At 46.5% G+C, this 67,300-nt stretch overlaps 1 protein-coding gene and 1 long non-coding RNA gene across 8 annotated transcripts; one reads left to right on the plus strand and one right to left on the minus strand.

Moving 5' to 3' along the window:
* Positions 1-227: 227 nt before the first annotated feature.
* Positions 228-7,149, minus strand: LOC133256710 (uncharacterized). 2 transcript variants are annotated; one of them, XR_009739269.1, is made up of 3 exons: positions 7,015-7,149; positions 2,095-2,683; positions 228-624 (listed from the first exon to the last, which is right to left on the minus strand). It is a non-coding gene; the product is annotated as an uncharacterized LOC133256710 (long non-coding RNA). The 2 variants fall into 2 exon arrangements; XR_009739271.1 differs by lacking the exon at positions 7,015-7,149 and adding an exon at positions 5,608-6,960 and having other exon boundaries at positions 2,095-5,564.
* CNGA3 (cyclic nucleotide gated channel subunit alpha 3) lies at positions 4,213-41,777 on the plus strand. 6 transcript variants are annotated; one of them, XM_061431604.1, is made up of 10 exons: positions 7,216-7,302; positions 7,442-7,494; positions 19,142-19,278; positions 26,948-27,061; positions 27,902-28,081; positions 31,298-31,351; positions 34,209-34,274; positions 35,559-35,666; positions 36,838-36,944; positions 38,829-41,777. In XM_061431604.1, the coding sequence occupies exons 3-10, from the start codon at positions 19,178-19,180 to the stop codon at positions 40,217-40,219; spliced, it is 2,121 nt and encodes a 706-aa protein (XP_061287588.1). In that variant the 5' UTR covers positions 7,216-7,302; positions 7,442-7,494; positions 19,142-19,177; the 3' UTR covers positions 40,220-41,777. The 6 variants fall into 6 exon arrangements, with proteins under 6 accessions (XP_061287590.1, XP_061287588.1, XP_061287586.1 ...); XM_061431603.1 differs by having other exon boundaries at positions 7,222-7,326; XM_061431606.1 differs by lacking the exons at positions 7,216-7,302; positions 7,442-7,494 and adding an exon at positions 4,213-4,306.
* The last annotated feature ends 25,523 nt before the right edge of the window (positions 41,778-67,300 follow it).

A 67,300-nucleotide genomic window follows, 5' to 3' on the forward strand; every position in this document is an offset into this window, starting at 1 on the left:
CCTTCCATTTGGGTGGAAAAGGAAGGTTTTAGTCTTAGAGGAACACTCAAGTGATTTTCCGAGGCCAGGACCAGGCGTGGCTGTAATGGGGGCCAAGTTTGCCCTCAGTATTTAGTGTCTGTCATCCGGCCCTGGCCCCCTCTGATAGCACCCCCTCCCCCACGCCGTGATATACACACCATGCCACCCTCACTGGTTTCCAGCATCATCAAATGCTCTCCTCAATTTTATCAGAACTTTTTATTTGATTCTTTATCCACCACATTCTAGCACCTGGAGTTACTGGCATTTTAAAAAGAGCCAAAGTTTGAAAATAAAAGGATGAAATTCTGAGAGTGGAATTGCAGGCATTGGTGGTCAGACACAGGAGATTTGTACAGAGTGAGAAGGCTCCCACCCACATAGGCCTTTTCAGCAGCTCCTACCTTTCCACTGCCTGCAAGGCTGACCTGAAGGGGGCGGCTCCCAGGACAAAGTAGCTTAGATCCACAGTACCATGGACCTCCTTGGGCTCTTAATGACATTTGGATAGAATTCATAACTCCATATTTCATTAATTTATTTTCCTTCTATTCTTCCAACTGCCAGGTAGGTGAGGGAAACAGAGGTTGTCTTCTTCATGGTCTGACAAGGAAGCAGGCAAAGTGGGCCTTAAAAACTAAACACAATTGCCTCTCCCTACCTCAGGCATTTTTCCCCCAGATGATTTTACACTGACTAGGAGCATTTTTGCTGGGGAAACTGATGCATGATTGCCTCTCCTGTGAACCCTGTCTGCCTCTGCATAAGTATTTTATTTCCCAAAAGCCACTCCTACAAATTGCCTTTATCATTCACCAAGGATCTAGGCCATCTGCCAGGGCTGGCCGACACCTTCCCCTTACTGATAAGTGGACTTATCTGTGTGCATTTCTACTTCTCATCTGCTAGTGTGGCTTATCTGCTTATCAGATTGTGTGTTCTTTAACATAAGGGACACCATATGGCCCCCAGCAGAAGCAGCTGCCTTGTTGCCCACCTTTGGGCACAAATTATGTGCCTTTCAACACCAGCCTGTAATTATCAGGTTCCCAGGATGTCTGCAGAGAAGGCAATGGCACCCCACTCCAGTACTCCTGCCTGGAAAATCCCATGGACGGAGGAGCCTGGTAGGCTGCAGTCCATGGGGTCGCAAAGAGTCGGACACGACTGAGCGACTTCCCTTTCACTTTTCACTTTCATGCATTGGAGAAGGAAATGGCAACCCACTCCAGTGTTCTTGCCTGGAGAATCCCAGGGACGGGGGAGCCTGGTGAGCTGCCGTCTTTGGGGTCACACAGAGTCAGACACGACTGAAGTGACTTAGTAGCAGGATGTCTGAAGTGTTTGGACTGGGCAGATTTTACGTAATTAGGATAGCAAAAATTTAGCTCCGCTTCCTAGTTTTTTAAAATGGAAGTACATCATACGCACACAGAATAAATAACAAATTGTATATATACAGAGTAAAACTAAAAGACCTATGGCTACAAGCAACAGCGTCACTGAATCTTAATTATTGGTCGGGAAAAAAAATCCCAGAAGACTATATAGACTGTAATCACACCATTTCTAAATCTTAAAATAAAACTAAATATCACTGTTTTCAGTTGCTTAGTTGTGTCTGAGGCTCTTTGCTACCCCTTGGACTGCAGCACACCAGGCCTCCCTGTCCTTCACTATCTCCTGGAGTTTGCTTAAACTCATGTCCATTGAGTCAGTGATACCATCCAACCATCTCATCCTCTGTCACCCCCTTCTCTTCCTGCCCTCAATCTTTCCCAGCATCTGGGTTTCTCCATATCACTGGGGAGTCCCCTAAGCCACACTTATCCAGGCTCCTGTTCTAACTCAATCCTTCTGGGCATGGCTAGTATTTATCCTTTCATTTCTCTGGCACTGAAATCACAGGTGAACAGAACTGGTCTCCTAGCTTCCCTGGGGCCAGCCTTCCTCAGCTCTGGATGGCCGAGTGCGACCCTTTCCCCCACAGACCCCTTCTCATTGCTTTAGTGAGTCCTGACTGAGACTGAAATAACACAGGGTCCACCCAGTCTTCCGTCCTCCCAATCTCACCTGCCCCATCAGAATAAGGAAGTAGTGTCCTCCATCATGCCCTTCACACTGTGGTCTTCCTCTTCTGGCACAAGGCTTTGGGTTTCTGACGATTCCTATGCTGAGTCTCTGGATCCCATGGACCTGTGAGGACATCCCGCTGGCTCATCGGGAATTGCCTGGTGCTGATTGTGTCCTGCCTCTTGACAAAGATGCCATCCATACACACCATCCTGTACCTCAGATGAAGCTTCAGCAATAGGACAGATCCCCAGATGCCACCGCACTCAGTGTGTCTTTGGCCAAATCTGGACCCTCTAAATTGGCAGTCAAAGATCTTGCTCCTAGATGTCTTTCCAGGCAAATTCACAGAGACATCTTCTGTGGGCTCCTTCTGCTCATTCCCAGTCTCAGTTCATCTGTTTCCATCTTTCAGGTGCCAAAGGTTCTTCAGTAATAATTATCGACACCCACATAATGCCCTATAGCCCAATTATGTGCTCAGTCCTATAGTAGATGGTCTACTTTATTTCATCAGATTCAGTGCACTTCTCCAGCTTATGATCAATTTTGTAAGATCTTGTTTTCCCCTTCAGATCTTAGAAATGGTCTGCATTTCAAAAACAAAGTTCAAATGGATTTTTAATATTATGCCTCAAAAATTGTCTCCTATTTGATAGCTACTACTACTACTTTCTCCAAAATCAGCATTCAAGATTCTTTAAAAGCTCTAAAATATTTCTGGGCCACAGAGGATAACCACCTGCTTCCTGTCTTCCCTGAGGACAAGCCAACAGGAAACAGCTCTTACTTGTATAAATCACATGGATTAGAAGAAATACAGCATTTCTCAATAATAAGGACTATTTAAAAAAAATTGCCCAGGGTAAATGATGTATGTTGGAGACTCTGTGGGCTAAGGAGACCATGGTCTCATGAATTGTTTTTTTCCCTTGTGGTAAATTCAAGTTTCTTCCAAGAGCCCAAATGACCAAACAAAAACTCTCTTCTTCTCCATCTTCTGTGGCTTCAACTTTATTGATTCACCATTTCCATTCATTTGTTTTCCTATAACCAGAATCCTTTGAATCTGAACAATTTAGCCTGACTTTTCAAGAAAGTTTTTTTTTCCCTAGGCTTTGTGTCCTTTCTGTAGATAAATGTGTGTACATATGTCTAATTCATTATTTCTCAAGTGAATGGGATGCACTTCACCTCTCCCTTCAAATCTGCATGAACTTGAAAGCTTGCCCTCTGAAGACAGTTTGCTCCATGAATAGACAGTTTGATAGGTATGTTCAGGAAATGCCATGTACTTCAAGTCCTCAGAGAAGCCTCTGGTTTTCAGGGTCCTGAGGGGGATCTGCTCCTTCAGAATTTCTTCCTGTAAGGGTGTTAATTTATGGGAACCTGGAACCCAGAGGCTTCTTGTCCCAGACAAGAAAGCTGGACTCCTCCTGGGACCTGTTCATCCAGAACCGGAGAGTGAACAGGAGGTGAGATTAGGTCTTCATCCTTGATATGTGTGTGTCAGATATATACCTTCTGTGGCAAAAGTGAGTTTGCAGAAATATGGAGGCTTTGCTAAAAGGTTTTTTTCTTCAAAAAGAGTTTAAGCACCTTTGGCCTCCATAGTGGGCAATGAATACCAGCTGGATTGGTAGGTTTAAAGTTTTGGTTCAGGGAATCTGTGTTGTCTGGTGTGATAGAAGGAAACCAAAACTCTGCAAGGAGAATACACCATATCCCCAAGAGACATTTGTTTCTCAAACTCTCCCGCCTAAGATTGTAAACGAGTTTAAGGGGATATATATTCCCACCTTTAAACTTCAAACTCCCAGATCTCTGCTGTGTCCTCATGCGGTGTGAATTACACTACCAGTTTTAAAACAAAATCCCAGGAAGGAGTCCAAGGAGGCTGTTCGCGGTTAGGAGCGAGTCCAGATTTGACAGACGGACTTTGCTGCTTGCTTGTTCCTGGCTCGCCCCTCTTGCCTCAGAGGGTACGGCTTCGAGCGGCTTCGGCCTCTTCCGGGACCGCCTTTGAGGCTCCAGAGCCTCACCTGACTTTCGCAGAGAGAGAGAGAGGCAACCGGCTCCTTCCGCTGCCAGCAGAGGAGGGTCCTGGGGCTGGAGCGTGTGGGAGCGAGCAAGGCGGGCGCTGCTGTCCAGAGCGAAGAGGAGACGCTCCGCCAGGCACAGGCGCGCTGCGGAGAGCTCAAACTTTGGTGGGGTAAGGAATTTAGGGGCTCTTGAGCTGATGGTTCTTGGGGCGCTGGGAGGTGCGCGGGGGACGCAGACTCCAGTATGAAAGTGGATTAAAGATATGCGCTCAAGGAACTAGGGTCGCGGGGCCCTCTGGTGGGCGCGGCGCTGTCCGAAGCCCCCGGTGCTGAAATAGTGGAGAAAGGGGCAGAAGCAAGGGCCAGCTCTGCTCCCACCCCGGCACACACATCCCTTCAGTAGCAATCAAAGGACTAGAGGCCGTCCCTGCTTTCTAAATCTATCGCACCCGCTTCTACTCACGTCCCGCAGCCGCCGCGCTGGGCCAAGTCAGGCTGAGCCGTCGAGGCTGGAGGCAGAAGAAGCTGGGCTCCTTCAGCAAAAGGATGCACCTGGCACCACCCCCAAGACACCTCCCCAAGATCCCGGGTACCCGGACGCCCCGCCTTCACGGCCGCCCGTCCTAGAAGAGGCTGGTGGCCGCCTCTTTCCCCGGGGTCCAGATTGGGGTCCCGCGCAGTCTCCCCGAGTGTGCGCGGCTCCTGAGGAAGTAGTGACCACGACTTGGAGGGAGCAGGAGCCAAGGAGAATGCGGACGGGGGTCGGGGGACTGCCTCCACTGGATCCTACTCAGCCTTGAGGATCCGGAGACAGGTGGGCTGAGGAAGAGGCAAAGAATTAAAATTCTCTGGGGGAGTGAACAGTCACTTTTGTTTTTTTTAATGATAAAATCATAATCCGAGATCTTGGCTGCTCCTGCCTTAGGGGCTTAGCGTTTAGGAGCAAGAAGGGGCAGGGTGGGAGGCCCTCTGATTCTTAGCAATCCCCTAAGCGGATAATCACACGGGCTCTCTGTCCTCATCCTCAGGCTTTTCTCCCCAGCTCAGCCGCCGCCCCCACTCCCAATCCTTGAGGGGCGCGGCCAGCAACCCCTTGCGCTCCAGCCTTCCCGGGCAAGGGCTGGATGACTGGAGGAAGGGCCAATTTATTCTCCTCTCCGTGGAATCCTCCAATTCACAGCTGCCTTATTTTATATTGTTGCTGAGACTTTAAACGTTGTCATTCTGAAGTGGGTATCCCTAGTTAGACGCGGGATGTGGCCGAGGATGACGGGAGCAGCAGCAAAGAAAACCCCGAGCCCGGGTCTGTGGTCTCCGCGGCGGTGGAGCCGGTGCCCGGGACAGGCAGTTCGCTCGCTCAGGGCTCCCTGCGAGGGGTTCCACTTGCACAACTCCTCATCTGGAAACCCGACAGCGTGATAGTGGGAGCTCCTCCCCAAATCTTACAGAGGGGCAAAGCTGGGGTCAGCACCTTCCCTGGTACCTCCAACCCTGGGACAGTAGCTCCAGACCTGGATTCAGGCTCTCTCCGGGAGAGTTCAGTCTCTCTGGACGTGTCCTCCAGCCTATCAAGCTGCACACCCACGCGCGCACACACACTTTCATTCATAAAAATTCGCAACTGATATCGTTGTCTAGGCATGGGGCGACATAATTGGGTGAGAAATCACTGGATGGGGCGCTAGAAAGTCAGGCCGGGAGAAGGGAGGAGACCGCCATCACAGCCACTAGCTCTAAGCTTGTACGCCCAAATTTCGGATTCTTGAAAAGTCTGCTGGGTCAGGGAAGTGCGTTAGTATTTCACTGAACGAGTGGGAGAATTCGGAGAAGGCGATGGCACCCCACTCCAGTACTCTTGCCTGGTAGGCTGCAGTCCATGGGGTCGCTAAGAGTTGGATACGACTGAGCGACTTCACTTTCACTTTCATGCATTGGAGAAGGAAATGGCAACCCACTCCAGTGTTCTTGCCTGGAGAATCCCAGGGACGGGGGAGCCTGGTGGGCTTCCGTCTATGGGGTCGCACAGAGTCGGACACGACTGAAGCGACTTAGCAGCAGCAGCAGTGGGAGAATTAGAGGATGTGGCGCCTCTGTTCCGTCATAAATGGGGCCCTCGATGGGCGCTGGATGCCAGGAGAGGGTCACTGGATGCCCTTTGGGTGACTAGTTCTGCAAAATCTCAGTCACTTTAGCAGGGACTTTGGCCAGGACTGCTTGTGCCTCTTGACTTTGATGCTCCCGTGCTTAATGCGTTTCCTGTCCTCATTCACTATCTGCCCGCGGTTGCAGCTTCTTGTCAATAATGAGGTTGCCATGACGACCAATTTCCCATCGCCGTGGTACCCAGGAGGTAAACTGTTGCAAGCTGCAGAAGTTCTTGAGTAGTAGCTCCCCCAGATCCTGCACAGGCTGAGGGGTTCCTTCAGTTGTGAAAGAGGGATGGCAATGTTGAGGTACTGCCGGCGCTCACCCTGCCCACCCCCCCCACCCCCCACAACACACACCGCCTAGCCGCCTGTTCACCTGAAATCCTCTCTAATCCCTGTGGCCTCCAGGTTGGGAAGGGTCAAGTTTCCATTTCCATCCTCCAGTTGTTACAGTGAGGCTGGGGGAAAATGGTTTTCGCTCTGACTTAACTCATGTCTGCTGCTCACTGACTACTCCTGAGTACAAATCGCAAGACTAAGCCCTGTGGGAGACAGAATTAACTAGCCAAACACAGCCCCTGGTCTCCGGACGTCCCAGTGCAGAGACGGCCGCCTCTCTGGACTGAAATAGAGGTCATAGAGCCCGGCGAGTACAGAGGTGGGGATGACAGACCCCCGCCACCCCTTCACCCAGGGGAGGACATATTGGAGTTGAAACGAAGGAATTTCACCTGAGGAGCCAGAGGGGAATGGTCTCTCTAGGCAGAGGGACTAGCAGGAGCAAAGACATGAATTTCCTCTGCACTGGCTAGCCCCGCGGTAGCACAGAGACTTCTGTTAATAAGATGGGTGGGGCGGCGCGCAGCCTTTAGCTCGCGACAATTCTCGCGAGATCCTGAGCGTGAGGCCCAGACGTATCCTTTAGAGGTCCTGCTTCCCAACGGTCGCCCTCACAGTGGTCGTCATGGCGGAGGATGCTGTGGGAGGTGGATGGCAGCCTTCTCCCCAGGACCCTCCAGGTCCTCTAGCCTGGGGGCCAGTGGGTGAGCTGGGGGTCCCAGGACAGGCTGAGGGCTGCGTCCTCGGTGGCTCCAGAGCCCCCGGCCCAGCTGCCCTGGGAACCTCTCCCCTTTCTAATGGCGGAGGTGGTCTTCACAGGTCCGAGTCTGTGGAGGCCTCAGCAACTGGAGTATGTGGACACTGCCATTCAGGTACCAGCTTCAGCCAGCTTCAGTCTCTCCCTTCAAGTTTCAAAACTGGGAACAGCATAGATCAGTTGTCCATTCCTAATAAGTGGCTGGAGGTGAGGGTTAAGTTGCAAGGACCTTGCACATGGTTACTTCAGGTCCGCCTCTGTGGGTGGGGCTCTTCTCAACCAAGGGCAGTTGTCAGGAACTGGGAATTGTCCTGATGAGTATTTGCTAGAATGGGTATTCCTGTTCCCGTACAAATGGTTCTCTCCAGGTTAAATGACAAGCCTGAGGGCTGGCTGGGTTCCGGTCACCCAGTATGATGGCTGAGCAGGGTCTGGGGACCTGGTCCTGAGGGTGCTGGCAGGAGGACCAAGACTGGGTGCTGGAGGAACACTCCTGGGCAGGGTGAAGGCACCAGCAGAGACACACACCCCACCCCGCCTTCGCCAGGGCCGGGGCATCAGAGGGAGAGCTGAGTCTTGGGACCTTGCCCTTCCTTTTCAGAACAGAGAATAACATTTGTTGTTCAGTCGCTAAGTCGTGTCAGACTATTTGTGACTCCATGGACTGCAGTACGCCAGTCTGTGCTTTACTACTCTGTGCTTTACTCCGTTTGTTTGGTGGATTTGGTGGAGGTTTACAGGAACCTTGTGACCAGACCATGACCTGACCTCTAGAACAAAGGATGTGACCCCAAGAAGTTTGCAACAACTCACCACACCCGTCCATCACCTTTCCTAGAAAAAGGCTTACTGAAAGCTTTTAGGGCCCTGCAATAAACCTTTCTCTGCTCCAAACTGCAGCATTTTGGTTTTGATATTACTTGGCCTCCTGTGTTTCTGGCACACAAACTTGCTGCATTCAGTAATAGATTCAGAAGGTTTCAGCAGCTTAGTGTATTGCCTATGCGATGTCTGCGGTTCCAAGGCTTGGGGCGGGGGCCCGGGGGGTGGTGGGGGGTTCCATCAATGGGGGACTCTGCTGGACAGAGCCTGCCACTCCGTCCTCAGCTGCTCTGGAAGGGGGACTGAGAAGTAAAAGCCAGTGCAGAGTAGGCTTTGGTGAGCATTCTATGCCAGTAAGTGGGATGAGAAAACTCATGCCACCCTTAAGGAAAGGGTGAGTGATTTGGTTTAAATGGAGCATCACTTTTAAGGTAATATGATCCAGATTACATGATTTAATGTCAGGCTAAAGCTACATGCTGGAGAAAATAGGCCACCTCTAAAAGTTTCTGATTGACATGTTTAGAACTACTGTGTGGGAATTCCCTAGTGGTCCAGTGGTTAGGACTCTGCCCTTCCACAGCAAGGGGCATGGGTGGATTTGTTTCGACAGTCCTGGAGAGAGGGACAAGAGCCTGGACAAAGGTGGGAGCAGAACTCAAGAGGCCAGGAGGTGCTTCTGGATTGTTCACTGTCACTCCCCTACTGCCTGGTTCGGTTCTGGCACATGGTTAGGGCTCAATCCATTTCTGAATTAGTGAATGGAAGAATGGAAGGCAACAGAGGGGACAGATAACCTAGAGGACTTGGTGACGGTAGATCTAGGGAAGTGAGGGAGAGGGAGGTCTGGAAGCTTATGTGAGTCTTAGCTGGGTGATTAGCAGGCTCCAGTGGGAGGGTGCCATTCAGGACAGTTTTGTATCAACTCTTCCCTGGATATGCTGCATCCTCTCTCACATGGCCCTCATCCCCAAAGCGCTTCTTTTGTCCTGTTTTATTTATTTACTTTGGCTTCGGCATGCAGATCCTAGTTGCCCTACCAGGGATTTGGAAGCATGGCATCTCAACTATTGGACCACCAGAGGAGTCCCTCTTTTGTTGTTCTATGAGGAATTTCACACACCCCACCTTGTATTAGAATAATCTAGTGTAGGGGTTAAACCCAAACAGACTTTTGTTCCCCAGTGCTGCCTCTAGGTGACTTTGAATAACCATGGTTAACAATAACTGTTGTTAGCCATTCTGAGCCCAGGATTCTTCATGTGCAAACTGGTAGCAATACTATGTGCCTCATTGGGTTGTTGGAGAAGAAATGAAGCAATTGGAGTGAATTTCTCAGCACAGTGCCTGGTATGGCAAATGCTCAAAGTTGGATACGACCATTTTATAATTTACTATAATGACAGTGTACTACTTTTATAATCATATCCAAAAAGTTAATTAAGGGGAAATAACACACTTTACTTCCTGTGCCTGCAGCTAATCTTGGAAATGGGTCCTTGGGGAAAGAAGGGAGGTCCTTTGCCCGGCCTTGATGACTGTGTGTGTGTTTTGGGAGGAGAAGACATAATTCTGCAGAGAGCATCTATAAGGCTGGCTCCAGAGATCTGGGTTCACCGGCTCTAGCAACATCTAGAAAGTAGTTTCATCCTCTTGGAATCTCAGCCTGAGCAGCTGAATCTTACTGCAAAGTAGTCATTTAGAAACTGAGTGCACTTAAAGCTCAGGAAACCAGAGTCCCATGAACTTTGAACCATCTCTTGCAGAAGACCAAGACACTTTGCAGGCATGTGGCAAGCCTCTGTTTGGTGGTTGACTAACAAAACTAACAACATTGCTACAATTTCAGAGCCTTCTCATTTACCCTGAATCTCTTCCTGTTTGGGGAACAATGTTAGCTTTTTTTCTTAGTCAGGAATTGAAAATCTACAGCTGGTATGTGCAAGCTGCCCTTTGCTTGGGTTATAGAAACGCATAGAGTTCAGAAGCGGGAGAATGGCACCCTCTGAGGGTTACAGTTTAACACTTTCAACACTCCAAAAGGAAATCCTGCACCCATTATCAGACATTTTCTTTTCTAACTCCCCTCCCATCCTTGTCCCTGGCAGCCACTAATCTATTTTCTATCTCTATGGATTTGCCTATTCTGGACATTTCATACAAATTGAATTATACGATATGTGGCATTTTGTGTCTGGCTTGCTTACTTAGCATAATGTTTTCAAGGTTCATCCATGTTGTAGCAAATTCCACCTGAATAACATTATGTAGATACACCTTATTTTGTTTATCTAGTTATCAGGTGATGGACATTTAGGTTGTTTCCATTTGGGGACTGTTATGAATAATGCTGCTGTGAACATTGAAATATTTTTGTTAGGTATCTGCCTGTGAGCAGAATTCCGGGTCTTATGATGACTATTTTCAGCATCTTGAGGAATTGCCCAGTTTCCAAAGAGGCTACACCATTTATAGCATTCCTACCAGCAGCATGTGAAGACTCCAGCTTCTCCACATCCTTACCAACACTTGCTATTGTCTGTTTATTTCTTAATGATAGCCCTTTTAGGCAGTGTGGAGTGATACCTCATCATGATTTTGACTTACATTTCTCTATAAATAACTATATTAAGCATTTCTTCATGTGCTTGTTGGACATTTGTGTATCTCCTTAGTGAAATATGTATTCAAGTCCTTTGCCCATTATTTAATTGGGTTACTTGTCTTTTTAATATTGAGTTGTAATAATAGTTCTTTACATATTTTGGGTACAAGGCCCTTACAATATATAATTTTAAATTATTTTTTCCATTCTGTGGGTTGCCTTTTTACTTCTTGATGGTGTCCTTTGATGCACAAAGGTTTTATTTATTTTTTATGAAGCCCAATCTTTTTTTTTTAGTCCATTATACTTCTGATGTCATATCTAAGGAACCACTGTCTAACCCAAATTCCTCTGTCTTCCTCTAGAAACTTTATAGTTTTAGCTCTTATATTTAAGTCTATGACCTATACATACCAGCAACATTTGATGAAAATACCATTTATTCTTTCCCTCATTGAGTTATCTTGGGACCATCGTTGAAAATGAGTTGATCGTATATGCCCTTAATCAGATTGAGGACATTTCCTTCTAGTCCTAGTTTATTGACAGTTTTAACATGAAAATATGTTGGATTTTGTCAAATGCTTTTCTTGTGCCCATTGAGATGAACATGTTTTTACCCTTTAACCTATTAATACGGTGTACTGTGCGTTGTTGTGCTTGGTTGCAGCCAACCCTTTGTGACCCCATGGACTATAGCCTACCAGGCTCCTCTGTGCATGGGGATTCTCTAGGCAAGCATACTGGAGTGGGTAGCCTATCCCTTCTCCAGGGGAACTTCCCGACCCAGGAATTGAACCCAGGTCTCCTGCATTGCAGGTGGATTCTTTACCAGCTGAGCTACCCAGGAAGCCCAATATAATATACTAGGCTAACTAATTTTGGATGATAAGCCAACTTTGCATTCCTAGAATAAGTATCACTTGACCATAGAATAGGATACTTTTTATGTATTATTAGATTTGGTTTGCTGCTGCTGCTGCTGCTAAGTCACTTCAGTCGTGTCTGACTCTATGCGACCCCATAGATGGCCACCCACCAGGCTCCCCCGTCCCTGGGATTCTCCAGGCAAGAACACTGGAGTGGGTTGCCATTTCCTTCTCCAATGCATGAAAGTGAAAAGTGAAAGTGAAGTCGCTCAGTCGTGTCTGACTCCTAGTGACCCCATGGACTGCAGCCCACCAGGCTCCTCCGTCCATGGGATTTTCCAGGCAAGAGTACTGGAGTGGGTGCCATTGCCTTCTCCGTTTGGTTTGCTAGTATTTTGTTATTAAAATCTTTGCCTATTAATATAATTTTCATCTTCTTACGTTAAGTTCTGATATTTAAGTTGTTTATACTTGTGCCATGTCCAGAGAATATTGACATTATATAGTTGCTTCCCCTTTCTGTTTTTGAAACTCTGGAATATTTTTATCTCCTTCATATAGGATCACATTCATAGAAAATAGGAGAGGACTATCAGGTACAATATTTGCACTGTAGAGTTTTGTCCCATCATGGAAATTCTGAAACAGAAGGCCCTTTAATAATCTCCTGGGTCTTGGTTTGTACCTCTGTTCCACAGAGTTCCCAAAGGTATTCTACCTGCATTTTAAGGGTTTTTAAAAATGTATATTTAAATATTTTAAAACCCCAAATGAATAGAGATAGCTTTGGTTGGTATGATGTGTTCCATACCTAACTTTATTATTTGGATATTATGGTCAAAATTAAGTTATATCCCACTGATTGTCTTTATAAAAATTATCAAACATTTAAACAGAACGCTACAAGTGAATGTTTTTTTAATTGGGTTTCTGTGGAAGACTTCATCTATGTGCCATAGTCTATGTCCCATTATTAGATGAAGAAACTAAAGTGCTAGGTCACATGCCCAAATTGAAGGCTGAGCTGAGAAGAGACTCCAGCTCTCCCTTCTCTTAGTACAGTACACATGACCACCTATATTGTCTTTCCAATGTCATTTGTTGCAAACAAAAGATATTTTACTCAGGAAGCTGCTTGAAAACACAAAACCCTTATCATTGAGTTCATGTACTAATGTCTGCTCTGGTCCCTGTGTTTGTTCTGTGGCTGGCTCACACGTCTGAGTGATTCAGTGGCTCAGCGTTAGAGATTTTCCCTTCTACCCTGAAGTTCTCAGATGAAATAGGAAAGAAGGGAAAGGCAATTAGAAGTGTGCTTTAGATAAAAGTTCCAAGGTGTGCAGACTTTGTGGGAGTTACTAACTTATCTTAGGAGTTTAATTTGACAAAATGAGCCTGCCCAACCTCACACTTACTGAGAATTAGCTGAGTGCTTTTTGCCCAGAGTGATGCTAGGTAAGTTGAGTTGTGGAGGCTTGAAATGGCTGAAGGCCAGAGGCAGGTTACTTCTGAGAAGATCAAAGACCCCAAGTGGTAAAAATGGTCCATCCTAGCTGGAGAAAATGGAAGCCTGGGCCAAGTGTGTGCGCCCAGCACGAGTGCAGGGCTCTCCTCTGATGGGGATTCCCATCTGCTTGGCGTAGGTTTGTGTCCAAGCTTAGTGCCTCACTGATCGGACCTGCCAGACCCTGATTGAACAGGAGTCATTACCCAGGACAGTGATCATTCACAGAGGCCTCACACCTCTCTGTTGGCGTGCTACGTCCAGGTTTTGGAAAATGACAATGTGTCAGTTAACATACATGGAACCAGGACTGGTTTTCATGTTTAAGCCAAAATAAAAAAGAGGACAGGACATGGACAATATTTTTTTAGTATGAGAAGTTAGTCATCACAAGTGGGGACCAAGATTTTTTTTCAGAAGCACATTTCAATTTAAAAAATAAAGCTTTACACGTTTTGACTTCCTTTGTGGCGTACTTGCTCTCTCCCTCATAAATTCCCCTCCGTTCTTAAATAGGACGTAAATGTTCAGCATGACTCATTCACAGAAGTGTTAGGAGGATCAAATGAGTTTAATACAACTTAAGTTATCAAGAACAGTACCAGGCAAAGAGTAAAGGCTAATAAATATACTGTTGTAATTATCATTGTTATCACTGCAGTTACTCACCTGGATCTTCCTCCCTTTATACCACCTATTTTTTATTACCTACCATGAGTATATAATGGGTGTTTTGGAGGATAAAATATTTTAAGTAAAGTTTATTAACTCCTTTAAGTCTTCTGGAGTTAATAAAGGAGTGAGAAAAACACAAGAACAGCTGGGCAAGTTGTGTTAGATTTCTGCCTACTTAGATGCCCAAGCCGAGAAGAGTGGAGGGAGTTAGAGCTATGCACAAAAGACAATCAAATTCTTAAAGGTGCACAAGCACAGTGGTTCACACGTGGTAGATGTCGAATAATGTTAAATAATTATGGTGATTGCTCCTCACATAAAAAGTCTCCTCAGACCTCAGTGGTCCCTAAGACAGAATTAGTCCCCTGCCATCTGCATTGCTTCCCATCATGCCTCTGTCTCTATTTCAGCACCTCTCTCTCCTCCCACTGCTGTTTACATGCCTGTTTCCTTATGCAGTTTTGTGTCTTCAAAGACAGGGACCTGTTTTCTTCATCTTCAAACTCTTTGGGGCCAGGTGCAATGTTTAGGACACTGAAAGAATCAGTAAGTGTGTCAGTGGGAAGAAAACACGTTGGATTTAGTGATGCTGTTAAAAAAAAAAAAAAAAAAGGAATTGTCTGAAACAGTATGTCCTAAATTCCCCAGTCAAGCCCTGGAAAACACACATGGACTTGGGAGATGACCACAAACCACTCACCCCTGGGATCCGCTTCAAGGTCACCCTAGTAGTTGGTAGGCTGTATCTTCTTCCCATGCTTGAAAATTAAAATTATATTTGTGCACTTCTACTCTCCTGCAGTGGGTGTGATAAAATAAAACAAAGCACAACATGGACTTCAGGGTCAGAGAGGCCCTAACCTGCATTTCCTCACCTCCAAAATCAGCTTCACTATTACCTCTTAAGGTTCCTGTGGATGTACAAATAATGGATATTCAGGTGTCCCACACTCAGGGGACCTTGGCTGGATGGTGGTTTCCATTCTCAACAGAGCCTCAGTATTACTGATTTTAATTTCATGATCTCATCTGTGAGTTCTCCTAGAGTTTGTGGGACCAAGAGATGTGAAAGCACTTGGGTGGTTGGGGAATTACTTGGATTGAATTAAATGTTTATTCTGCCTTTCCTGGGCTTCCCATGTGGCTCTAGTGGTAAACTGCCTGACTATGCAGGAGACATAAGAGATGCGGGTTTGATCCCTGGGTCAGGAAGATCCCCTGGAGGAGGGCACGGCAACCCACGATGGTGTTCTTGCCTGCAGAATCCGATGGACAGAGGAGCATGGCAGGCTATACAGTCCATAGAGTCTCAAAGAGTCGGACACGACTGAAGTGACTTAGCATGCATGTACCTGCCTTTCCTGTATGAGTCGTACTATTGAGCAGCCAAATAGTATCAAATTTTCTTTTTTTAAGAATATTTCAGCTAACTTATGAAGATGGAATGGTAGAATATCACCAATATGCAACTCCTAATGAATCAATGATCACCAATGGCTGCTAAAATCACCCAAAGGAATATTCTTGCAAAAAAAATATGGAACCCAAATTTAACTGCATCCTGAGTACAGCTACCAATTTACGGGAAACATTGTAAAATTGGAATTAGCAAAAATCCATACCGTGGGAAACTCAATAGTACAAGCAGTTTTGGTTTTTTCCATAAAAAGAAAGAAGAGAAATGCATAGAAACTTTAGATTTAAAAATACCAAAGAGACACATCAAGCCATCAGAATATATAGACCTTGTTTGGATCCTTATGCTTTTAAGTAGTTGTAAAAAGACAACCATTATGACATTTATGAAACAATTGGGGGAAAAGATCTTATGATTTATCTTAAACTAACATTTTCCTTTAATTATGTACATTTTGCCCTGCCCTACCCAACCTTGTTCTCCTGGATAAAGAACACAGAATTAAAAAAGATTACTTCTAACCTTTGAGAGGTCTGGGTCAAGGGCCCACTTACCATGTCTAAATAACTGAAAAACATTCTCTGAGTTGAGGTAATTCCCTCCTCTCACCGTAAGAACCCACAGAATTTGGGGTAAGGGCATACTGGCAGGCAGCTTTTTGGGGAAAGTGGTTCCAAGGAAAAGAAGAGTCTTCGAAGACAAAACAAGGAAAAAAGGGGAAACCACCCCAAGTGTAGATTATCAAACTAATGACCACTATGGGCAGCTGGTTAGATCCTTCCAGGGCTTCTCCAAAGAGCCCTGTAGAATATAGGTCTGAATTGTCTTCCTGAGGGGACAAAAGGGGGGAATATCTATCCTTGGTTCTGGGTTCTATCAGTCAAGGGTTGCCCAAGGAGGGCTTGCAGTCTAGCACTTCTGGGTTTGCACACGTGTCACAGTGGCCTCAGAACATGGTAGCATGGGGAGATTTGATCTCCAGTCTCCCATCCATGGTTTGCCCCCTTCTTTTCCCTTTGGGTTTGTCCCAAGTCACAGGGGAGACTTTCACACATGCACGTGGACATTCTCCCCACACGTCCAAGCTCCATTTAACCCTCCCGCACAAACAGCTCCTCCTGAGCTACCTGGAAGTCTAAGGGCGTGAACACTGACACACTTCTCAGGAAGACAGACCTGGGAAGAGGCCCCAGCAGTCTCGAGAGCCGGTCCACAGCCTGCTGGGCAGAGAATTTGGGGGTCCAGGGCATCCAGAGCACAGCCTACGTCCCGTTGGTCATGGGCTGTGGTTGGAAAGTGGTCAGAGTGGGTCCTTTAAAGAATGGGACCCCAGGCAGGGGCCCTACTGCTTAGGCCAAAAAGCAGTGCCAGTTCTTTTCTACCCACAGACTTTACACTATCAGGCTCTGGAATCAGATTTTTGTTCATCTTGGCCCAGGTCTCAAGCAATAACATTAGGGAAACTGCTCACCTGTTCAGTTTCTTCATTGGAAAAGAGAGGCTGCTGGGGGGGTTAAAGGAGACAGTGTTACACAAGCACCTACTCTGTGCCTGCCATGCAGGAGCTCTCCACAGCGGGCAGGTCTATGAGGGTCCAGAAGTGCTGCCTCCATTCAATGGCATCAGGTCAGGGTTTGAGCCCAGGGTGGAGAGGGCAGTTCAGGGAAAGGGTCCAGACTGGAGGCAATCACATTTTTCTTTGAAACAATTTTCCTGGAAATGTACAAAGAGTAATTTTGATAGGTTTTCGACAGAGTCCCAGACTTCTTTAAGAGTTTCTCTAGATCCCACTGTAAGCTCCTTGAGGACAAAGCTGCATATTGTTTTCTAATAAAACCCTAGCTCTTAGTGTATTGCCTGGCACATAAGTGAGTACAGTCAGGGCTCAGTTAAAAAATCGCTGGATGGATGATTTCAAATTATAGATGTATTTCTTTAACGGGAGATTCTTGTTTCATATGTTGGCATCACAGTTTCCACAGGTATCTCAAACCAGAATCACTCTCTTCCTCAGCCCTCCTCCTTCCCCAGTCCCTGCCTCAGTGGGCAGCACCACCAACCCCACACCCTCGCAGTCATGGCAGCATGACTCCCTCATTTATCCTTGATCAGTTGCCATGTCCCCATGCTCCTATCCATTTAGTTTTTAAATTTATTATATTGGATTCACTACCACAAACTAGTTCAGGCAACGATTGTCTCTTGCCTGAGATACTGCAGCACTTAGCTGCTCGTGTTCCCTGAGTATATCCTCCCCATTGCAGCCAGAATAACCTGTACACATCTGACCACATCCCTGCTGGGCTTAGAGTAGAATCCAAGCTCTTGACACAACCAGCAGGACTCTTTGGTATCTGTCATCTGCCCCACTTGTAAGATCCTTGAGAACTGTCTTTGTCTTATATTTCTTTGTATCTCCTGTGGTCAGCCAGAAACTAAGTTACATAAATGAACATCGTTTTCAAAAACCAAAACCATTTTTTGTCTATTGAGAAAACTATAAAAATTTTAATTGAATCATGGACTTAAGCTATCAAATCTCAGAGATGAACCAGGACTATCTAAGCCAATATCTTCGCCTCCCTGAGTAACATGTGATGAGCACGGACCACATCTATGTTAGGTACTTTGGTGCAGTGCTCTGGGGTCCTTGCACCGACCTTCCTTTGGATATGAAATTAATTTAGTTCTGGAGTGAGCCACTGGGCTATTTCTGGAAATCACCGTTTTTCTCTGGAGTGGTCTCAACTGACTTCTGACACACTTAAGCCATGCAGCAGCTCAAGAGAGCCTGTGCTCATCTGCCTCAGAAAAACTATCCTCAGGAATTTATTTTCCTCCTGCAGAATTTTGATCAGAAATCATGCAACTGGTCTGCTGTTTTCATCATGCTAGCTGTGCACTCACATCAGTTTTCTCATCGATCAGAGGGGCACCTTCCACCGTTTGCTGAAGGGAGAGTATTCATGGTCAGCACTGGGATCTCAATTTAGTCATCTTTAAATAGAGACAGAAATTGTATGTGTCTGATGAGGTTATTTTGAAGATTAAAGGAGATGAAGTGTGTATCAGGTTGAAGATCTTGTTTAAAGGTTTTTATAAATGTCAAGTATTTAGGCTTTTTATGCTTTGTTTTAAAACAAGATTTGGGGGAGCTATAAAACGAGCAAAATTATAAGATAAATATAGGAAAATGACAAAGTCAGACTTTTTTTTTTTACTTTTAAAAAATAGTTTATTTTTGTCTCTGCTGGGTCTTCGCTGTTGTGAGGGCAATGAAGCTGCCCTGGTTGCAGAGCAAGTTTCTCACTGCAGTGGCCTCTCTCCTGTTACAGATCACAGGCTCTAGTGTGTGGACTCTAGTATCTGCAGCATGTGGGCCCAGCTGCGGCTCCTGGGCTCTAGAGTATAGGCTCAGTAGTTGTGGCACCTGGGCTCAGCTGCTCCACAGTATGTGGGAATCTTCATGGATCAGAGATTGAACCAGTGTCTCCTGCATTGGCAGGTGGATTCTTTACCACTGAGCCACCACAAAGTCAGAGTTAAGAGGGACACTGCATCATTGAAGAGAATCATGAGGGTTTAGCTTTCTTACATTGGATACCAAGTTCATTCATTTGTTTGATCAGCATTTAATTTTGAGCAGTTCTTGGCATGCAGCTTATACAAAGGAGTAAAAGACCTTCTTTGTGCTTCTGAATGGGAAGAAGAACCCAGAGAGAGCCAACTAAAACACTGTGGCAGGAGTTGTGAGAGAGATGGAGGAGGACGTGTGCCAGGGCTTGTCTGGGGAGCAGCCCTCCCAAACGAGCTGGGTGTTCAGTTACTTCCTCGTCCTGACGACATATCTGGTTCATGTTCATGTTTCAGCAGCCACCTTGGGGTGGAATGTGACACAGCAAGAAGATGGCCAAGATTAGCACCCAATACTCCCACCGCACCAGGACACACCCCTCGGTCAGGACCACGGACAGAGATCTGGATTGCATTGAAAACGGTCTCAGCAGGTAGGATGGACTTTAACTTCATGCCTGGAACAGATTGTTCCCATAGCTGCTCTTGACCAGGGAGAAAGAATGCCTTAGCCTGTGGGCAGGACAGGTTGGAGGGTGGAGGCTGTTCACAGCACTCCTTCTAACTGCATGACTCCTCCCAACCCACACTGAAGTAGTTTTTATTCTCATTTTAGAGATGTGGGAAAATGCTCCAAAAGTTACATAACTTTGGGAAGGCAAGAAAATGAAGATTAAAATGCAGCAGATTAAACACGACTGTGAAAACGTCCCCAAAGTGCCACACTTTGCCTTGTGTACATCAAACATTTATCAGGCTCTGTCTGCACCAGTCAGTGTCCTGGGCACTGGGGTGGAGTACCAATCCAGTGCCCTGCCCCTCATTTCCAGGGGAGGGTCAGGACTCAGTCATGCTCATGGACTTGGGGGAAGGGGCCATGCCTGCCAGCAAAGCCATCAGCACCATCGATGATGTCCGACATAGGCAGTAACCTGGAAATCTGGGGCCTCTACTTCAAGCCCTGTTCCTAACTTACTGGGAGATCTGGGAAAATGCACTAAACCCTCTATGCCTCAGATTCTTCAATTGTAAAATGGAGCAGCATTGGGAAATGTGAGTATCTATTTGGTACAGACAGACTTACATTTTTTTGATGCTTCTTAAATTGTCAATGAGTCAATTGAGTTAAACCAGGAGAAACTGTATTTCCAATATTAATGTTATTTTTGTCCCACGTATATAGCACTGAAAACTTCTCCCGCCCATGTAAATTGCACATTATCTAAGGCCCAAAAACGCAACGACAGTCCCTCAGTCCTTGCATCCCTGGCACTGGCCCTCCTCCACCATTTTTCCTCACCCACTTGTGTATGTCTCTTCCTCTCTCAGATGCACATCTCATTTTTGTGTGTCCAGTTCTTTGTCCCAGGTCCTTAGCACACTCTGCTTATGAGTGATGGACAGTAGTTTCCCCATCACTGCAAACTTATGCAGTCTTTGGATCCCCACTTTCTGGGGTTCAGGCAAAGGAAGGAAAGTCTCAAAGCATGCCAACAGATGTTTATTCCCTCCTACTCTTGCAAGTTGGTGCTGAGACCCAGGAAATTTTATATGACTCAGGGGCATCATAAATTCTCACCCTACTCAAATCTCTCCCTGCTAACTGGCTGACCATCAATATCTGTGTTCCATAACTGAGGGCTCCTTCCTTTAGCTTAAGGCATTGCCCTTATTTAAAAGGGAAAAGAACACTGTTAGGACAGTTATCTGCTATTCAAACTTTGGTATATATTAATAGTTTCTTTCCCACATCAGAGCTGATAAAACCCCTGAAGAAGGGGCTGAAGAGGGGCTTCAAAGAGGGTTGCAATAAAATGGAAAAAAGGCCCAAGGGGGACTTCCCTGGTGGTCCAGTGGCCGAGACTCCGAGTTCTCAATGCAGGGAGCCTGAGTTCCATCCCTGGTCAGGGAACCAGATCCCACGTGCTGCAACTAAAAAAAAAAAAAAATAGGTCCAAGCATGGCACACAACAAGAAAGTCAGGCTCCCTGGAGACATGAGGCTCCTAGGATCTTGGGCCCCAGGGAGAAGGACAGAGGCTGTCAGGATCAGGAGCATGTGAAGCAACATGGAACTTCTCCCCATTGCTCCCTTTTGCTTCAGGCAGGACATAGCCAGAGCATCTCTGGGATCCAAGCTCCCTGGGGTCTGTCTGGCTTCTCCCAGTGGGAGAGTCAAGAGAAGGCAGGCCCAGCAGGTGGGCTGGGGCTCCTGCCCAGAATGCCTGCTAGACCCACACCACCACCACACGGGCCAGCTCTGCCCGGCGCATCCTGGCTCTGCCTCAGCAGGTGGCCAGCAAGTCCCATCTGGTCTGAAGGCTGTTCAAGAGCCTCTGGTTTCCCAGAGCTTCTCTGTGAGCTCAGGTTGAGCCCATGCACACTCAGAGAATGGGTCCACCACACAGCAGGGGCTCTGAAATGCTGCCCTTGGACAGTCCTCTCTGCCATCTCCCCCGGGTGATGCCATGCCCTCCCTCCCCTGCTCTGCATCCCCAGGCCAGCATGGTGACCAACAGCACAAGCTTGAGGCCACTCTGCCAGGTTTGAAAACTGGCTCTGAAAAGCTGATCAACAGCTCCAAGCCTTAGTTTCCTCATCTGCAAAATATGCTAGTTCTGACCTCAGAGAGCAGCAGTGAGGTTAAAACAAGGCAAAGCTCATGGCACAGCCCCTGCCATGCAGTAAGCCCTTATCACCGCTCCCTGCTGGTCTTGGAGATGCTCACCTCCGTGGGCCTTCTCTGTGTCCCAGGCTGAAGCCTTTTCTGGCCCCTCTGACCTCCGATAGCCCCAGCTGCCCTGACACCTGGATGGGCTGTTTCCTGCCTGTGTCCACATCAGGTTGTCTCAGCCTGACCACCAGCCAAGTCTCACTGAGCCCCACTGGGGGCCATGCCCAACAGCACGTTGTTGACAGATTAGTACAGAATCCCATGGAAACACTAGAGAGATCTCAAAAGGAGAGACAGGAAAAAAGCTTCCTTCATGAGAAGCATTAGCTCACAGAGGCAGGAGTGGGTTAACAAAAGTTTCCAGAATGGTTCCTTAGCATCACTGAGGATTCAGAGTAGGAGTTCACGCTGGGGATGGTACAGCCTTGGGCCAGAAAGTTGCATCCAGGCCCCTCCCCTGCTTCTCAGAGCAGCCTAATATCTGCCTATGGACAGACCAATTTTCCCTGTAAGATTTATTTGAGCAAAGGATTTTGACACAGTCACATAAAATTTTTAAAGTTTCCAATCGCTATTTTGAGGGAGGAAATGGAATCTGAACAAATCAGATCTTTGCCTTGAAATTCCAATCCTTTTAGAAAGCTTTTGGAGAAATAATTACAAACGGGTGTCCTTAAATATGAATCACTCTTTATCCTCAGTGATACCACACAGCTGTGCTGGGAACCTGTGTGTTGGTTGGCCCTTTGCTGAGGGCCCCCCAAAGAGGGAAGATGTCATCTTCCTGTCCCCTGAGACATCTCTCTTCCCAGCTCTTTCACCAAATTAGAGACCGGTTTCCATTTCTCTTTTAAATCACTGAGATCATTTTGCTTGTGAAGAGTCATAAGGAAGGGTCAAAATGTTTCCTTTGAACAACAACACAAAAAAATTAAATTTACACCTTGAAAAGACCAGAAATAAAAATATCCTGCATTTTGCTCTTTCTATTTAGATCTGTTTCATTGACTCAATTATTTAAGCGCTCCCTGGCATATTTTTGCAGATAATGCAATAAAGACTTCAGAACCTGCTGCAGAGAATTGCAGCTAGCACCAAGGACACCTCAACCCCCAGAGCAATCTCCTGGTGTAGCTATTTTAGATGAGCTGTTGGGCATAGAGGGTCATGTCCTAAAGAAGAGGAGACTTCTTCGTGCTGCTTCCTGAGCAGAGCCCAAAACAATTATCACAAAAGAAAACCATTTGCAACCTGCTTCCCCAGGACCGAAGGCAAAAATGCAGTGACCTCGGTTCCCTGGTCACATGCGGCTGGGGCAGCACCTGCCCGTCACTCTAGTTCCTCGGGGCTTGGGAGGAGAAGAAAAATAATGTGTCACACTCTCCACCCTTGTTCTAAAAGGTCACTTCTGTTCACTCGCATGTCCCCAGAGTCACTAGAGGAAGACACCAGATCCACAGAGCACAAAGTTAGTTACCGGTTTCCATTCTGATGAGAAACTCTGCTTCCTCCAGTGACAAAAAAGCCTCACCTCATGGACATGAATTCCTCTGTATAAATGAACACAGAAGATGAACTTTACGCGTTGAAAATGACCTTGTCTTTCAAAACAGTTTCTTGTGTTTCACCAGTTGTCCTTGCTCTTGCTAATTACCAGCTTCCCAGGGCTTCTTCCTGTAGAGGCAGCATCACCACTGAGAAGGAGTCTGTGAGTGGGAAGCAATGTCAGGTTGTCCTGGCCTGATCTGCTCGTTCTATAGAGCCTGCGGCCTGTCAAGTCCTCAGCTAGCTCCTCAGCCAGCTAGCAGGACGGGGCCTGGCCCCCAGTCTCCACCCTCTGTATTTCCCTTTGAGGTTTTGGATCTCTGATCTTGCAGTGATTGGCAGAAGGTCCTCCCTTTCAGCAGTACCTGTGTGTCCTTGGGGACTCAAAATGTCACCTCAGACATTTGTTTCCTCTCCTCCCACCCCATCTCCCCTTCTGTCTACCTTGTGAAATCAGTTTCTCTGAGGAGTAACTCATTGGATTTGCTATTATTTAGCTATCTCCCAGGCGTTTAAAAAGGGTAGAGATTCTGGAGCTAGAAGAAAGACATCAGGGTAGAACTTTGGGCATCAAGAAACAATTAAGGAGATGCATCCAGAAAAAAAAGCCCCTTGGGTCCCTTGGACTTACATCATATAAGACCCTTCCTGTTCCTCACAACTAAATGTGCCTTTTGGGACTTGGGTGTTTGAACAAGTCATTATGAAATCAATTTTTCCTTTGTTTCCTTTTCGAAGACCAGGAAAATTAAAGTCAGGGAGGGTAAGTGACAAGCCTGCAGTACACCTAGCTAATAGGCGTTGGGGTAGGGACTCAAACCCAGGCCTCCGGGTCCCCCACTTTGCTGCCTCCCCTTCCAGTGGATGCCGTAGGTCCAGGCCACATGCAGTGGCTCTCACTGCTGCCAGCTGCAGGCCTGCTTTGAAATCTGGGGTGAGTTCAGCCCCTCTCACTCACCCACAGACCCTGATGTCATGCACATGGAGTCTTCTGCTGCGGATGCAAGTAAATCTGCTCTCAGGAGGTGCTCCCACACAATTAGCAGAAACCAGACTAGGCAGAAATGCTGGGCTGACTGCCTGGTGCCTGGAGCTCCCTGAGGAGCTGGTGGGGACAGAATAGCTTCGTCCTGGGGACCACCTCCAGATCTTCCGGGCACACAGGCCATGCAGAGCTCCAGCCCAGCTGCCAGTTGCTGCCCCCACCTCCAGCTCCCCACCCCCAGGCATGCCAGCTGCTCGGAACCAGGGATTGGAGAGACGGATTCACTTGTCCCCCTGCCTCCTCCTCCTGTAACTGACCCGGTGCCTTGGAACATGCATTCCCAGCTTTGTGGTACACAATATTAGAAGGGCAAGGGAATTGTAGCTTCCTACTTGTAGCAGGGCCTCTGATAGGGTCTCTCTCTTTAAATTAATTAATGTTATTTTTGGTTGCACTGGGTCTTCGTTTTGGCGTGCAGGCTTTCTCTAGTTGCAGCAAGTGGGGGCTACTCTTTGTTGCGGTGCCCAGGCTTCTCATTGCAGTTGGTTCTCTTGTTGCAAAGCATGGGCTCTAGGTGCACGGGCTTAACTAGTTGCAGCACGCAGCCTCAGCAGTTGTGGTGCATGGGCTTAGTTGCTCTGCAGCGTGTGGAATCTTTCTGGACCATGGTCTGAACCCATGTCCCCTGTATTGGCAGTTGGATTCTTATCCCCTGTCTTATCAGGGGAAGTCCTGATAGGGTCTCTTATATGTATAAGGTTGAGGTGTGAGTGGTCTCTTATGAGATTAGAGAGAGAATTTAATTAGGTGCTTTGGCAATAAAAAAAAACATGCCCACATAGTGCAGCTAGGGGAATCAGAGTCATGTTTCTAGTGGCATGCTACAGAACTCAGTCCTCAGTTCAGTTTAGTCCCTCAGTCATGTCCGACTTTGTGAGCCCATGGACTGCAGCACGCCAAGCTTCCTGTCAATTGCCAACTCCTGGAGCTTGCTCAAACTGATGTCCATCAAGTCGGTAATGCCATCCAACCATCTTATCCTCTGTCATCTCCTTCTCCTGCCTTCAGTCTTTCCCAGCATCAGGGTCTTTTCCAGTGAGTCAGTTCTTCACATCAAATCAAGAAAGTATTGAAGTTTCAGCTTCAGCATCAGTCCTTCCAATGAATATTCAGGACTAATTTCCTTTAGGATGGACTGGTTTGATCTCCTTGAAGTCTAAGGGACACTCAAGAGTCTTCTCCAACACCACACTTCAAAAGTATCAATTCTTCGGTGCTCAGCATTCTTTATAGCCCAGCTCTCACATCCATACATGACTACTGGAAAAACCCTGGCTTTGACTAGATGGACCTTTGTTGGCAAAGTAATGTCTCTGCTTTTTAATATGCTGTCTAGTTTGGTCATAGCTATTCCTTAGCAAGCTTAGCAAGCGTCTTTTAATTTCATAGCTTCAGTCACCATCTGCCTCAGCCATGTCCTATTCAACTTTTGCTTTAATTAGAAAATACAGAAGGCAGATTCATGAGTGGGTGACAGCAGGCTTTGAAATGGGATGGCATGGCATTCAAATCTCAGTTTTTCCAGTTGGCTACGTGACCTTGGGAAAGTTACTTAATCTCCCTGAACCTGTTTCGTCTCTTATAACATTGTTATATGATTTAAGTGATAAAATGTAAGTGGCTGACGTACAGTAAGCAGTCAATAAATGGCAGGTACTTTATGTGTCACTCTGTGTGTTTTCAGTTTAAAAAAAAGTATCCTTGATATGGGGAAGCTGAGGGAGAGAAGAACCTGCTGGCCGTCAGGGCTGAGCAGGGACTGCCTGGAGGAGCCAAGGTGTGGTAGTGAGCCTCCACCCCACCCACCACCACCACCCCGCCCACCCTGTGCTGGAAACAGCAGGGCTGTTGCAGAAAGGAAGAGGCAGCAGCTTGGCGGCTGGGTTGTGGAATTCTGACTTCTGATCACTCACTAGGGAGACACAGAGCGTTTACCCTGACAGTAATTCCTGCTTACTTCTTCAACCATGTTGCCACCTTGTTAAGAAGGCTGATTAGGTTGGAATAGGTCATGTGATCGAATTAATTTGTCTTGCTTGGGCTCTTCAAGACTCAAAGGATGAAGTGCAAATCCTTAGAGGCCAGTGCCTGGATGGCTTTTAATCAGGCTGATCAGACTTCAGCCCCAGGAAGTTTTAAAGGGAAAGAAAGGAAAACAGGCCCCAGCAGAGAGCTCTTATTCCAGGAAATTCAACAAACACCAGGCTCTGCTAATGCTCAGACTTTTTGCCCTGAATTGCTCAAGGGAAGGTCCTCCGCCCCTACCTTGGCAAAAGGGCACAGCAGAAGTGGACTTTCATTTGAAAGCACTATACAAATATGAAGCCAATTCATTACAATATTTCAGGACCCTCCTTTTAATCAGTGGTTTCCTGCAGCACATACACACTGGGACAGAGGGCAAGGGAAGACCTCCTGAAGGAGGCGGCACTTGATCTGGCTTTAGAAGAAAGGGTTTCAGCATGCAGAGATGTGTGTGAACCAAAATCCTTGTTCTGGAATCCTCATGTGGAAACAACTGCTCTGGCTCTAGAGGCAGGCACAGTACCTTCCCCACCCCAACTCCCTGCCCTCGGTGCTCTAATAAGGACCACTTACTGCTGGCTGGCCCCTTTCGCCTAGGCTATGGGCAGTGGCCTCCTTGCCATAAAGTAAAGGCCACATTATCCTAAAAGCCAGGATCTGCTGGAGCATGAACTGAAGGGTGGAGCTCTGGGGTGAGGATCTCTGACAGTGGCGTTCCTCTTTAAGCAGAGCATCTGGCCATCTCGGTCCTCAACATGTCCAAGAGTTGGATGAGCTGGAAATCAATTTTGCTTGCTGCATATTTGATTTCCTAGGACCCACTTGCCATGCGAGGAGACATCGTCAGAACTGCAGGAAGGCATTGCCATGGAGACTAGAGGACTGGCTGAATCCAGGCAAAGCTCCTTCACCAGCCAGGGTCCCACCAGGTAAGTGACTGGTTTCTGCCCTCAGCTTGGGAATAAGGAGACAGAGGCAGAAAGAAGATAAGTCTTAGGAAGAAATGGTGATGAGGGTGGGGTTGCAGATTTGGAGAATAAAGGGGCAGGAGAGGCAGTTCAGAGGTGTCCAGCCGAGAAAGCCATGTCCAGTTCAATGTGGGCAGCCAGGAGCCACCAGACAGAGGGAGAAGGTAAGGGAGACGGGGCCACCTGTACCAGATGGGGCTGAGGGAAGGTTTTACAGGGAAAGCTGGAGCTTAGATGCACTCTAGGCATGCGGGCTGCCTGGGTTCAGGTGCCTGAGGCCTGGACCGGATCTGCTCCAAGACAGAGGTCAGTGCACATTGCAGAGGGACTTCTCCACAGGCCTGGAGACAAAACAAAAGTTTTTATGGACAGCAATTCATAGGACAAGGGTTGGAGAAATAACCTAGGTTGTATCTGGGTGCTTGCTCCATTAAACTGGCTCTGAATTTTATCCCTATTTGGAAATTGTATTTTTTTTTTTTTTACTGGTCCTCTGCTTACCAGTCATAACAAAGAGCTTTACATGGGGCAAAAGGAAAAATGAGCAGAGAAACTTGCTAAGGCCCCAGTGGAAGGATCATGCCTTTGATGGAGTCCAGGCATTAAAGTGACAAAGCCACAATGAAAATAGTATCCCTTATGGAGGAAGCTCCATCCCAGGTGGCAGAGGAGGGAGGAAGAAGCAGTTCTGGGGACTGGGGGGCAGGGGTGGGGTCGGCATCACTGCCCCTGCCCCACCCTCTGGGAGGGGGCTTCCGCCTCCTTCCACTGCGCCCTGGCTGCCCACCTGTATCCTTCCAGGTTGTCACGCCTCATCATCTCGCTCCGTGCCTGGAGCGCCAGGCACTTACACCAGGAGGACCAGAGGCCCGACTCTTTCCTGGAGCGTTTCCGCGGAGCCGAGCTCCAAGAGGTGTCTAGCCGAGAAAGCCATGTCCAGTTCAATGTGGGCAGCCAGGAGCCACCAGACAGAGGGAGAAGGTAAGGGAGAGGGGGCCACCTGTACCACATGGGGCTGGAAGTGCTTGCTGCTCCTGTGGGCCAGTGTGGATTAACCCAGCATGTGGCCTGGAACGTCGGTGCCCAGGTATTCCCTGAAGAAAGGGTCTGTTCTGGGGTTAGACTGCATGCTCTAAGCATCTCCATCAGACTTCAAGAAGCCCTGCAGGAGATGAAGCCCTTTAACCTGAGGCCCCAGCCTCAACTGAGCTCTGACCCTGTCCTCCGCAGAGCCCCCTAGCACCCCCTGCTGCTGGTGCCTTCAGAATCGCACCTGCAGGACGTTGGCCTCACCAATCTCTCCATCAAAGGACCCTCATCCTACACTGCACTGTGACCTCTCTTGCTAGAAAACTGAGGCTTTTGTACCACGAGCCTCGGGGAGTACCTACATAGTACCCACAATTTTATGGATGGGTATAGGTGCATTCTTCTGGGGAAAAGATCTGAAGGTTGGTTAGAACTTTCAAGGGGAACCTTCCAACCCCAGGTTAGGTTGAGAACAATGAGGGGACGATAGGTGGGCCTGGGGGGGATGGGGAGAGTGTTTGCTTTTCATTAGGAGAAGGGTCTGCAGAACAAGGGCTCTGAGCACCTTGCCTGGCCCCCTACCCAGAGGGGAGCTTGTGGCTGGTGCTGTGGGGTGCAGGCATGAAGAGAAGTTTGCAGGGGCTAGACTGATATCCCCTGCTCCCCCACCCCACACAGAGCTGCTGCCTCCCCTCTCCCTCCTCTCTAGTGCTCTTGAGAAGCACCCAGCTTCTGGTCAGTGGGAGACCACTGAGCCACCACGGATTGAATCAGGTGTCGATTAACAGCAGAAGGTCTCTTTAGGACCCTGTAGCAGTAGGAGAGGTAAGCCTGCGGGGGGAGCAGACCTCCTCTCAGCCTCACAAATGAGAGGACACTTGCTCAGAACCCACTTTAAGGGAAAGAGGGGCTTGAACAAGATCTCTAAGCTGAATTCTCTAGGTCATGTCAGGATTTAAAAGACATAAAAAGAAAGGTGAAAAGAAGCATGGTTGTTGCAGAACCGACAGTCCCTATGTAATTTGATAGAGAAAATGCTGTTTTTGAGTCAAAGGAACAGAAAGGCTCAGATGTGGCACCTCAAACAGGCAGAGAAAGCCCCTGGGGACTGAAGGCTCTGAAGCTTTGGGGAAAACAGAATGGATCTTCTCGGAGCTTCAGCTTTATTTCCAGATTGGGGGGTGGGGTGGGGTATATTTTTATTACAGGTTATGCAGTACATTGTGAAATGTGCGAGATACACAAGCATGCTTAAGATAAAATATGACAGTTCAAAGAAATGTCTTGCTAGTGACATTAGGAGGTCTGCACGAGTCTTCCCTGCTGAGGAAGGCATGAGAATTGCTGGCTGAGAGGCAGAGGTCCAGTGGAGCAGCATTTCCGGGCTACTGTTTCACACGAGTTTGGACAACAAACCCTTGGTCTGCTGGGCTGTGAGAAGGGTGCTGTGGAGGGCCTGAGCGCTGGGACATGTGCAGGTTCCCAGAGCTGAGCATCCCTGTGAGGGAGCTCTAGGACCACAAGGCACACATGCTGTTCACTGCTGAGCCAGAGAGGAGGGATGGAGGCCAAGGAAGAAGGGAACTTGGAGAAGCCGGGTAGGGCAAAGGTGGTGTGTGGCAGGGAGGTAGGGTGCAGGGAGCAGAGAAGGGGTAGGGAGGGAAGGAGGTTTGTTAGCAAGTCAACAAACTGGTTCAGTTCCTTTTGGGCAAGCAAAGACTTCCTTGGCTTAACTGATCAAACTGTCTTCTCTGCAACTTGAGATTCATGGAGACGAACACTAGACTCTGTCCATTTCCCTGTGTGACCAGATAAGTGGAGGGTTGAGCTAGGACCCCATCAGGGCCAGGCCCCAACTTGCCACCAATGCCTGGTTAACTCACTGGAAGGTTCAGAGTGGGCAGGTGAATGCAATGGTGCAGGATGGGAGCAGAGTAGTCAGGGAGGCTTCCTGGTGGAAGAAGACCTTGAATTTCCAAGGCCAAGTCCTATTAGCAAAGCAAAATGTATGCAGAAATGGGTCTTAGATCTCCTACGGGTTGGGCCCAATGAGATTATGGGCACAGGGGTGTGGCAAACACATGCCACTGCACCCCAGACACCTAAACTTTCCTTTGTAATAGCTCAGCTTTGATTTCTCGGGGCATTTTCAGATGATAAATTAATCCCCAAAAAGCAATTAGAGCCACATTCTGAATGGAGGGAGGGAGGCATGGGCAGAAGTACCAAAAAAAGTATTTGGCTGGATGTTCGACATCAGAGGAGAGGTGCTTTGAGAGTCAGTCTGGAGTGTCCCAGGCACTGGCTTTGGCCCCCAGACCTCCTGTCCTGTGACTGGTCTGCAGTGACCACAGACAGGCAAGCCGCCCTCCAGCCCTGTGAGGCCAGGCTGGCTTTCTTAAACCAGCTGTCACACACGTGAACTGGCACTTGAGCTCACAAGGATCACGCCTTTTCCTAAAGAACACCATCAAGAACTGCCCAGTCCAGCTTTAAATGAACATCGCTGGGAGCAAAACCAATCCCCGCCTTCTACAAGATTCTCACGTAGATCTGGGTAGTAGGCCCTGAAGTTTTAAGGTGAATGCTGGGGACAGGGGTGGGGAGGATGGGCTGAACCCTGGGGCAGCTCTGCCCTCGGTCTATTTTTTGCCCTAAGAATCGGAAGCGACCCCTGTGATGGGGTGTCTGAGGGAGGGGCCCTGTGAGAACCTCGTCCCTGCCCACCCTCTAAAAGTGCTGCTGCTGCTGCTAACTCTGTACCCTTGGCCCAAGGCACTCAGCCTGTTCCCCCAGAAGCACCCGAGGGCGGGCACCATGCTCGGTGGCCCACGTGCCCTCCGTAGAGTCTGGTGCACTGCCTGGCATGTGCTAAAACGCAAGAGGAATTGAGGCCAGGGTGCTGGATGGGATTCAAAGAGGCACTCCGCATTTATTCAGAATCCTCACGTTACCCAAGTGTCCATCCTCTCCTCTACTCTGAGGCATTCACCAGCACAAACTGGTCACACACACAAAAGAAGTTTGTCCCCAACGATAACAATTCCCTGTGTTAAAACTGCGTGGAAAGGCCCAGGAGACAGGGGATGGGAGTCCCAGAATAACTGCCGGAGGGCAAGGGGTCCCCAGCAAGTGGACCGAGTTCAGATTCTCTTTGCCTTCCCGCAGTGCCTGGCCCCTGGCCAGAAACAACACCAACACCTGCAACAACTCGGAGAAGGAGTGAGTACCTCTGCCCCCTCCCACTCCCCACCGCCGCCCTCCTCCTGTAGACACGCCAGCTGTGTCTCCCTCCTTAGTCCTGCTGCTTCTGCCACACCCCCCAGACCCTGCTAGAACCCTGCTCCTGGCATTGGAAACCCATCCCCATGGACAAACGTGGGGAGGGACCTATTCGGTGAGACTTCCTTGGGCAGGTCCTCTTTTCTGTGTCTTGCACTGTTCTTATTTATAAAGCGAAGGAGTTGGATGGGTAAACATTTTCAGTGCCAGCACCCTCTGTTGCTATGTATCTGAAGGTGCAAAGCTGGAGTCCCTTTACTGAGCAGTGGATCTTCTCCTTCATGATAAGAATGTACTTTTCATTCTATGTCCTCAGGCTCCTGTGTGCCAGGGGAACGCTCTTGTCTTAAGGCTAATTTGGGCCTCTTTGGAGGATGTGATCAGGATGTAATCAGTGGAAAAAGGAAATTTAAATATTTCCAGAGAACAACCTCTTGAAACCCTGGCCCACTGCAATTGTTTCCTACCACCTGATGCTGAGCTGGCAGAGAAGTTTGATGTGTGATTCTGGCAATGCCATCCAAAAGCCCAAACAGGGAGGGTGTATGTGGTGGGGCCATTTACATGTGTGAACACATGCACATGTGTGCCCCATTCTCCAGCCTTCCTTTATGGAACACCATGGGGATAAGTAGGGAAGGGGGGTGGTCTCAGTTGGAGCCTAGGAGGACAATATCAGCAAGCAATGCCAATTTCTTGACTTCCAGTTGACAGAGAACTATGCCAAGGCTTTTTCTGATTATTTCCCTTTGTTCTGATAGAATTTTTGTTTCTGTTTTCCTCCTTGAACATTAGTTGCATTGGGTTTTTTGTTTTGTTTTTGTTGTCTTTTAAATTTATTTTTTAATTGAAATAAGTTTACAATGTTGTGTTAATTTCTGGTATACAGCAGAGGGATTCAGTCTTATATATTTATATATTCTATTTCAGACTCCTTTCCTTTGTGGTTTATCACAGGAGATTGATTATAGATTCCTATTCTATGCAGTTGTTCTTTATCCATGCTATATATAATAGTTTACATCTGCTAATCCCAAACTCTTAATCCATTTCTCCCTTGAAGTGAAAACAAGAAGGGCTTCCCAGGTGGCTCAGACAGTAATAATGCCTACAATGCAAGAAATCCAGGTTCAGCCCCTGGATCGGGAAGATCCCCCTGGAGAAGGGAATGGCAACCCGTTTCAGCATTCTTGCCTGGAGAATTCCATGGACAGAGGAGCCTGGTGGGCTGCAGTCTATGGGGTCACAAAGAGTTGACCTGATCTCAAACTCCTAATGCATTCCTCCCCCTCAGTTGCATTTTGTTTACATAAATTGGGACATCAAATCCAGAGACCCAAATGTCAGAAAAACAAAATGATTTAATATGCAAAATGATAGCTGTTTCGAAATGCTTGATGTCAAGGCAAACCTGACATCAAACACCCTTGAAAGTCCTGCAGTTGAGTAAAGGCTCAGGATACTGGACTGGGCGGAGGTCCTGTGGGTGGGTCTCCAGGCTTCTCCGACCTGGGGCTAGTATGTGGGCAAGGATGGGGGTGGATGCAGTTGGCTGCATCAGGCTCTAATAAATCTTTTCAGATGGGCTCATACCATGGGTCCAAGGACCAAAGGACAAAACAGGGAACTGTTCCCAAATGGGGCCACCTGGGCACAAAGATACAGAAGTAATTCTTATGGACACCTTCCCCCACTCTTCCACCACATTTATGGCATTTCGCTTAGTCCATGGGTTCTGAAATTTTCTTTCTCCTGATCAAATTGTTCTCAGTCAAAGCCACCATCGATTCGTAGCTCTGTGCAGGTCCCCTGGGTCAGTGCTGGTTGCATTCCGGGACACAGCTGGATGGCACGGGGTCTTCCCTAGGCCTCAGTAGGTTGGTAGCCAGAGGAAAGGCCAAAGCTTGTAACCCAGGCCACAAATCCTGAACAAGGGTGGCAGAGCCTGGTGTAATTAAACTCCCAGCAGGGCTCAGTGTGCCCAATAAGCTTGTGGGCAGCGCCCTCTGCTGGTGTTTTGGCATTAAGACTTAAGCTGCTGAAAGACCAGTAGATTCAGAACAGAGGATGGCGTGACTGACTGTCCTGGCTCTTCTCATTTACCAATTATAACTTTTTGTTTCTACTCAATTTATTAATATGCTCATTGTCAAAAACTTGGGACACAGAAAAGCACCCATGAATGGCACACGCCCACAAAAGTATACTCTATGTTAATAATTGAACCCCAGTATCAGAGAAGCCCCTCTTCACATATCAGCAAATATACCTCCAAGTTTTCTCTAGGTCTATGTATTGAGAATATAGATGGGTAGATAAATAGATACATACATACATACATACATGCTAAGTCGCTTCACTCATGTCTGACTCTTTGTGACCCCATGGACTGGCTCCCCGATTCTCCAGGCAAGAATACTGGCGTGGATTGCCTTTTCCCTCTCCAGGGGATCTTCCCAAACCAGGGATCAAACCCACATCTCTTATAAATCCTGCATTGGCAGGCAGGTTCTTTACTGCTAGCACCACATACATGCAATACATTTAATATATATACTAGTTAAGAGCATTTGTATCCCAACTCAGCTACCTAAGAGCTTTGTGACCTTGGGCAAGTTACCTGACCTCTCTGTGCATCAGCTTCCTGACATTACTATTATTGAAATCAGTAAGCTCGCTTCACCCCAACATGCTGGAAAGATGAGTTTCCTGCACCACGCCCTCTCCTTCGGTCACTGCGGCCTGCCCTCTCCCCATGGTATATGAAAATTGCTAAGTGTCACCCTGTGTCATCCAGTGACAAGGCGAAAAAGGAGGAGAAAGAGAAAAAGGAAGAGAAAAAGGAGAACCCCAAGAAAGAGGAGTAAGTACGAAGAGAAACTGCCCCCAAAGAGGGGAAGTTCTGGGGTCACAGCACGCCCGGTCCCTCCCCAGGGAGGAGAGAGAGGCTGACTCCGTGGGGCCTCAGGGTCAGCCCTAGAGAGGGGGCTGCTTAGGGCTATGGAAAAGGACTTGGTCTCAGGCAGGGATCAGGCCTGCTGAGACCATGTGAGGGTTTCATTCTGCAGGGAAAGTTGGGGACCTCAGAGTGGGGCTTGTAGGTAGGCAGGGTGGTCTGCAGCCCTGGGTGGGCAGCTGGGGGCTTCCCTGGGAGCCTGCTCTGGTGCCCTCTTCTGGGGCATTCTGTTTGCCCACCGTGTCATCTTCACAGCTGGGGTATGTGGAGCCCCTCTCCCGGTCACTAGAAAATACTATGTTCACAAACTAATTCAAACCCAGTGATGATGAGTGTTGCTGGTTGGGAATGTCCAAAGCCCTGTCAGTGAGAAACTGATCTTGCATTTGCTAAGTTGAGGTGCAACCAGAAAGGCAACCCAGGGTGTCCTCTGGGGCACAGGAGCAGCTCTGCAGGCCTAGTGGGCATGGTGGGGAGTTGGCATGGGGGAGGAGACAGGTGGACCCAAAGAAAAGATCTCCAGTACCACCTATAAATTCTAACCCTCCAAAAATCCTGAAAATGAAAGTAGAAAGCACCCTAAGCTATTTCTTCCACTCAGTCTTGGCTGACATAACTGCAGTGATTCCCAGGTTGGTGGTTTTCAGTGGGAGGCAGGACCCCAGTGCTCGGAAGTGAGGCTTTAGAACATCTGCACAAATGCAGTTAGTGAAGTGGACAGAGCACCTTCCTAAAGGGGACCCCCGGGATCCCAAGGTCAGTCCAGAGAGGAGCTGCCTCAGAACCACCTGGGGCAAGGGTCAAATGCACATTTCCAGACCCCAGCCCGGGAGGGGTCTGGGTGGGCCTGGGAACTTGCATTTTCCCAAAGCTTCCCTGAGGTGGTTCCAACATCACGGTGCTCCACTTTCCTCCCTGGCACTCTGGAGTGCGTGGATGATACCACAGGGCACGTGGGAATGTCATCACCATGGTTTTAGAGTTACCGTGGCTTCCTGGGGGTGGCAGAGAAGGCCCTCTACAGGGACACCCACATGACCCCTGCTGAGATAGATAGCACCCTATCTGGGAAGTCATCTCTTCCGCTGCAGCCCACAGCTGCCCTGGGGTCTGTAAGCTAGACCAGGTCTCTAAACCCCTCCAGAGCTGCAGACTTCCAACACACTGTGCTGTTTGTGTGGGCGTTCCCAGGAAGAAGAAGGACAGCGTTGTGATGGACCCTTCCAGCAACATGTACTACCACTGGCTGACCGTCATCGCCGTGCCTGTCTTCTACAACTGGTGTCTGCTCGTGTGCAGGTAGCCGGGAGGGGCAGCTAGGGACAGAGCTCTGAGCGCCCGGTGGCTGCCCTCCGGCTGTGTGTGCCTCAGGCTCTCTGTCCACAGTCGCTCAGTAGTATCTGACTCTTTGTGACCCCATGGACTGTAGCCCACCAGGCTCCTCTGTCCATGGAATTCTCCCTGCAAGAATACTGGAGTGGGCTGCCATGCCGCACTCCAGGGCTCTGTCCATAAGGAAAGGCTTAAAGAGGGAGCACCGGTGGGGACCTGTGTTTGAGATCAAAGCAAAGGGCCTGGCACCCTGGAGCCTTCCTAATTGAGTCACAGGAGGAAGATGCAAGAGTGAGTTATTGCTCTCCTGAGGGGAAGTGGGAGGGGTGGGCCACTCCTGAGCTGACCTGCAGGACGGGGCTGTAGGTAACAGGTGGTGTTCTCCGCTGGCTGTGGGCTTTGGGCTTTCTTGTTTGTTTTCTATTAATTCTTATTGGCATATACTATGTTTACAATGTTGTGTTAGTTTCAGGGGTTCAGCAAAGTGAGTCTGTTACATATATACGTATATCTACTGATTTTTAGTTTGTTTTCCTGTGTAAGTCATACAGAGAGTTGCCTGAGCTATACTATAAGTCTTCATTAGTTGTCTTATTAGTTATTTTATATATAGCAGTGTGTATATGTCAATCCCAGTCTGGACCAACCTCACCCACCAGAGGGCAGACACCAGAGGGGGCCTTTGGGCTTTCTGAGCCATTTGGGATGCGTGGTGAGCTACTATTTTGTGGGGGGAGATGTGACTTGTTCCATTGTTAATCTCTAGAAGTTGTTGTATCTTTGTTGTTTCTTTGGCCCCAGAAAGGGCAGGTTCTCAGCCCCTTCATCTGACTCTACCACTGAGGCCTGGAAAAACTGCCCCATCTCCAGTGTGGGGAAGGGGCCATCATATCACTTACTGTCAGGAGGCAACAGGGCCCACTCTTTGGGGTCAGTCTCAGCTCTTCTTAGGAGCTCTGTGACCTCGAGGCAGAAAAGCTTCTGAGCGCCCGGGCCCCTCATCGAGGCCGGGGTGAGGTGCTGGGGTACAGCCCTGCAGGCCGGGCTGTTGGGGGGATGAACTGAGCCCCAGTTTGTAGCACAGCGCTGCTGCCCACCCTGGGCCCTCCCCCACATGGCCCTTCTTGCAATTTTTTAGGGCCTGTTTCGATGAGCTCCAGTCCGAGCACCTGATGCTTTGGCTGGTCCTGGACTACTCAGCAGACATCCTCTATGGCATGGATATGCTGGTCCGAGCCCGGACAGGTGAGTTGGGCCCGGGCCCCATGTCCTAGATCCCACAGCATGCAGCAGTGGGGGTGTGGGGGTGGGGCCTGGGGCCTGTGGGCAGGTTCAGGGAGATCCAGAACAGTCGCCCTTGGGGTTCCTCTTCGTGGACAGTCAGAAGAGCCAGGGTATGTTACCCATGGCTTTCAGAGTAGGTGAAATATACAGAGAACTAAAATCTGAAATAGGGCCTAGGAGGGTGTGATTTCCTTCAGATTAAGACAGCCTGTGAGCTGCGATCCTCTGCCAGAGTGCTTGTGCAGCAACAGCATACAAAGGATCTATAGGGAACGAACGGAGAAGGCAGTGGCACCCCACTCCAGTACTCTTGCCTGGAAAATCCCATGGACAGAGAAGCCTGGTAGGCTGCAGTCCATGGGGTCGCTAAGAGTTGGGCATGACTGAGTGATTTCACTTTCACTTTTCACTTTCATGCATTGGAGAAGGAAATGGCAACCCACTCCAGTGTTCTTGCCTGGAGAATCCCAGGGACAGAGGAGCCTAGTGGGCTGCTGTCTATGGGGTCGCACAGAGTCGGACACGACTGAAGCGACTTAGCAGCAGCAGCAGCAGCATAGGAAACGAAAAATAACTATCCCCATATGCAGACCACCTGAGCCACACCTCCAGCCCAACCCACAGGTCCACCCCCACCCCCACCCCCACCCCACTTAAGAAACCAGCCCCGCCTCTGGGAGCGAGCAAGGACGCCCGTGACTTGTCTCACTGCCTAGTGCTGCTGCTGCCCGAGCCCCAGTAAAGCCTTGCCTGAATTCCTGGTCTGGTCTCTCACCAGTTTCTGCTGATTAAAGAGTCCAAAGACCCCCAGTCAGTAACAAAACCACCTCTAGCTGTGAGCCAGGCCTAAAGCCCCACCCATGCCTCAGTCTCCAAGCTGTGCATCCTTGAGGATCCTCTTTCTGATTTGCACAAAGACATCACATAAGCTGCCAGAGGCCCTGCCTGTCACTTCCAAGGTTTTTAAACTAAAAACTGTGCCGTGGTTGTGGATACAAACACCACCAGATCACCACACAACCTTGGGCAGCTTTATAATACACAAAGCATTCCAAGCACGTCTTGTTTTCTTGTGAGAACTGCTGCAGGAGACAAGAAGCGCGGGCTGGATTATCTCCATCTTACTGCTTTAGAAACCAGGGCCCAGAAGCGCTGAGTGACCGGCCTGGGATCCTAACTCCCTGACCAGGGATGGAACCCACATCGCCTTCATTGGAAGGTGAAGTCTTAACCACTGGACCACCAGGGAGTTCCCACGGGCAAGATCATGCCCCATTAGTAACTGGTAAAGCCAATTTGCTAGGCCATGACCAATGTTTTTAAAGTTGTTATTGTTGATATTTTCAAACATATACAAAACTGAGAGAGCACTATTATGAATCCCCCTGTACCCTCATCCAGCTCCAACTGTTATCAACACTTTGCTAATTTTGGTTCATTTATCCTCCCACACCCTGTTCTTGGATGGAGGTTTTTTTAAAGTGAATCTCAGACAGTAACCATGTTAGCATGTAGCTTTAACCAGGACCCATTCTTTAAAATATAACTTCCATTTATCTCTTAAAATTTAATAATCTTTCTTCACTACTATCAAATACCCAATCCACATTCAAATTTACCTAACTGATATGTATTTTTAACTGAATAAAATAGATTAGATGATCTGATAGGAAATACCAGAGCACGTTTCCTGTAATAATAGTGAGTATGGTTTTTGGAAATGGTTTCTGTTATGTATATATAACACCACATCTTGTGTAGTCACAAGGTAAAATATCTTTCTGTGGGCCGTGACCATAAGCACGCAGCCTCTCTGATGCCCGCGTGGTCTGTCTCCTTCCTCAGGCTTCCTGGAGCAAGGCCTGATGGTCATGGACGCCAGCCGGCTGTGGAAGCACTACACACAGACCTTGCACTTCAAGCTGGACGTGTTGTCCCTGGCCCCCACAGACCTGGCTTATTTTAAGCTGGGCATGAACTACCCAGAACTGAGGTTCAACCGCCTCCTGAAGTTGGCCCGGCTCTTCGAATTCTTTGACCGCACGGAGACAAGGACCAACTACCCCAACATGTTCAGGATTGGGAACTTGGTCTTGTACATCCTCATCATCATCCACTGGAACGCCTGCATCTACTTTGCCATTTCCAAGTTCATTGGTTTCGGGACCGACTCCTGGGTCTACCCAAACATCTCCAACCCAGAGTATGGGCGCCTCTCCAGAAAGTACATTTACAGTCTCTACTGGTCCACCTTGACCCTGACCACCATTGGGGAGACCCCGCCCCCCGTAAAAGACGAGGAATATCTCTTTGTGGTCATCGACTTCCTGGTGGGCGTCCTGATTTTTGCCACCATCGTGGGCAACGTGGGCTCCATGATCTCAAACATGAACGCTTCACGCGCCGAGTTCCAGGCCAAGATCGATTCCATCAAGCAGTACATGCAGTTCCGCAAGGTGACCAAGGACTTGGAGACACGGGTGATCCGCTGGTTCGACTACCTGTGGGCCAACAAGAAGACAGTGGATGAGAAGGAGGTGCTCAAGAGCCTCCCCGACAAGCTGAAGGCCGAGATTGCCATCAACGTGCACCTGGACACCCTGAGGAAGGTCCGAATCTTCCAGGACTGCGAGGCGGGGCTGCTGGTGGAGCTGGTGCTGAAGCTGCGGCCGGCAGTGTTCAGCCCCGGGGACTACATCTGCAAGAAGGGGGACATCGGGAGGGAGATGTACATTATCAAGGAGGGCAAGCTGGCCGTGGTGGCCGAGGACGGCATCACCCAGTTCGTGGTCCTCGGCGACGGGAGTTATTTCGGGGAGATCAGCATCTTGAACATCAAGGGGAGCAAGTCCGGGAACCGCCGCACGGCCAACATCAGGAGCATCGGCTACTCGGACCTGTTCTGCCTCTCCAAGGACGACCTGATGGAGGCGCTCACCGAGTACCCCGAGGCCAAGAAGGCGCTGGAGGAGAAAGGGCGGCAGATCCTCATGAAGGACAACCTGATCGACGAGGAGCTGGCCAAGGCCGGGGCAGACCCCAAGGACATCGAGGAGAAGGTGGAGCACCTCGAGACCTCCCTGGACTCCCTGCAGACTAGGTTTGCGCGGCTCCTGGCTGAGTACAACGCCACCCAGATGAAGGTGAAGCAGCGGCTCAGCCAGTTGGAAAGCCAGGTGAAGATGGGCCTCCCGCCTGATGGCGATGCTCCGCAAACTGAGGCCAGTCAGCCCTGAAGACACAGGTGCCCTCTCCTGCCTCCCCGGGGCGGCGGTCAGTGCGACGCTGCGCCGCACGGGGCTCGGCCGGGACCGAATTCTAGCTTTCCCCACCCTCTGTGCGCTGCGTGGCCTTGGGAGAGAGCCTTGGTTTCCCTCATCTAGATAACGGGAGTCTTTATGTCTGTCCCAGTTAAGTGACAGGTTGCTGTGAGCTCCACAAGAAACGCTTCGTGAGGCAGGGTTTTGTTAAGTGTGAGATGTTTCTAGGCCAAGAGTATAAAAATGTGAGCACAGAAGTTTTTTTTTTTAATCCGTGGGGAATATTTAGACTCCTGAACTTCATTTTTTTGTAAATGGGAGGTTATTTACTTACCCATCCCTCCTGCCCCTCACTCCACCACCTCCTGATGAGGGAATGATAACAGAAGCTGAGAGTACCAGCGGTAACTCGAATTGGATACATGAAACAGCTTGGGCATATTTCTGACTTGGGTATCTCCTCGTGTGCTCTTTGATGCCGTGACAGGCACAAAGAATGAAGCCAGGTCACCCCAGCTGAGGCCATTTCAAGTCTGAGAAGCAAATCCAGGTGCCCTGCCATCAACTCCTGTGAAACCAGAATCTGTTTCCTGGCAAAAAGCATCTCCATTAGGGAAAGGGACATCTCCTAACTCCCCAACAGGCTTCAAAGACAGGCTCTGTCCCAGTCCCTGAGTCGGAGCCCTGAGGCAGCCTGTTCTGGCCTGGAGGGGAGAGTCGTGTTGAGGGGAAGTTTCCCAGGTTGGAGGTCGGAATGGGGTCCTAAGGTAAACAAGCTGACCACTAGGACTTTCAAGAGACGAGACCGTTAGGCCATGTCTTTCCCTGCACCCTGGAACAGGAAGCCTCACTCTCCCTTGGAATTACATCTTGAGGCAAAGCTGTTAGACAAAAACGTGCAGAGTGTCGACCTGGCTCTTTTTGTTTAATCAGTATATAATATTACATTAAGATTTTAGAAGGTATCTATATAGATTTGGGTTCTATGACTGAATTATTACCTTAATGGTCCATTCTCTGCTTCATACACATTGTAAATTACCCAACTCTCCTGATGCAGAGAAGCCGTATATGCAGGCTTTCTGGCTCCCCTCTCCAATCTCATCTCCCTTTCTTCCTTCCTTCCTTCTCTTCTCTTCCTCCTCTTCTTCTTTCTTCCTATGCTCTTTTCTTCTCAGACAAGATGCCCCATGCCCTTTGGAAACCTTGACATCTCTGTGGTCTAAATTATAATCCATATGCTACATAACTGGGCCCTAATGTAGTTCATACAAAAGGTGCTGCCTTTTCAAGTATGCATTTTGGATTTACATGGGTCTGTTCTGGTTTCTACTATGGATCATTTGACCATTTTAACTTTTTAGAAGAAATTTCAAAGAACTATTAAAGAAAGATGTGATCCAAGCTCTTATCATCAGCACAATGTAACTAGCAACGTGTTACCAAAATGCACGTATTTTAAAAGCCTTAACTATTAATTTTGCCTACATTCATATTTACACAGGAAAAATAGAGACCTGGATTTAAAAAAACACCGAACGGCTCCTGCTTCATGTTTTATCATAAGGGAAAACTCACGTGGTCACATATCCTGGGGTATGCTTCCAGGGCAATGAGCCTGGCTTCCCCAAAGGAACGGGCACTGGTGAGCAGGTTTCACACAGGCACCGTGTGAGGGGATGTGTACAAAAATCAGGCACAGAAAGGCAGACAAGGCTGCGGCACTCGTCAGAGTGAGCAACTCCAAGCATTCGGTTACATAAAAGATATGTCCCAGGCGGGATGCTAAGCCCATTGGCACTGTTTGCCCCAGGCCACCATGGGGGTGGTGGTGGGCAGTCTAGGAAGGCATGGATGTTCAGGAAGCCAGGTAAGCATTTCCCCAGATTTGTCCAGTGCTTACGCCCAAGAAGTTTGGGTAGTAAGTTAGAATATGGGCTTCGGTGTGAGGGGGTTGGGACTGCTCTTGTTCAAGTCACGACTGCCCCTCAGGCAGGTTATTTGACCTCACTATACCTGGCTTTCCTCACCCAAAAAATGGGAACTACGTTGCCCACCTCGCAGAGTTGTTGTGAACAAACTTTAAACTTATACAGTATAATGAGGATGGCCCTTCAACCTCTTGGGTGCAGAAAATGTCACATTATTGTCCTGGAGGGAGAAATGAACACAGTTTCATCTAGTTAGCCCTTGGGTGCTGAGGTTGCTGGGAAGTTGAGTCTTGGATTGTTTTTAGGACTTCCATTCACTGTCTTGGAACCTGAGAAAGGGCTTGTGGGCTCCCAGCCCATCCCGTGTGCTGCCCCTGCAGGCAGGCCCTCCCTCTGCACCGGGTCCAGCACGGGGGTCCACACCGGGAGATAGCTTCTCTTTGTGCCTTCTCTGGGAATCTAAACTCATGGAGGGGTGTTTGTGTATGTGTTTGTGTGTGTATCTGTTGGTCTCAGGAAAAATAGTCTCCGAGACAAGAAAGGAAGAAAACACTGGTGAGCACCCCTCGACGTTCAGACTGATTGCAGGCTCCCTGGCAGAACCCTGGGGAGGGAGGAGCTGGTCAGACCTTGGATGAGCAGGCTGGAGCTTTGGGTCTGAGGAACCCAGCCTGGTAAAGGTTCCGATACCTCAAACTTGGGAAGTCCCAAAGCTTCTAGACCTCAAAGAACCACAATGAGCTGGGCACAGTATATCTTGGCAGTAACCAGTATAAAGAGCAACTGAAATTATTGGTAACTCAACTGGTTCAATATGAGAGAAGCCTGCTCCATCCCCCTGAAGCACTAGCCCTCAAATTTCTGCTGCTACCAACGCCCTAAGTTAGGCAGGGCCAGAGACCTATTGTAACTTTGTTAAGCAAACTCTGGTCTCTCTAGAACCCTTCTGCCAGAGTTCTGTTAAATGGAAGCCAAGGCAGCTTCCTTTTCTGGGTCTGGGAGCCCAGAAAATACCCCAAGGAAGGAAATGCAAAATGAAAACCGTGAGGAATAAAATGGAGAAGAAAAATGCTTTTCTGAAGTGCAGGGAGTGGTTTTGCCTAGTGAAGTTGACAACTCATACCTGTGATGTGGCAACCCTACTTCTGGCTCCATATTATAGGAAAGCTTCCATATGTGTATACCCAGAGACATACACAAATGTTTACTACAGCATTATTTTAATTAAAAAAAAAAACACGAAAATAACTGAAATACCAGAATCTAAGAACATCTTTGTAGCCCACAGTTATTAGATGAGGGAGGGTGGGGAGCCTCTCTCCTTTTAATTAAAACTGGAAACATCCTGCAATCTCAGTCCTAAACTATGCCTTGGGACTGTATCATGGATCCAGACCTCCGTTATGGACCGAGACCTGACCTTGGTCGTGGATGATGTGTCTGCACCTCGGATCTTAACAGAGATGTTGGACATGGATCTTGGATCTACACATGTCTACTTTTTTCGACATGATGGTGAAAATGAAAGTAAGGGTCAGGAGAAGGTTGGAGTGCGGGTGATGGCAATTGTAACCTTGAGAGTGAGACTGAGGGTGTCAGGGTGAATGAATAGAAGCTGATGAGTCTGGGCGAGAGGAGGTGGGACTGAGGTGTGGAGTAGGAGTGAACGCAACGCAGGAGTGAGGGCCAGCCTGAGGGGGAGAGTGAAGCTGGACCTGACAGTGAGCGTGACATGGAGCTTGAGGACGAGGACTGGGGTGAGAGTGAAGATGAGGGACGCAGCGACTGAGTCCTGAGCCTAGACCTGGACCTCGAGCCTACACTTGGACAGCGGACCTCCATCTTTGACCTGGATTTGTCCAAGTCCTTACAGTCCACTAGACCAGCCAGCGGCCAAGACAGAAGAAAGCCAACATTATTCATTGTTATAATTATGTTTTCTTCATCCAGCCCAATGAGAATTATGGCTTCAATGTTAAAAATAATCAGTATTTTAACTGTAGGTCCATTTTGAGGTCCTTGGTCCTGGGTATTGGTTCCTCCCCACATCCCCAACATTCTATATTGAAAATTTTCAAACATGTAGCAAAATAGAAATAATTATGTGGTTAAACAACAATATATCCACCACCTAGATTCTACCATTTATATTTTACTGTACTTATTACTGTCCATCTATCCATTCTTCTATCCGTCCATTAATGTGCCTAATTTTAAAATACATTTCAGAGTAAATTGTGGCTGCCATTATTCCTCCCAAATACTTCAACATGTGTATCATTAGAGTTTTGTGCTTACAGGTTTTTTTTCTACTGAGACAAAATGCACATGTGAACTATGAGGTACGCAGTAAGTGCATGTCCTCTGAGCGCTGAGCATTGTATACCCTGCAACCGATGTAGAACATTACCAACACTCTGGAAAGTTCCACATTCTCCTTCTCAGGCAAGCTCCATTCCGCTTTCAGAGGCAACCACCATTCTGAGTTGTTTCCATCATAGACTGATGGTTTTTGAAAATAACAGAGACTTCCCTGGCGGCCCAGTGGCTGAGACTTCTCTTTCCAATGAGGGGGTGTGGGTTCAATCTTTGGTCGAGGAGCTAAGCTCTCACATGCCACTTGGTCAATAAACCAAAATATGAAACAGAAACAATACTGTAATAAATTCAATAGTGACTTTAAAAATGGTGTATGTCAAAAAAAAGCTTAAAAATAATAAAAATATCTAACAAAAGTTTTATACTAACCTTTTATAATATATGGAGCCCATGTATCAGTGGTCATGGCTCTGAGTGGCTTTTTGTGAATGGTGATGGGAAGTGATACACAGGACGGCTCGGGCCCTAATGGCTCAGTAAGAGGATCTTGCATTGCTGATGTTGTTGTTCAGTCACTCAGTCGTGTCCGACTCTTTGCAAACACATGGACTGCAGCACGCCAGGCTTTCCTGTCCTTCACTGTTTCCTGGAGTTTGCTCAAACTCATGTCCATTGAGTCAGTGATGCCATCCAACCATCTCATCCTCTGTCGTCCCCTTTTCCTCCTGCCTTCAATCTTTCCCAGCATCAGGGCCTTTTCCAAAGAGTCCACTCTTTGCATCAGGTGTATTGGAGTTTCAGCTTCAGCATCAGTCCTTCCAATGATTATTTAGGACTGATCTCCTTTAGGATGGACTGGTTGGATCTCCTTGCAGTCCAAGGGACTCTCAAGACTCTTCTCCAACACCACAGTTCAAAAGCATCAGTTCTTCGGTGCTCAGCTTTCCTTATAGTCCAGCTCTCACATCCATACATGACTACTGGAAAAACCATAGCTTTGACTAGACAGACCTTTGTCGGCTAAGTAATGTCTCTGCTTTTTAACATGCTGTCTAGGTTTGTCATAGCTTTTCTTCCAAGGAGCAAGCATCTTTTTAATTTCATGGTTTCAGTCTCCATTCACAGCGATTTTGGAGCCCAAGAAAATAAAGTCTTCCATTGTTTCCCCATCTATTTGCTATTAAGTGATGGAAACACGTGCTGTGATCTTAGTTTTTTGAATGTTGAGTGTCAAGCCAGCTTTTTCACTCTCCTCTTTCACCTTCATCAAGCGGCTCTTCAGTGCCTCTTTGCTTTCTGCATTAGGGAGATATCATCTGCATATCTGAGTTTATTGGTATATCTCCCAGAATCTTGATTCCAGCTTCATCCAGCCTGGCATTTCGCATGATGTACTCTGCATATAAGTTAAATAAGCAGGGTGACGATATACAACCTTGACGTACTCCTTTCCCAATTTGGTATCAGTCTGCTGTTCCATGTCTGATTCTAACTGTTGCTTCTTGACCTGCATACAGATTTCTCAGGAAGCAGGTAAGGTGGTCTGATATTTCCATCTCCTTAAAGAATTTTCCACATTTTGTTGTGATCCACAGAGTCAAAGGCTTTAGCGTAGTGAATGAAGCAGAAGTAGATATTTTTCTGAAATTCTTTTGCTTTTTCTATGATCCAACGGCTTTGCTGATGAGTGCCCCAGAATCCAGGAATGGGAGCTGGCTTAGGACCAGAAAGTACCAATTCGCCTTGGGCAGGCATCGAGCTGGTATTTCACAGACCCAGGCTCTAGTCAGCTAAGCTAACAGGAAGAGACTTAGAGACATGTGCATTAATACTCCCTGACATGTGGAAGGCACCTGCTTGGTGTCTGGTACAATGTCAGATGCTCTGCATTTTTCTATTCAACACTTGGAGGCAAGTATTAGAATCTCCCTCCTGCAAATTTGGAAACTAAGACTCAGAAAATGTAAATGTCACACCTGATGTCAAATCAATTGAGATAGAGAAAAAAGCACCAAATGTTAATTAGTGAATACATCAGAGGATAAACATTTTTTAGTATATATTTTGTGGTCAATTTTGGATTCATGGATTTTTTTCTTAGCAGTGATAGCATGCCTGCTAACAAAAATGAAGTTAAATGCAGCCCAACAAAAACCGGAACTAAAGAGAGCCTCACAATCTCTTAATGATTTACTAGGATAATCACAGCATAGAAGAAAGACATTTACCTGGATTTAAAATTTTTCCTTGACCCAGTCATTGGATGAGTCTGTAGCTCGGTGGTTCTCACCCTCATCCTCACTAAGAACAAGGAAAAGAACATTTTCTTACATAACCACAATGCAGTTATCAAAAGCAGGAAGTTTAACACTGATTTAAAGATTTTATCTAATCTGTGATCTGTCTTCACATTTCACTGAGTCCCAAGAAGCTCTACTTTTTCCTGGTCCAGGATCTAATCCAGACTCACAAACTGTGTTTATCATCACATCTCCGTAGTATCCTTTCATCTGGAACATTTGGCTCCTTACTCTTCTTTGGTCTTTTGCTCTTTTTTGAAGAAGCCGATTATTTTGCAGAATTTCCCTCCATTTGGGTTTCTCAGATGTCCCACGTATTTAGATTTAGGTTGTGCAGTTTTGTGTCCTAAGATTTAAATGGCTAAAGGTTGAACATCAAATAGGACTCTGAGCACCCAAAGAAAATAGAAAACACTAAGTCACATGACTTATTGGAAACCAAGAAAATATGCCATTCTTATTCAAGAGGCTCACACATTTAGCATTTTCATACATTCTGTGTGAGTGGCCTCAGAACCACCCTCTCAGGGTGTGTGCCCACCTCCGGCCCGAAAGAGCACATTTTCCCAGCCTTTCCAGAGGTGAGCGAGGTCAGTCTTTAATCACCCATGATTCCACTATTCATTTCCTATTTGGTGAATGACTTTATTCTCTTTGTTCCTTTTTCTATTGAGGTTTCATCTCAGTACCTCCTACACTAAATTCCATTCTGATAGATATCTGGTCTTTTTTTTTTTCTTACCAGTGTATACCCAGCAAAGGACCAAGCATAATAATAGGTGTTCTATAAATATGTGCCGAATAGTTAAGGGATTAATCTCCTTAGGGTAGATTCCTGGAGGCAGAATCAGTGAGTCAAAGTGTAGGAATTCTCAAAAAGACTTTTGATACACATTAAGTTGCTCTCCCAAAAGTTTCTATCTTTTTACAGTGTATAAGAGTAGCTGTGTATTATCATCATTTTTGTTCTTTATCAGACTAATAGTTGGGAAATTACCTTACTTTAACGTGATTTAGTTCACTATAAATATAACTGGAGTGTTTATATAATAATTGGTTACTTATGATTCTTTAAAAACCCCTGTTTATAATTCTTCCTATATCTCTTTCATATTCATTTCTGAGAAGATATTAGGAAAACAAATTGGTGTTCCTTTGTCAACATGTGATACAAGTTTCCCTCGACTTAGTTTTTGTTCACAAAGATTTCTGTATTTTTATGTTGTTGAAGTTATCAATGTCTTATCTGTTTTGGCCTTTATGTCACAGTTAAGTCTTTTCATTCAGAATATAGAAATATCCACCCATGTATACACCTCTAGAATTTTTGTGGCTTCATTTCTTATATCTGAATCTTTTCTCCATTTAGAAAGAATTCATTTTACAAGGAGTTAAATGAGGTTGGGATCTGGAAGTTCCAGACAAATGTTTTGTTGTGGATAAGACACACATGGGAAGTATCTTAAATGTAGAGTTTGATACATAGTTACATGTGGACATGAACTCACATGCATAGAACAGCTCCAGCATCCTGGGAGGCCCCCTTGGGCCCCTTCCCAGTCAGTAGAACTCCCTGAAAGATAACCATTTGACTTCTGTCACTAGAGATTAGTTTTGTCTGTTCTCAGACTTCATATAAATGGAACCACACGGTATTCTTTTTGTAGCTGACTTTCCTTGTTCAACACAAAGTTATCAAAACTCATCCATGGTGTATGTGTAGCTGTAGTCCATATTCTCCTTGCTGTCTACTATTTCATTGAGTGAACACAGCATGATTTACTTATCCATTCTTGTATTCATGGGGATTGGGGCTGTTTCTCTTCTTGGCCACAATGAGTAACATTGCTATGAACGTTGTTGGGGGTGGATGTACGCACTCATTTCTGTTTGACATATATACCTATGGATCATATGTTTTTTTATCTCTCTAACTGCCCTCTACATGCAGGCTAGGATTGTGTTAGGTCCGGCATGCCAGTATCTCAGCTTACTCTGGCTGAGAATCAGAGGAAACAGTTGGCTTACTTTAAGTGTTCAGGGCTCTGCCACATATGGTCGCTCTAGTTGTGAAAGTTGCTCAGTCATGTTCACTCTTTGTGACCCCATGGACTATACAGTCCAGTATTCTCCAGGCCAGAATACTGGAATTGGCAGCTGTTGCCTATCCCACTCCAGTACTCTTGCCTGGAAAATCCCATGGATGGAGGAGCCTGGTAGGCTCCAGCCCATGGGGTCGCTAAGAGTCAGGCACGACTCAGCGACTTTACTTTCACTTTTCACTTCTATGCATTGGAGAAGGAAATGGCAGCCCACTCCAGTATTCTTGCCTGGAGAATCCCAGGGACGGGGGAGCCTGGTGGGCTGCTGTCTATGGGGTCACACAGAGTCGGACACGACTGAAGCGACTTAGCAGCAGCAGCAGCAGCAGCAGCAGCCTTCTCCAGGGGATCTTCCCAGCCCAGGGATCAAACCCAGGTCTCCAGCATTGCAGGCGGATTCTTTACCATCTGAGCCACCAGGGAGGCCCAAGAATACTGAAGTGGGTAGCCTATCCCTTCTCCAGCGAATCTTCCCGACCCAGGAATCGAACCGGGGTCTCTTGCATTGCAGGCGGATTCTTTACCAGCTGAGCTCTCAGGGAAGCCCCACTACCCAAAAGTGTCCCTCCTAAAGAGGCATCTTGCCTTGTTAGAATCACAGACTTTTGTATTTATTATGATGGATTTCCTGCAGATGGCAGTAGAGGGTCTTGTTCTAACACAGTAAGTGTAGTATGACAATTTCCCAGCAGGGGGAGCTAAAGAGTCTTCTCTGGACAGGACAGCTGTGTGTCCTTCCCTTCCAAGTAACAGAGATGTGAGCTCTTACTATTTTTGATTCCGACAAGTGTTGCAGCATACTTGCAGCAATAGTTTACCTGATTCGTTTCTGAGTTCTTTTGTATATATTTATATACAAAATCTTAGCCAACGTCACTTGTCAGGAGAAAGCTTCTCCTTAACGTTTGCAATGCCACAAGAAAGCTAATAAAAGGAGTGATCATTTTTATAGAAAAGAGATAAAGGACACACCAGCATTAAAACTGACAAGGCATTTTATTTCCATGAAAGCTATATGTGTATCTGTTTCAAAATTAATTTATCTGAGTGATTTTGAGTTCCCAACTCATTAACAATTCAAATTTTCTTTGATAACTTCATGTCTTTTTTATTTAAAAAAAAATTTCGCTGGGACTCTGTGGTGGTCCAGTGGTTGAAAATTCCCCAGCCAATACAGGGGACACGGGTTCAATCTCTGGACCAGGAAGATCCCACGTGCCACGGAGCGACTAAGTCCGTGGGCCACAACTACTGAGCCCACTCCCCTGGAGCCCACGCTTCCAACAAAAGAAACCACCACACTGAGAGGCCCACGCACCACAGCACGAGAGCACCCCACTGCTCTCTGCAACAGCCCTTAGGCAGCACCAAAGATGCAATGCAGTCCAAAATAAATAATTGTAAAAAATAAAAATTGAATTTTCTTTACTGAAGTATAGTTGGTTACAATGTTGTGGTTCTGGTGTACAGCAAAGTGATTCAAATATATAGATAGATAGATATAAATGTATCATTTTCCATTCTTTTCCATCTAGGTTATTGTAGGATACTGAATGTAGTTCCCTGTGCTACACAGTAGGACCTTTTTATTTTTCTATTTTATACATCATAGTGTGTATCTGTTAATCCCAAGCTTCTGATGTATTTCTCCCCCAGCCTCCCCCTTTGGTAACCCTGTGTTTGATTCCTACCTCGGGAATCTGTTTCTGTTTTGTAAATAAGTTCATTTGCGTCACACTTTAGGTTCCTCATGTAAGTGATGCCATATGATTCTTGTCTTTGTCTGACTTACTTCACTCAGTATGATAATCTCTAGGATGGTCGCAACAACCCTCCGTTGTTGCTGCAAATGGCGTTACTTCATTCTTGTGTTTTTGCTGAGTAGTATTCCATCGTGTACATATGCCGCATCTTCTTTATCCATTCGCCTATCAGTGGACACTTGGACAGCTTCCACATCTTGGCTGTTGTAAATAGTGCTGCTAAGAACATTGGGGTGCATGTACCTTTTCGAATTAGAGATTTTAGAATTAGACATACGCCTAGGAGTAGGATTGCTGAATGATATGATAACTCCATTCTTAGTTTTCTAAGGAACATTCATGATGTTCTACATAGCAGCGACACCATTTTGCATTCCCACCAACAGTGTAGGCTGTTGCTGCTGCTGCTAAGTCGCTTCAGTCGTGTCCGACTCTGTGCGACCCCATAGACAGCAGCCCACCAGGCTCCCCCGTCCCTGGGATTCTCCAGGCAAGAACACTGGAGTGGGTTGCCATTTCCTCCTCCAATGCATGAAAGTGAAAAGTGAAAGTGAAGCCATTCAGTCGTGTCTGACTCTTAGCGACCCCATGGACTGCAGCCTCCCAGGCTCCTCCGTCCATGGGATTTTCCAGGCAAGAGTACCAGAGTGGGGTGAACAGTGTAGGAAGGTTCCCTTTTCTCTACACCCTCTCCTGCATTTAGAATTTGTGCCATTCTGACCAGTGAGAGGTGTTACCTCATTGTAGTTTTGATTTTCCTTTCTCTAATAAATAGATAGTGGTATTGAGCATCTTTTCATGTGCCTGTTGACCATCTGTATGTCTTTTTTAGAGAAATGTCTATTTAGGCTTTCTGCACATTTCGGGGGCGGGGGGGCTTGTGGGTTTTTGTTGTCATTATTGAATTGTTTGAGCTGTTTGTATATTTTGGAAATTAAGTCCTTGCTGGCCACATCATGTGCAAATATTTTCTCCCAGTCTATAGGTTGTCTTTTTGTTTTGTTACTGGTTTCCTGTGCTGTGCAAAAACTTATGTTTTATTAGGTTCCATTTGTTTATTTTTGCTTATATTTCTTTTGCCTTAGGAGACCGACCTAAGAAAACATTGCTACGATTTATGTCAGAGAATATTTTGCCTATGTTCTTTCCTATGAGTGTTATGGTGTCATATTTAAAGTCTTTAAGCCATTCTGAGCTTATTTTTGTGTGTGGTATGGGGGAGTGTTTTCTAACTTTACTGATCTACAAGCAGCTATCTAGTTTTCCCAACACCCCTTGCTGAAGAGACTCTCTTCTCCATTGTATACTCTTGCCCCTTTTGTTGAAGATTAATTGACTGTAGCTGTGTGACTTTATCTCTGGCTTTCTGTTCTGTCCCATTAACCCCTATGTCTGTTTTTGTGCTAATACCATGCTGCTTTGATTACTGTGGCTTTGCAGTATTGTCTGAGGTCTGGGAGGGTTGTGCCTCCTGCTTTGTTCTTTTTTCTCAGGAATGCTTTGGCAATTCTGGATTTTTTGTGGTTCCATATGAATTTTACGATTACTTGTTTCAGTTCTGTGAAAAATGTCATGGGTAATTTAATAGTGTGTGCGTGTGTGCACGCTCAGTTGTGTCTGACTCTTTGTGACCCCATGGACTGTAGCCTGCCAGGCTCCTTTCTCCATGGAATTTTCTAGGCAAGAATTCTGGAGTGGTTTGCCATTTTCTTCTTGCATTAAATCCATAGATTGCTTTGGGTAATATGGTCGTTTTAAGGATATTAATTCTTCCGATCCAAGAGCATGGTATATCTTTCCATTTCTTTTAGTCATCTTCAGTTTCCTTAATCAATGTTTTATCATTCTCAGCATATAAGTCTTTCATCTCTTTGGTCAGGCGTATAGTTTTCAATAATGGCCTTATGTTTGTTACAATTGTTGAGAGAGAAACAAAAAAAATCTATTAACTGAAAAAAGTGTTTGCCTTGTCCTGGCACGTCAGCCAAGCTGCTCACACTCTGAGATGCTCTTGGGATCCCTGCCCACATCAGCAGCAGAAGGACAGGCAGAGTTTCCCACACCATTCAGAGTGCTCCCCCACCTCCCCTCTCTCCTCTTTAGCCCCAAACTCAGTTGGATTTGCAGAAGTTTAATGAGCAAATGCTACAGCTCCACCATGTTTCTGGATGTTTTGTTGAGAAAGGCTACTGTGTTCAGGGCCCCAGGGCCGCAGTGGTCAGGTAATGCTGCTGCCAACAGGGTGACATCGCAGCTACCGCGTCTCTCTGCACTGGGCTTCCCCTGTGGCTTAGCAGTACAGAATCCGCCACAGGAGATGCAAGTTTGATTTCTGGGTCAGGAAGATCTCCTGGAGGAGGGCATGGCAACCCACTCCAGTATTCCTCCCTGGAGAATCCCATGGACAGAGGAGCCTGGTGGGCAAATAGTCAGACATGACTGAAACAGCTTAGCACACACTGGGGCAGAGCCAGCGGGTGGGGTGAGCCAGTCTCCAAGGCCCCTCCACCTCTGTCCATCTCTGATCCTGCCGGTAGGAAAAAGGGAGACTGTGGCCCTCTTATTTCGTATGTGGCCTGGGTCCTTTGATTACTATTGCCAGGACAATTAAAATGGACCTTATGTTTCCAGAAAACATTGAAAACACAGTTATCAGGGATGGAAACAGGAACTGTAAATGGTTGACTCTAAGTTATCAGTGGCATCTGGGGCAGGACAGTTCCGTCCTGTGTTCAGAGCAGAACAGCGAGGACATCTGGCCCTTCCCCCGCCCGCACACTAAGAGCTTTCGGCACCCGCAGTCGCCTTGACAGGCCAACGCCCTTTCCAGACACCTCCCAGTCCCCACCCTGGGGGGCGGGGCTGGGCAAGAACTACTGAAATTTTTAAAAATTCTTTTTGGTGGAAAGTTGTGTTTGCTAACTATAGGTTAAGTTAGATTTATGTTGTATCACACAGAGTTCAATCCTGGTACAAATTCACTTTTGTTCTCTACAAGCTATTCAGTAATTCAGGTCAAACACACAAGTAATACCATTTTCATCGAAAAGCTCCCTGTTTAGAAAATGTGCTCACCTTTAGATCAAGGCCCACTTGTTTTGGGCAAAAGGCAAATTTAAAGGGTTTAGGGTGCATGAGAAGAAAGGAGGAGAGGCTGCTGAGGGAGCCCACATTTCTTGTCTGGCCTCCCTTCCCCACCCCGACCCCTCCTTGGCCACGTTTCGTGCCACATCCTCCTAACTGCCCTCACCCACAGCACTCCTGCCGCCACCAGTGGTGCAAGGCTGGGGTTGCATATCTTCCCAAGGCAGACAGTGGGTGATGGGTGGAGGGTAGAGAGGACAGATCCTGACTGCAGCAGAGGAGAGAAAGTCTTGTCATCCTGATGGAATTCTGGTTTCATTTTCTAATAGAAACATTGTTTTAATGTCAGTGAAATAGAAATCTATAGGCTCCCTGGAAACTTTATCTCCATTTGTAACATTGATTCTCTAGCAAAAGAAACCTAATCCTAATTCTAAATAACTTCCCAAACTTTTCTTCTTGGCAACTCTTTATAGGTTTTATTTGTATGAGGGGCAGTGGAAAAGAAGATGCTTGCAGTGAATGACTCTCGTTTTCTTCCCCTTAGCCAGAGAAATTTGTACAGGAATGAGTTTTTCAATGTACCCAGAAGCAGCTTGCACAGTCTTCAATGAATGGGATGGTTCTACTTTTAGGACCTGGGAGCTCACGTGTACACATTCAGTTCCCTAGGTGAGTCACCAGCTTTTTCAGTTTGTTCTTTGGGCTCAGAAGCATGTAGCAACAAACCGCCAACAAATGTGGAGGGGAAAGTCATCGCTCTGTGCCTCTCTGCCCCCTTTACTGTCTCTCCATGCTGGATAAGAAGCCAGCACCATTCCATACCAGGATTCTGGGCGCTGCCCTCCAGCACGTTTTCTGGGCCAGTTTGTAGCTCAGGGCAGCAAACCGAAGCAGCTGTTCAACTAAGTGACAAGAGGCTGCTGCCTGCATTTGCCTGGAGCTGGGCCTCTGCACCCTCCCCTCCTCTGTGGCTAGAGATGCTGGAGCCACTGAAATAAGGGTGAAAACTCTAGTTCACCCTTATTTCAGGCCACCAGCATCACTTCTTCATTCATTCTACATCTTATAATGCTAGAACATAAAAGTTTAGAGTGGCTCGAGATGAAGTAGGATAGCCAGGCAAGGGCTTCCTTACCTTATTTCTTGGACATCTCCCTTCTCCCAAACGTTAAAGGTGGTGATGCTCACTGTGGGATAGGAAGTCATCCCCCTCTGCCAATGTTATCTCCTGAAGATTCATATGCCAAGGAGTTTTGAACTTTACCTGAGGCAATAAAGAGACACTGGAGGGTTGAGCTGCCTCCTAAATAAACCCCTGTTATGTGGGAGTTGGATTTGGAGGCCCAGAGAGGGGAGTTGTCCAGGCTGGGGGAGGAGTCTAGGCTGGGGAAGGGGATGGCAAGCTGAACAGTAGAGAAGTAGAGACAGAATCAAGAAACAGTTAAGAGGTCAAGTAGTCAGCGGTATTTTAAAGCCTGGAAGGCATAACCATTTTTGAAGGAGAAAGAAGACTTGCCTGTGAAACCTTCAGGGAACTGAGACAAGAAAGTAAGTAGTCAGGATATGGTAAAAGTCAGCGATGGAAATTCAACAAGGAGGGTGTGATTGATGATGCCACACCCTGAAGAATTGTGAAGTGGGCATTGAATTTGGTAACAAGAAGGACATTGGTGACCTTGGCAAGTTCTCTTGTGCTAGTTCATTCTGTCTTTCATTCTAGAAGAGGCAGTCGCTATGACAGCCAAAGGTGGAGAGATACACGCGTAAATCCTTAACGCCACCGTCTGCTGGTAGAATTGGAAAGATCCTTTTGTTACTTGCTTATCTGTACCATCCAACTTTTTCCAACCCACAAGCATGTACTACTTTTGTTATTATTTATGAAAAAAACCAAAAGAGACAAGAAAGAGGCAGATCCCCAGGCCAGGTAAGCAGCTTTCATATTTCAATGCCTGTCTTGGCCAGAGAGGACCCTACACATCTAATATTCTTTAATCCTCCAAGTCTTCTGTTTTAACACTCTGCTGTAAGGTTGTATTTGCTAAACCACATCAGGAATACAGAGACTACCTAAGTAGGTAAACATGAATGAAACCATTAAAATTAAAATGATGGACTATTTTTTCTATATGCAAGAATTTGATGATGAATGGATTTCACAGAAACACAACAAAGCAAAATTTTTGGAAGAAAAAAAATATACATCCATGGCATTATACTTCAAAAGTTGCCTATCCCCAAGACAAAGCAGTTATACAGAAACCAGATTTGTATCTAGCAATTGCTATACTGTGGCAATTGCAATCCAGAAGACTCTAATGTCAGTGATCTTGAATATAACCATGTGTTTGGCTCCCCAACCTGGGAAATGATGCTTCAGATACTGAAGAGCATCTGTCTTGAAAGAGTAGATTACAAAAACTTCAAAATTCTTTTGACAATTCCTTCAAAACAATCTGAGTTCTGTTTCACTAAGGCAAGGATCTTAAAATGGGAATTCCAAGATGGTCTTTGGAAATTTTTGAAATTTCAGATATACTTTCAAATATTAAGATTAAACTTTGGTCAATACATTAATAGATATATCGCCAATGAAACTGCCTAAGAGTAGACGGTTACAAATGACACATTATAAATCATCTGGGTGGTATTTCCCCCATGCGACTGGTAAAGCCACTGAAGGAAGACAATCATGGCTGCTGGCAGCAGTGGTTAACCCTAGACCCAGATGAAGTGTTGGCTTTGACAGAATTATTTCATTCTTCCATTTAGTTCAGGTGGGTATGCGAGGTGCATGCTGTTAACAGACATAAGTGTTGACAGACTTGGCAATGTTGGACTCTTCTGTGGTTTAAGTACAGCCTGTATCTTTCCTAAATGGATTAGAGGAGAAGTTATGTGTGTGTGATTATAGAGTTTAGGTGAATAATCAGGGAAGCCAGGGATCCAGAGGGCACGGCTGTCAGTACTTGGAGTGGTTTTCCAGGGAAAGGTTAGGCTGAACTGTGTGCAAGCCCATACCCAGGAGATCCACCCAGGCCTCAGAGACAGAACAGGTCAGAGTGGGGGGGACAGGGCTTCTCTGGTGGCTCAGCTGCAGAAGAATCTTCCTGCAATGCAAGAGTGGGAGGGAACAGCTCTTTTCTGTGCAAACGTCAGCCTTCAGGGCTGGCAGCAAGGTGTGGCTTGGCTTTTTTAGCGCACTGCAGTAATCAAGATGCCAAAGCAAGAATGTGGTTGGAACCATTTGTAGAATTTAAGATGCAATGACTGATGATAAATAAACTCCTAGGTATTTGACCCTCTGGGTGGGTGGCTTTTGATGATGGTCACCGTCTCTCCTTCCTCGTCTCTATGGTGATGTCTTGGTGAGGGCGCCCTGACAGACACCAAGGCCTCACTGTGCCTCTCTTGCAGAGTCAGGCTGACGAGGGAACCAGTTGTGGCCAGAGAAGTGTGAGCGGAAGTAGCGTGTCTGCTACCCCACGCTTTCCTCCTCCTCCGCCCCGTGACCCGCAGGCCTCATGGTGCAGAGCCTGTGCCTCCAAGCCCACGAGACTGTGATACAAGAGATAGGCCTTCACTGTGTGAAGCCAGTGACATTTGGGTTTATGTGTAATATTTTATAACGTCTGCCTTTGAATCAGGAAGGAAGCACTGTATTTCCTGTGCCAGCAAGTCGGGGTTCTATTTCTATAAAACTCATTTCCAAGCCTACCTCCTGGCCCGCGATGCTCCTGAGGGTGCTGTCTTCATCCCCAGATTCCCGCAGTGCCATTCTGCTGGTGCTAACAGAGGCAGCCATGGGCCCAGAGGCACATCTGTTATCTCCCCATCTTTAGGATGGCTAAGAGTGAACTCAGCTTTAGAAGAGATTGAGGGAGGGGGAAGTGGCTGTCACTATTCCCATTGTCAGATGGGGAACAAAGGCTGAGCAAGATGAAATCACTTGTTTAGAGCACACAGCTAGGAAAGCGGGCAGGCTTCCGGAAGCCCATATTTTAACCACTTATGCTAAACTACACCCTAGGAGTTGGGTCAGCTTGACCAGTTCAGAGAATGTCTAATGCTTTCACTGCAAATTTACGATGATTCTGTGAAAAGCATTTATTTATTTTTTCAAATTGTGGACTGCAATCCATGATCGGGTCATGAAACCAACCTAATAACAAATTTTAGGGGAATATAATAAAAATAATAGACCGTGTTGGCACCATACATGGGAGTATGGCTCCATGGCAACCGTGTTTGTTATACTCACATGTCATGTGTTTGATTGGGACATAAAATTCAATCTTTTGCTACAGATTGTAGTCAGCAGTCTGATAGCACCACAAAAATTAGGTTTCGATTGTCTGTGAGGGTCATGAGGAAAAAATGTTATATTGTGAATAACCTGTGACTCCTAACCTGCCAGCCCTCAAAAATGCCCCACTCTAGTTTTTGACTATAACATTCCTTTTGGGCTGTGCTGGGTCTTCACTGCTGCACACAGGCTTCCTCTAGTTGCGGCGAGCAGAGGGCTACTCTTAAGTTGTGGTGCGTGGGCTTCTCATCGCAGTGGCTTCTCTTATCGCAGAGCACCGGCTTTAGGGTGAGAGGGTTTCAGCAGTTGTGGTGCACTGGTTTAGTTGCCGCACCGCATGTGGAATCTTCCCAAACCAGGGACGGAACGCGTGGCCCCGGCATTGGCGGCTGGAATCGTAACCACCTGGACCACCACGTCTAGCCCACCGCACCTCTTATCACAAATTGAAGTGCAGTTGATTTACAGTGTTGTGTTAGTTTCAGGTACATGGCAGAGTGGTTCAGTTACGCATACATACGTGTAGCTATTCTCTTTCAGATTCTTTTCCATTCTAGGTTATTACTAGGTATTAAATACAGTTCCCTCTGCTGCACAATAGGTCCTCGTTGTGAATCTATTTTATGTACAGTAGTGTGTATCCGTTAGTCCGAAATTCCCAGTTCATCTCTCCCCTGCTTTCCCTTTTGATAACCATATGTTTGTTTTCTGTGTCTGTGAGCCCCACTATACCTTGATCCCCAAAGCACAAGATGAGCAAGGCTGCTTTATTTATCCTATCAAGAAAGGCACCAATGCCAGCGTGCTCCCTGGCAACCAGATCTTCTCCAGGCGTCCAGCACACCCAGATCATTCCCACTGAACTGGCAACATCAGACAGGAGTCATCCCTTCCAACAGCCCATCCCCAAGGCCCCCAATACACTGATCTTCAGTGTGCCAAGGAATGCTTCCATCTCTCTCTCCAAGGGCCAGCCTCACCTTCCCTCTTCCCTCCACACTCAGGGAATCCACCAGCTCATCTCTCCCCTGCTACTGGAGTCCAGCCCCGGTTGGATCCAGGGATTCCCTCCGGAGGACAGCGTTGGTGAAAAGGATAGATAAAAGGAAAAAGAGACAGAGGTGAACTAACTGGTTTATGTGGAAAGCCAATAAAACCTGTGACACCAGGTTTGCACTGACCACGGAGGCCGCAGGCGCCCTCTCGAATAGCGGAAGGTGCCCCACCTTAGGCACCTTCTCAAGTGGGTCTTAGAAGCCCAGGCAAGTAAGTGGTCTCAGAGAGCCCCACGCTCTAAGTCAGTCACCCTGAAGGAAGAACAGAAAAGAAAAGGAGAGAAAAGGAAGCAAGAACGAACAATACGGGGAGACCGAGCTTTGAGCAAGGCCCGTAGCTTTATTTTCAAAGGGAGCTTATATACCTTAAGTTGTGCATAGAGGATAATAGGGGGTGTAAAATCATGCAAAGTCAGCAGTCTTTGATCCTTATTGAGACCAGGCTTTCTCTTCTGCAAACTTATCGTATACAAATGGTTTAGGTGATTTACATCATCTTCTGGTCAGAAGGCCTGTTAACATTTTATGACTCTGATAAAGGTTTGTCAACCATAAGACTTATTTTCTCTAAGAGTAATTATTTTAAAGTTTGGCGCCATCCTCCAAAGGTGTTAGATAAAGCTGCATTTCTATAGGGCAGAGGTGCAGTGGGTTTACAACAAGGAGAGAATTTATTACCTTAAGGGTCTAAAGTTGTTAGCACCAAGGCCACTACTTATTTTTTCTATATACCAACTATATTAATTAATATACTCCTAAGGTAGGCTGCAGTCCATGGGGTCGTACAGTCTGACACGACTGAAGCGACTTAGCAGCAGCAGCAGCAAGGACACAATACAGGGGATGTGGAAACTTGGCAGCAAGCATTGGCTCAACAATGAAATCTTCTACTAGTTCTAACAATTTCTAACTCTCCAAGAGGCTCTATACTATTTGAATCTCTTAAGCTTCCCATGCCTCTTGCATTTGGGAGACTGTAAACAATCGTATGCGTAGCTGTAGAAGTCCGGGAAACCTGTCAGGCAAGTTAGAGAGCCATCTGAGGAGTTTGGATTGAAACACTCCTATTATGCCCAGGAGGCTAATTAACTAGAGCTCTGAGTTGATTTTCTTCAAAGAAAGGTGGTCGGAGATAGCCCCCTGTTAATGTCAGAGGAGTTGGTGAAAGTCGTAAAATAGTAAAACAGACAGATTCTGGTTTTGGGGTAGACGCTCAGGCAGATCCAGGGGGGTCCTCGAGCCCTGACTTGCCTTGCCCGTCAGGGCTCTCCCGCATGACCTTGTCATGGGTGGGAACTCCTGTGCTGGCTCCCGGAACCCTGCCTAGTCCCAGCCTGTTTGGATGAGATGTTCCATTGTAGCTGGAGAACAGAATAGACTGTGATACTCCTTTGCGTGCATGCATGTGTGCTAAGTCGCTTCAATTGTGTCCAACTGTGACCCTACGGACTGTAGCCTGCCAGGCTTCTCTGTCCATGGGATTCTCAAGGAAAACTACTGGAGTGGGTTGCCATTTCCTCCTCCAGGGGAGCTTCCTGATGCAGGGATCGAACCTATGTCTCCTGCATTGCAGGTGGATTCTTTGCCACTGAGCCACCTGGGAAGCCCTACAATACTCCTTTACAGGAAAGCAAATCAGAGTGAATGCTGCTGCTGCTGCTGCTGCTGCTGCTGCTGCTAAGTCACTTCAGTCATGTTTGACTCTGTGCGACCACATAGATGGCTTCCTACCAGGCTCCCCTGTCCCTGGGATTTCCAGGCAAGAACACTGGAGTGGTTTGTCATTTCCTTCTCCAATGCATGAAAGTGAAAAGTGAAAGTGAAGTCGCTCAGTAGTGTCCGACTCTTAGCGACCCCATGGACTGCAGCCTACCCGGCTCCTCCGTCCATGGGATTTTCCAGGCAAGAGTACTGGAGCGGGGTGCCATTGCCTTCTCCGGCAGAGTAAATAAGAAGTGAAATAAAATTCACAGTGAGTAAGCATTTTGGCATTGTGAGAGCACTGTTTCTCAGAACTCAATATGCATGCGAACCACCCTGAGAATCTTGTTAAATGCAGATCCTGAGTCGGTAGATCTGGGATGGAGCCTGAGATTCTGCATTGCTAACAAGTTCCCTGATGACGCTAGAGCTGCTGGTCCATAAAACACACTTTGTGTAGCAAGGGTCGGTCTCCACGATGGCTGGCACAGGATGGGTGCTCAAAAATATCTGCTAAATTGAATCAAATCTCAGGAGAAGCCGGTTTTATGGCAGGACTCATGGCAAGAGCAAGTGTGATAAGGTGGACCAATCAATTAAACCAGTGGTGTGTAACCCTGACTGCACATTAAAACCACCCAGGCAGGCCTTTAAAAATCCTGATGCTTGGGCCCCATCCTTGGCAATTCTGACTTAATTGGTTTGGGGGTAGAGGCTAGACAGCTACAATTTTTTCAGACTCTCCAGATGACCCCAACATGGAGCCAAGTTAAAGAATTTCTAGAATGAAAATTGCTGAGCACACACCACGCAGCAGGTGTCGGGCCCCGCTGAGTGAGGCCTTGTGTAGAGTTGAGCGAGGCCTTGCGTAGAATTGAGCGAGGTCCCGCCCTCTGTGAACCTGTTGACTAATAGGGGAAACAGATCTGTGTGTGATGATAATGTAAAAAAGTGCTGTAGCACATTTATGTATACTTGCTTTGGGAGTACAGATGAGAGATGAACTGATTCATTCTTGAGGAAATTGGAGGGAGAAAGACTGCCCAGAGGTAATGATATTTGAACCTTATAGGAGGGGACTGATGCTGAAGCTGAAACTCCAACACTTTGGCCACTTGATGCGAAGAGCCAACTCACTGGAAAAGACCCTGATGCTAGGGAAGATTGAGGGCAGGAGGAGAAGGGGGCAACAGAGATTGAGATGGTTGGATGGCATCACCGACTCAATGGACATGGGTTTGAGTGAACTGCAGGAGACGGTGAAGGACAGGGAGGCCTGGTGTGCTGCAGCGCGTGGGATCTCAAAGAGCTGGACATGACTTAGCAACTGAACACCAACAAAACAGGCTTAACTGATACATCCTGGACTGCTCGCCTGAGGCCTGTAGCAAAATCAGACTGAGAAGACTCTTTGTCCCTTTTTCCTACAACTAACACTTTATCTTGGCCTAGGGCAAAGATGCTCAACTGATGTGCTGGATATACTTTCCCTGATGGGATCTTGGGAGGTCAGAATCCTTAAGGCATTCACCTCCACTTGCAAGAGGCTTTCTTTTATTCACCCCAGCATCCAGGAGAAATGAGTGCCCTGAAGTAAAAATATTTGACAGGCAATGCCATGGGAAGAAGCAAAGAATGGAAGGTACGGGAGGAAGCCCACCCTTAGGAAGAGAAGGTGCTTCTAGAGCAGAGGCCTGCCTTGAGGGTCTCCAGGATGAGACAGCTCCAGGCTCACCCAGCTGTACCAGCCAGAAGACAAGCCATCAAAGGAGGGAGCCAACACCAAAAAGGAGAAGTATCATCAAAATTCACCCCACATTCACAGAATCCTGAAAATGGAAGACAAAATGAAACCAAAAGTTCTCCCACCCTCAGGTTTCAAAAGAAGTAAACAGACACTGGAATGTCCTGCCTCTTACGCAGCTGTTCCTCTCAGTTCCTATATGCAAAGAAACAGGAAAGTGCGACCCACACACAGGAAAACAGATGCAACGAAAAAGCAGGCAGTAGAAACTGCCTGGGAGAGAGGCTCGCTTGTACTTAGCGGAAGAAGACATCAAAGTCATTACAAACATAAAGAAGTGAAAAAAAGATTATGACAATGGTTCATGAAATAAAGAGTATCAATAAAGAGACAGAAGTTTTTTAATTTTTTCACTTATTTGACCGTGCTGGGTCTTCGCTGCTTTGCAGGCGCTTTCTCTAGTTCTGGCGAGCAGGGGATACTCCTCGTTCCAGCGCAAAGCCTTCTCACAGCGGTGATTTCTCTTGTTGCGGAGCACCGGCCCTAGAGTGAGGGCTCCAGTAGTTGCGGTGCGAAGGCTTCTCCTTGTGGGGCCTCTCCTGTTGCAGAGCGTGGGCCCGAGGATGTGCGGGCTCAGGAGTTGTTGTCCCGGGCCCTAGGGCACAGGCTCAGTAGCTGTGGCATACAGGTTTAGTTGCTCTGGGGCATGTGGGATCTCCCTGGATCCGGGATCGAACCCATGTCCCCTACATTGGCAGGTGGGTTCTTATCCACTGCGCCACCGGGGAAGTCCAAGAGACAGAAATTATTAAAAAGTTAAATAAAAATTAATCTGGTCCCTTACAGGCTTAACTGATACATCCTTTCACTGCAATAAACTGTAACCTTGAGCAAAACAACTTGTGGGTCCTGTGGGTCCTTCTAGCAAATTACTGAGTTTCAGGATGATTTTCGATATTATTAACACAATAATATGCTACTTGCTTGTTTAAATAACAGGGTTTTTTGAGGTATAAATTCATATACCATAAAAACTACCCTTTTGTAGTGTACAATTCAATGGGTTTTACTCTTTGCACAGAAGTGTGCAGCCATCACCACTATCTAAATGCAGAATATTTTAATCACTCCCAAAAGACTCCTCTACATACTAACAGCCACTCCCCATCATCCCCTCCTCCCAGTCCCTGGGAACTACCTGTTTACCTTTGTTTCTATGGGTCTGCCTATTCTGGACGTACTACAGAAATGGAATCATACACTGTGTGGCCTTTTTGTGACGAGCTTCTTTCATTTAGCCCATTATAAAGGTTTATCCGTGTATTGCATGTATCAATACTTCATTGTAAATCATATTCTGCATTTTATTTATCTATTCATTCAATTGATGTTCTTTGGGTTGTTTCTACTTTTTGACTGTTACAAATAATGCTGTCATGAACAATCCTGTAATTTGCCAGCACTTGTTACTATGTGACTTGATCATCTTAGAGGCTATGAAGTGGTGCCTCATTGTGGTTTTGATTTGCATTTCTCTGGTGACTAATGAGGTTGAGCATCTTTTCATGTACTTACTGGTCATTCATACATTTTTTCTGGAGAAATGTCTGTTTAGATCCTTTGCTCATTTTCAGTTGGGTTCTCTTTATTGCTGGGTTGTAAATCTCCTTTATGTATTCCACAATACATAAAGGTAAAAGCTCCTTAAATGCATATGATTTCAAGATGTTTTCTCCTATTCTGTGTGTTGTCTTCATGTTCTTGATGACACTCTTTGAGTCACAAAAGGTGTTGATTTTGGTAATGCCCAAGCTATCTATTTTTGATTGCTGTTGACACTTTTGGTGTCACATCTAAGGAATCATTCCCTAGTCCAAGCCTGAAGCGATTTATTTCTATGTTTTATTCTGATATCTTTACAGTATTAGCTTTTACTTATAAGTTTATGATTGACTTCTGAGTTAACTTTTGCATATAGTATGAAGTAAGAATCCAATGTCTTTTTTTTTTTTTTTTGGCAATACATATCCAATTGTCCTAAGATAATCTGTTTAACAGGCTATTCTTCCCTCAGCTGAACTGTTTCGGCATCAGTAAAATCAATAACTCAAATATAAGTCTTTATTTCTGGGCTCCCAAGTCTATCCTATTGATCTTCATGCCTATCCTTATGTTATCTTGATGACTTGTAGCTTTATAGTAAGATTTGAAATTAGTCAGGGTAAGTCCTTCAACTTTATTTCCTTTTTCATGATTATTTTGACTATCTGGGTTTTCCCCCTATTTCCATATACATTTTTAGATCAGCTTGTCAATTTCTGCAAAGAAGCTAGCTGGGATTTTGATAGGGATTATGTTGAACTGAAGATCAATTTGGGGGAATATTGCCATCTTATATACGTGAAGTCTTCTGATCCATCAACATGGGATGTCTTTCCATTTACTTATATTTTCTTTAATTTCTTTGAACAATGTTTTGGATTTTTAGCATACAAAATCTTGAACTTTGTTAAATATATTCCTGACTTTTTAAAATTATTTTGGTGCTATTGCAAAGCGAGTTTTATTAATTTGATGTTTGGATTGCTTGTTGCTAGTTTATAAAAAATACTGATGTTATATTCTTCATCCTTGCTGAACAGGTTTATTCTAATTAAAAAGGAAAATGATTCCTTAGCCTTTTCCATATACATGAAGAAGTGGAAGTGTCAGTTGCTCAGTTCTGTCCAACTCTTTGTGACCCCATGGACTGCAACCTGCCAGGCTCCTCTGTCCATGGAATTCTCCAGGCAAGAATACTGGAGTGGGTAGCCATACCCTTCTCCAGGGAATCTTCCTGACCCAGGGATTGAACCTGGGTCTCCTGCATTGTAGGTAGATTCTTTACCATCGGAGCCAACTCTGCAAATAGTTTTACCCTTTCCTCTTCAGTCTGGATGTCTTTTCTTTTCTTTCCTCCTTGTCTGCTTGCCCTAGATAGACCCTCCAATATGATATTGCATGGAAGTGGAAAGAGGAGACATCTTTGTCGTCTTCGTTGTCTTAGAGGTAAAACATTCAATCTTTCATCAAGTGTAATCTTTGCTGTGGGGTTTTCAAAAATATTCTTTGTCAATTTGAGGAAGTTCTCTTTAATTCCTAGTTTGTCGAATTTTGTCAAATCATGCGGCTTTTTTTTTTGGTCATTTATTAATATATTTCCTTAATTGATTTTCAGATGTTAAACTTACATTCCTGGGATAAATCCCACTTGGCCATGGCATATAACCTTTTCCAGGTTACTAGGTTCAGTATGCTAGTATTTTCTTTGGTGGGGGAGGATTGCTTTTTTATATAATAAGGAATATAGATTTGGAGTTTTCATTTATTCTAGTGTCTGTGTCTGGTTATGGTATCTGAGTAATACAGGTCTCGTATAAAGAGTTTGAAAGTGTTTCCTCCTCTTCTAGTTTCTGTGAGAGTTTGCAAAGAGTTTTCTAAATGCTTGTTAAAATTCATTAGTCAAGATATCTGGGCCTGAGGATTTTTTTAATGGAATGCTATAAAGTTACTAATTAAGTTTTTTTCTTATTAAAGTTCTATACAGATTTTCTACTTTTTTTCAGTTAATTTTATTTGTTTCTGTCCAGGGATCTCTTCATTTCATCTAAGTTTTGTAGCTTGTTAAAATTGCTCAGTTTTCCTTTATAATCCTTATTATTGATATAAATGGTCAGTAGTGATGTCTCCTTTCTTACTCCTAATCCTAGCAATTTGAATCTTCTCTTTGTTTCATGGCCAAGCTAGCTAAAGGTCTGTCAAAATTGTTAATATTTTCAAAGAACCAACTTTTAATTTTATCAATCTTTCTTCTTTTTTCTATTCTGCATTTCATTAATTTCAATTCTAATCATTTTTATTTCCTTTTTTTAAAAATTTTTCTAGCTTCTTAAGGAGAAAGGTCAGGTTACTAATTTTAAGTCTTTTTTTTTTTAAATATAGCTGTTTCCAGCCATAAATTTTCCTCTAAGCACTGCTTTAGCTGCATTGCAAAAGTTTTGATACATTGAGTTTCCACTGAAATTTTTCTGAAAATGTTTTCTCACTTCCCTTTTGAGTTCTTTTTGACCCCTTGGTTATTGAATGCTGTGTTTTTTAATTTCCACCTACTTGTAATTTCCATTTGTCGTTAATTTCAATTTTAATATTACGGGTGTCAGAGAACATACTTTGTATGGTATCAATCCTTTTTAATTTATTGAGACTTTTTAATGGCCTGTCAAACAGCCTATCCTGTAGAATCTTTCATACATAATTGTCTCAGATCTCTCCAGCAGTATCTCAGATCTCTCCAAAGTTCCCCCAGGTAAGTCTTCCTCATTCTTTCCTTTTAGGTTAATTGGTCAGCCTTTTGCTAGCTCCACCTGGTATCACCACCTTAGGCGGTTGCACTGTTAAATAATTACTACTGATTCCTTTCAGCAAATGCTTTGTGGATAGGGCCATTTGCACCAAATAAACCCTGAGTCAGGTCAAATAAAGACATTATACAGAGCGAAGTAAGTCAGAAAGAGAAAAACAAATATCACATATGAATGCTTATATATGGAATCTAGAAAGAGGGTACTGGTGAATCTATTTACAGGGCAGAAATGGAGACGCAGACACACAGAACAGGCTTGTGTACACAGTGGGGGAGGAGCTGCTGCCGCCGCTAAGTCGCTTCAGTCGTGTCCGACTCTGTGCGACCCCATAGACGGCAGCCCACCA

This window comes from Bos javanicus, chromosome 11 (genome assembly GCF_032452875.1).
Source record: "Bos javanicus breed banteng chromosome 11, ARS-OSU_banteng_1.0, whole genome shotgun sequence".
In the NCBI taxonomy this organism is placed as follows: Eukaryota; Metazoa; Chordata; class Mammalia; order Artiodactyla; family Bovidae; genus Bos; species Bos javanicus.

Bases quoted from the DNA above. Each gene is read 5' to 3' on its own strand.
- CNGA3 (XM_061431606.1), top strand. From the start codon at position 19,178: ATGGCCAAGATTAGCACCCAATACTCCCACCGCACCAGGACACACCCC. The intron at 34,275-35,558 runs GTAAGTACGAAG...GGGCGTTCCCAG, and splicing joins GAGAACCCCAAGAAAGAGGA to GAAGAAGAAGGACAGCGTTG. The intron at 35,667-36,837 runs GTAGCCGGGAGG...GCAATTTTTTAG, and splicing joins TGGTGTCTGCTCGTGTGCAG to GGCCTGTTTCGATGAGCTCC.